At 42.0% G+C, this 71,757-nt stretch overlaps 3 protein-coding genes across 4 annotated transcripts; 2 read left to right on the top strand and 1 right to left on the bottom strand.

Annotated features, from left to right (window-relative positions):
* Window positions 1-4,863: 4,863 nt before the first annotated feature.
* On the bottom strand, window positions 4,864-5,471 carry LOC140364983 (cystatin-B-like). Its single transcript, XM_072451357.1, has 3 exons — window positions 5,325-5,471; window positions 5,137-5,238; window positions 4,864-5,054 (listed from the first exon to the last, which is right to left on the bottom strand). Exons 1-3 carry the CDS (start codon window positions 5,388-5,390, stop codon window positions 4,926-4,928), a joined length of 297 nt encoding a protein of 98 aa, XP_072307458.1. The 5' UTR covers window positions 5,391-5,471; the 3' UTR covers window positions 4,864-4,925.
* A 29,133-nt stretch (window positions 5,472-34,604) lies between these two features.
* Window positions 34,605-37,432, top strand: LOC140364982 (thiosulfate:glutathione sulfurtransferase). Its single transcript, XM_072451356.1, has 4 exons — window positions 34,605-34,792; window positions 36,433-36,549; window positions 36,886-37,048; window positions 37,135-37,432. The coding sequence occupies exons 1-4, from the start codon at window positions 34,621-34,623 to the stop codon at window positions 37,187-37,189; spliced, it is 507 nt and encodes a 168-aa protein (XP_072307457.1). The 5' UTR covers window positions 34,605-34,620; the 3' UTR covers window positions 37,190-37,432.
* Window positions 37,433-39,146: 1,714 nt separating this feature from the next.
* drd3 (dopamine receptor D3) lies at window positions 39,147-71,513 on the top strand. Of its 2 annotated transcripts, none has more exons than XM_072450847.1 (8): window positions 39,147-39,365; window positions 40,899-41,231; window positions 48,691-48,803; window positions 53,630-53,766; window positions 59,106-59,287; window positions 62,853-62,918; window positions 64,582-64,951; window positions 70,676-71,513. In XM_072450847.1, the coding sequence occupies exons 2-8, from the start codon at window positions 40,941-40,943 to the stop codon at window positions 70,870-70,872; spliced, it is 1,356 nt and encodes a 451-aa protein (XP_072306948.1). In that variant the 5' UTR covers window positions 39,147-39,365; window positions 40,899-40,940; the 3' UTR covers window positions 70,873-71,513. The 2 variants fall into 2 exon arrangements, with proteins under 2 accessions (XP_072306948.1, XP_072306947.1); XM_072450846.1 differs by having other exon boundaries at window positions 53,630-53,775.
* Window positions 71,514-71,757: the final 244 nt, after the last annotated feature.

Genomic DNA, 71,757 nt, shown 5'->3' with positions numbered 1-71,757 from the left:
TGAACCTCATATTTGAAGTGTGCAACATTAGCATAATGTCTTTGAATTCAAACAAGTCCTGCTTTTTGAGGAAGTGCTCGGCATGCAGGAATTGCTAGTATGTTTGGGATGCTATCAATATTAATGAATACTACTACGATAAGATAAGATAAGATAAGATATTCCTTTATTGTCCCACATGGGGAAATTTCATTGGTGCAACGCAGGTAGATACAGTAGATAAAAGCTCCATAAAAAGCTTTCAACTGGTTCAAAATGCAGCAGCAAGATTACTAACAGGAACAAAAAGAAGAGAGCACATTACGCCAGTGCTGAAGTCTCTTCACTGGCTCCCCGTCGAGTCCAGAATCAAATTCAAAATTCTACTCTTGACCTACAAAGCCATAAATGACATGGCCCCATCCTACCTCAAAGATGCTATAGAACCATATCATCCAAACAGAGCTCTTCGCTCTCAGAATGCTGGCCTTCTGGTGGTGCCAAGAGTCTCTAAAAGTACTGTAGGAGGTAGAGCGTTTAGCTACCAAGCTCCTGTGTTATGGAATCAGCTCCCGACCCATGTTAAATATGCTGACACAGTCTCTTCATTTAAGTCCAGGCTTAAAACGTTCCTCTTCGAAATCGCTTATGGTCAGAGTAGTTAGGAACAGAAAGATAAACCCACAGCTTCAGCTACGCTGCCCTAGGAGTAACTGTGCTGGGGGAAGTATGACAGCTTGAGCACTATCCTCTTCTTCTTCTGACTACTTATGCTATCAAACAATATTTATTTTTTGATTCCACTTGCAAACTGTTCACCGCCTTCTTTTCTTTCTCTCACTCCTGAGGACCTGTGGACCCAGATGCCCCTCCCCTGGTGAAGTGGTCCCTGCCCTGTGTGGACGGTCCCTCATCTGCCTGAAGAGTGGCTCCAGTTCGCCTCAGTCGGTCCCTCTTCTGCCTGAAGAGTGGGTCCAGCTCGCCTCCGACGGTCCCTCATCTGCCTGAAGAGTGGGTCCAGCTCGACTCAGACGGTCCCTCTTCTGCCTGAAGAGTGGGTCCAGCTCGACTCAGACGGTCCCTCTTCTGCCTGAAGAGTGGGTCCAGCTCGACTCAGACGGTCCCTCATCTGCCTGAAGAGTGGGTCCAGCTCGACTCAGACGGTCCCTCTTCTGCCTGAAGAGTGGGTCCAGCTCCAGTCTCCTCGTGTCCGTCTGTCCGTCTGTGAGAGTCGGATCTCTCCTTCACTGGAACTCCTCCAGGTTTCTACGCTTTTTTCCCCAAAGAGGTTTTTTTTGTAGTTTTTCCTGGCCGAGAAGGAGAGTCTAAGGACAGAGGACCCTGGGACATCGTCCCTCGCCACCACAGACATTGTCTGACTTCATCGCCACCACAGACATTGTCTGACTCCATCGCCACCACAGACATTGTTGATTCATTTCTCCCTGTGGCCCTCAGAGGCAACTGTTGTTGTGATTTTGGGCCTTACAAAAATAAATTGATTTGATTTGATTTGATACAGAGATAGATACAGAAGAACAGATCACTTATAGGAAGTCTGAAAAACACTTTCAGTAGAAGATCTCCTATAAATAAATAAAAACTCTCATAGACAAATAAATAAATAAATACCATTGCATGTGATCACGACAGTAATTGCACATGAATATGTGTCACGACAGCACATAGATTGCACATGAATTTCACATGAATTGCACATGAATTCCAACAGCAATTGCACATATGACAGAGTTGCACATCAGTATTAGGTTAGGTCAGTATTGCGAGTGTTCAGTACTAACAGTTTTTGTTATAAAGTCTGACAGCAGCAGGAAGGAAAGACCTACGGAACCTTTCCTTCGCACATCAAGGGTGGATCAGTCTCTCACTGAAGCTGCTCTCCAGAGCAGAGAGAGTGTCCTGCAGGGGGTGACACTCATGGTCCAGCATAGATGTGAATCTAGCCAGGACCCTCCTGTCCCCCACCTCCTGCACCGAGTCCAGAGCACAGCCCAGGACGGAGCTGGACTTCTTGATGACTCTGTCCAGCCTCTTCCTCTCCCTCTCTGTGATGCTGCTGCTCCAGCAGGCCACACCGCACAGGAGGGCTGATGCCACCACAGAGTCATAGAAGGTCTTCAGGAGTGGCCCTGTCACTCCAAAAGACCTGAGTCTCCTCAGGAGGTAGAGCCGACTCTGGCTCTTCCTGTACAGTGCGTCTGTGTTATGAGTCCAGTCCAGTTTGTGGTTCAGATGAACACCCAGGTACTTGTATGAGTCCACTCTCTCAATGTCCCGTCCCTGGATGTTCACTGGTGAGGGGGCAGTGGGGTGGCGTCTGCGGAAATCCACCACCATCTCCTTGGTCTTCCCCGCGTTGATGAGGAGGTGGTTCCGCTGACACCAGTCCACAAAGTCCTGCGCCAGTCCTCTGTATTCCGCGTCATCGTCGTCCGTGATGAGTCCGATGATGGCAGAGTCGTCAGAGAACTTCTGCAGGACACAGCTGTCCGTGTCATGTCTGAAGTCTGCAGTGTAAAGGGTGAAGAGAAAGGGCGCGAGGACAGTGCCCTGGGGCGCCCCCACACTGCAGGTCCGAGTGTCAGACACACAGTTCCGGGCTCTCACAAACTGGGGTCGGTCTGTGAGGTAGTCCAGGATCCACTCTGCCAGGTCATACTCCACACCAGCCGTCTCCAGCTTGTCCCTCAGGAGCAGCGGCTGGATGGTGTTGAAGGCACTGGAGAGATCGAAGAACAGGATCCTCACAGAGCTGCCAGGCTTTTCCAGGTGAGAGAGAGAGCGGTGCAGCAGGGAGATGACGGCGTCCTCCACTCCGATGCCAGACCGATATGCAAACTGCAGCGGGTCCATGGCTGAGCTCACGGTGGAGCGGAGGTGGTCCAGGACTAGCCGCTCCAGTGTCTTCATCAGGTGGGACGTGAGAGCCACTGGCCTGAAGCTGTTGAGGTCTTTGGGGCGCGGTGTCTTAGGCACAGGTACCAGACAGGAGGTCTTCCAGACCTGTGGTACCACCCTCAGCTTCAGGCTCATGTTGAAGACATGCTCCATAACTCCACACAGTTCATCTGCGCAGGACTTAAGGAGCCTGGGGCTGATGCCATCAGGTCCTGCTGCCTTCCTCACTTTAATCCTCTTCAGCTCACTCCTCACCTGTGCTGCTGTGACAGTCAGTGGTTGGCAGGGGGACCGTGTGCTGGGGGGATGGGTGAGTCCAGGCGAAGTGGGGAGCTGATGGTCCGGGGCAGATAAGCGAAGAGGAACAGATGCAGGGCATTGTCCAGCTGTGGAAGAGGGAGCATGCAGCTGTGCAGGGGGAGGGGCGGGTGACCGATCAAACCTCAAGAAGTGAGCATTTAAATCATTCACCCACTGTAGATCCCCCTCTGTCTGGGCAGGGGGGATTTTGAAGCCCGAGATGGTTTTCAGGCTCCTCCACACTCCCTGAATGTTCTTTTGCTGCAGCTGCTCCTCCATCCTCCTCTTGTAGCCGGCCTCAGCCTGCCTGATCTTCCTCCTCAGCTCCTTCTGCACAGTCCTCAGCTCCTCCTTGTTCCCTGACCTGAAGGCTCTCTTCTTCTCCTTCAGCAGAGCCTTCAGTTCACGGTTAATCCATGGCTTGTTGTTTGGAAAACACCGCACCGTCCGGGAGGGAACAATGTTCTCAAAACAGAAGTTGATGTAGTCCGTGATGCACTCTGTGATGGTGTTGATGTCCTCCCCATGTGGGTCATAAAGCTCAGTCCAGACAGTGGTGCTGAAGCAGTCCCTCAGAGCCTCCTCGCTCTCAGCAGACCACATCCTCACTTCACGGGACACCACAGGCTGCCTGCGCACGATGGGTTCATACACAGGCCTCAGATGTACAAGGTTGTGGTCCGAGCTGCCCAGGGGAGGGAGGGGGGAAGAGGAATAAGCCTCCTTGGTGTTGGCAAAAAACAAGTCCAATGTTCTATTCTCTCTGGTGGGGCAGGTAACATACTGGGTGTATGTTGGTAGGACAGAAGAGGGAGAAGCGTGGTTAAAGTCACCAGAGATGAGGAAGAGAGCCTGTGGATGCTGTGTTTGCAGCCTACAAGTGCAGGAGAGCAGTGCTTCACAAGCATTTTCAGCATTGGCAGACGGGGTCACATAGACTGCGATTAAAATCACATGTGAGAACTCCCGGGGCAGATAGTATGGCCTCATGCCAATAGCCAATAGTTCAATATCCTTGTTACATAGCTGCTCCCTCACTGTGCAGTGTTCGGGTTTGGACCAGCTCGTGTTCACATACACCGCCAGACCTCCACCTCTTTTCTTCCCGGATTCTCTAGTTCTGTCCGCCCGCAGCAGATGAAAATTGTCCAAACCTACAATAGAGTCTGGCATTTCTGCTGTTAACCAGGTCTCTGTGAAAATCAAGACGCTGCTGTCCCTATAAATCCTCTGGGACCGCATGAGGCTCGCTATTTCCGTCATTTTATTTTGAAGGGACCTCACGTTACCCATGACTACGGCGGGAACCGACTTCCTGTTTTCTCCTCTCTTCTCTCGGAGTTTACGTCCAGCCCGTCTGCTTCGTTGCGTTTTCCTTAGGATATCCGCCGGGATAACGTGACGATCTCCGGGTAAGACGACAGTTCTCCGCAGTTTCATGAGTTCCTCCTTTGTGTAAACGCGGTACGGCGCCGGGCGGGGGGCGGGGCCGGAGCCGGGGGACTCAGAGCCAAGACACATCGCAACGACACGACGAAAACACTCAATCCAGCCGAATAAAGTCAAAACAAGTTAATTTAAAGCGATTCCAGTGCGTGTCCCGATCGTTCGTGAAGTTCCTCTTTCATATAAACGTGTATATAAACGTGTACCGACGACACGCCGTACTTTAGCGCGGCCGGAGGGCAGTTTACAGACACAGGTGGGATATTCATGTGGAGAATCCTTTAGAAATACCCAATTTCATCATGGTGGCTCTTGGCCTTCTGAAGACCATGGACCTTCAGCTCACCTCCGGTGTGTGGGAGCCCTTTGAAAATACGGACATGGACATGGTCATCCCCTCCAACATGAATCTGTACAGATAGATGTTTAGATTCAAGGAGCAAGAGCTGGATGTCAAAAAAAGAAAAAGAAAATCCACTGAAACAGACTTACCTTGACAAAGTAGTTGGTTCCAGCAACAACCTGGGTTGTGTATGTTTTGGCCGCGAACGTTTCATATTTCTTTCCAGTTTTCTCCTCCACTTGACCCTTTACCTGAAAAAAATAAAATAATGATAACTACATCAAACACAATACGTCAGTAACGTGCTCTAAATCAGGTGTTTAGTTTAGTTACTCACAGAGTCACAAATTCCCTGAACCTCTGGGTCCGCTGGCTTCACATATCCAGTCCCTCCGCATATCATTTTGGCAGATTTAGTTGGAATGTTGACAACAGACAAATGTATTCCGAATGAGCACTTCCGTAATGAGAGCAGTAGTTTTGAGCCTGTGTGTCATGTGACTGCGTTGCGTGGAGCCATGTGGAGCGTACCATTACGGCAGGAGGCACTTTTACAATAAGGGTTTATAAAGCTCCAGAAATGTTAACAATGGCCAGGGCACTATTTGCAAACACTTTGAAAACAAAAGATGAATTATTCCTGCAGCAGAAATTATATTACAAATAAGTTTAGCTTTCTGAGTCTGACTCTTCTGGTGACGTAGGTTGATCTGGGGCGTGGTTTGACGCAGAGATTTTTTTCTTGATTGAACATCTCACACAACACATGGCTTGCATGTCAGTAATATTACAACTGTTTGGTTGAGGGAAACATGCAATGAATGAATACATTTTATTAATTTAAAAAAGAGTAAGCGTTTTAATATTCAGCTCGAGCCCAGAGTAATTTTAGCTTCTTATTTTTAAGTTGGAGGCACACTTTTGGATTTGTTGATACATAATTTTGTAAGACATCAAATTAAGTTTATACAGAGTTCCTCTTTTTTATATTTAATTAATATACCAAAGAATATGTCATCCTTATTTAATGAGATTGATGAGGATGGAAATATGGAATTTAACTAATTTTGTATTTCCAACAAGAAAAATGGGACTGCAGGACAATAGAAAAAAGATTAGCAGTGCTTTAAATTAAGTGTTTTCTTCAATTTTAAATTGTAACTGAAGTAATTCTTTGGAAGGGTAGATATTGTTCATTCATTTGAAATGCATTTCTCTTACTTTAGGAGCGACAGGAAATAAGTTTTTTTACCGTCTTTTTTATTGAATGTATTAAGAATATTATTTTTAATTTTCAAACCTGGGAAAGTTTGTTCACATAAGCACTTTTTCATAAAAAATATACTACATTTTTGTTTATAATCCGAGTATTGAAATAGTAGGTAAATATGGGTATATGGTTTGGTTTTTCCAAAGTATTTCTTGATAGAAAAACAAATTCTTTAAGGCGGGCTTTGTGTAAACACATAAAGTCTAAAAAAGGAGTCGAAAGGCAAAGCTCTCGATTTACCGGTCGGTCTACGTTCCTGACCTCACCTATGGTCATGAGCTTTGGGTAATGACCGAAAGGACAAGATTGCGGATACAAGCGGTCGAAATGAGTTTCCTCCGCCGGGTGGCTGGGATAGGGTAAGGAGCTCGGCCACACGGGGGGAGCTCGGAGTAGAGCCGCTGCTCCTCCTGCTGCCTCCTGGGTAGAGATGCACCGATCAATCGGCTGCCGATTAAAAAAGCCGGTTTTACGTCCAATCGGCCCCAATCGGTGACCAGAAATGTTCACTGTCGTAATTTCCGGTTTTGGGCCGATCAAACTGACTCGCATGCGCGCATGCGCGGTGCGTAGCAGCTCAACGCGCCCAGAAAAAAAATAGCTAAAAACAAGCAAGACTCATTCAGACCGCGGCCAAAATGTCCAGTTTACATTCAAAGTCTATGTAAACGCGCGTCGAACACATCCTGCGTTTTCCGTTGCCCGATTCCTGCTTTTTCGGGGTGGAGCGCGGCGCGTAGGGTGCGTTTTCCGCTCTAGACGCTTTGACAGGCGTATAAGCTTCAAGGCGTTAAGATTGTTCGCCGCAGAAAAGTTCAGATTTGTTCAACTTTTCTGCAGTGAGGCGGCGCAGCCAATCAGAGATGACGCTCCTTTTTGTTCCTGTTCTGTATATATATATATTATTTTTATATATAGTTATTTATTTTTCTATTTTCCCACAAAATAAATTACATTTCATATTATAAAACGTGTGTCCTGTATACATGCACCGTTTTCATATATATAATACTGGGTAGTTTGTGGGAAAATCAGTGGCTAGATAGAAAATCGGTATCGGAAAAAACAGTTTTGGCAGGTCAGACCTCCTTAAAAACTGGAAAATCGGTATCGACCAAGAATTTTGCAATCGGTGCATCTCTACTCCTGGGCGCCTCCCTGGGGAGGAGTTCCGGGCATGTCCCACCGGGAAGAGGCCCAGGGGAAGACCCAGGGACTATGTCTCTCGGCTGGCCTGGGAAACGCCTCGGGATCCCCCCGGAGGAGTTGGAGGAAGTGTCTGGGGAGAGGGAAGTCTGGGAGTCCCTACTTAGACTGCTGCCCCCGCGACCCGGCCGCAGATAAGCGGAAGAAGATGGATTGATGGAACCCAAAATGTTCAGGTGCAGAAATAATAAAAGGATGTTCAACTGTATCAAAAGGCCTTGTAAAAGTCCAAAAAGAAAATAAACCCATCATCTTCTATTAAGTCTCTATATTTGATTAAATCCCAAACCTGTTATATATTTTTATGAATTGACCTGCCTTTTAAAAACCCTGTTTGCGTCTCCGCAATGATATTTGAGAGTCCTGTTTGAAGACGAGAGGCAAAAATGTATGTTAAATACAATGTAAATGTACAATATGTAAATAAATAACACTGTGGTCAGTCAAAGGGGCTGCAGAAATATTACAGTCAATATCAAAATATACTAGATTGTTTGAGATTAACCAGTGGTTAATTTCAGATTTCGAGGTATAGTTCGGGTTTAGCCATGAAAATTGAGCAATGTCGGGATTAATGTGTCTCCAAGCATCGGCCTGACCACAATTTCACCAGCAGGTGGCATTTCCTTGTGAATAGTGAGCATACTTTGACATGGTGTTATGAAAAAATGAGGTACATTTTTCCAACAGAATACTTTCCACACATGTGATTTTGTGGTTCTCCATTGAGAATTATAAATACCCTTCCATTCTTCATCAAAATTACCTTCTCTGTCTTATATATTTTTTTATGTATTTAATAGAATTATTGTACAGATTATTAATGCATTTCTTTAATTATCATTCCCCTTGAATATTCTGATTTATAAGCCTTAATAAATATTAGGTTATATTGAACATTGCTTTGCTTAATTTCTTGGCTTTAATAACATACCTATAAAAGTCATGTTTCTCTTAAGATAGGGGTCTTCAATTATATTTTCCAGGGGTTTAAGGTCCAGGGGCCGGACTACAAAATTGCACCACAATTTTATGTTTTATCTCTATAAGGGTTAGGGTTATCCACAAACAACTCGCAGTTGCACAATTCAACAACAGAAATCAATTTACTTTACTTTCAGAAACCAGATCTACCAGAAAAGCATGGATGGGTTATAAAGCAGGACTAAAGCAGATCTTGGACTGTCAGGCCTAGTTTAAAATAGGCCTAAATTAGAACTAGGCCAACGTCAGGCTTAAACCAAACAGAACTTGTCCAAACCAAGTCTAGCAGTAAAGAAAACCACTAAAAAAGGAAAAAACCAGGACTATAATAATATCAGTAGAGGAATCATGCATGTTTTTGGAAGTCTCTGAACTTCAGCAGCGGCCCCCCTAACAACGGAGTCTTTCTGTCTTCTATGTATTCCAAGATGAAAAAAGATGTGTGTTTTATTATAATCCCATGCATAGTCACATAGAAATGAGCCTAAAGGGTGAATTTAGACCTCCCTAAAGCAAAGGTGCACATGTCCCGGGATAAGATAAGATAATCCTTTAATATCCACACAAGGGGAAATTCCGTTGTTACAACGCAGTAGAAACAGGAGGAAAGGACAGATTATACGAAGTTTCAAAAACACACTCTTAATAGAACTCTTATGAACAAAAACAAAAAACTCTTATTAACAAAACTCCTCTCCTATCTCAATAGGGAATGGAGGGGAGGAAATAAAATAAAATAGATAAATAAAAATAAAAAGATAAAGATAAAAATAAGATAATAAATATAGCCGCAAGCGGCAATGATCGGCCCTCGCTACGCCGCCGCCACGCCGCAAGAGGAGGTTTTAATATCTGTCCTTTTATTACGCCTACTGCTGAATCTGTGACGCTGTCACATCTTCTCCCTTGTTTTACCATCAAAAAGCAATTTTATTTTGAATTCTTGGCAAAATGTGCGGCTTTGGTCCACCCCTGAAGATGAGTCTCACCAAATTTCAGGTTAATATGTCTAACGCCCTAAGAGGAGTTTGTGAAAGTCTAAAGTGTAAACATGTTCTGGCGATTTCCCCATTGGAATAACATGGAAGGTTTCGGTCATCGTTACGGCAAAGCCATAACAATTATGACATGGGTCTCATTGACTTTTTTGATGGGGATGCCAAAATTGAGTTGTGTGTCAAATTTCATATAATTTCGCAAAACTAAATATTTAACCTCCATATAAAATCTGTAGGGGGCGCTGTGGCTCCAAATTAATTTATTTCACTTCAAGTAGGTTTAGGGCAAAGAGTTTAACAACTGATTCTAATTTGACGCAATTCGGACTTTATCTGCGCAAACGGCAGAAATGTTAAATTTGGGAGATTTCTGAAATTCTTGCTACAGTTTGCGGCTTTGCCGCACAGAGACCGTGAGAGGTATCAATGTAATTTGGATAACTTTTGATGTCCCACTCCTCAGTAGCATTTTCACCAAATTTCAGCTTTTTAGGGCCAACGCCCTGGGAGGATTTCGTAAAAGTACGACGTTTGGAAAAACTCCGAAGTCATGTTTAGCCATTTTTGAAGCAATATGGCCGACATTTGGTTGGGCGGACGGCGTTGCCGTAATAATATTTTTTACTTCTCTTGTCACCATCTACCTCTGCGCCAAATTTCATGATTCTACGATCAGATTTTTTTTGGGTCATTTCCCATCTCTCAATGCATTTTTGGTACATTTGGGGGCGCTGACGCGCCAATTTTTTATTTTAGAAAAGGGAAATAGCCAGAATGTAGAGAGGCACGATTTTTAGAGGTGTGCAAATTTTTGTGACTTTTCGTCAATGTTCACTGGGTGAAAAATAGGGGGGTTGGTCCCGAGAAGAAAGAAAGAAAGAAAGAAGAAAGAATATTAAAGCCGCAAGCGGCATCCAACGGCCCTCGCGGGCCGCTGGCCTTCCGACTCTGCGCTTTCGACTTGATAAAGATGGCGCCCTTATTGTGTTGAATTAAAAAAGAACTTGACAGACGGCGACACATTGGACATGGCCAATCCAGTGCAAATGAACACAAGTGTCAGTCAAATTTGCTGCGCCGCCGCACAGAGACCGTAGCACTTAGAATATAAATATGGATAACTTTTGATGCCCCGCTTGTGTAGATGATATTTCCCAAAGTAAAGCTTGATCGAGCTATTGCCCACGGAGGAGTTTGTTAAAGTGTGAAGCGTAAATGTGAACATTTCAAAGATTTGGCGTTTCCCCATTTGTGACAGTATATTTGCAGCTCCACGGCACAGAGACCGTAGCACTTAATATCAAAATATGGATAACTTTTGATGCCCCACTTGTGTAGATAATTTCCCCCAAATATGAACTTGATCGGGCAATCGCCCTAGGAGGAGTTCGTTAAAGTGTGAAGCGTAAAAATGTGGTGATTTGAGCGATTCTGCGATTTTCCCATAAGGATAACATGGGATGTTTCTGTCATCGCTACGGTTACGCCGTACAAAATATGACTTTGGCTCTCATACTTTAATGATCAGGATGGCAAATTAGAATTTTGTTCAAAATATCATGTCATTTGGAAAAACTCTATTGTTTATAGGCCACTCTGAAGGCCAAATAGTCAGAATTCTGGGAAACGTTTGCGGCTCCGTCGCACAGAGACCGTAAAAGCTATCCTTAAAATTTGGATTAATTTAGATGCCCCACTTGTCTAGAAGACGTACACCGATTTTGAGGTTGGTGGGCAAAACGCACTAGGAGGACTTCGTTAAAGTGTGAAACAGAAAAATGTGGATATTTGAGAGATTTTGCGGTTTTCCCATAGGGATAACATGGGAGGTTTCTGTCATCGCTACGACTACGCCGTAAAAATTAAGGCATTTGTCTGATTGGCTTTTTTGATCGGGACGGTAAAATAGAATTTTGGGTAAAGTTTAGAACATTTTGGTAAAACTAATTTTTGACCTTCAATGTTAATTTAAAGGTCACTCTGTAGGGGGCGCTATCGCGCCCATTTCAATTTTGTCATCATAAACTGGTCCAAACTAGAAAGTTTAACAACTGATTCAAATATGGTCCTAATCGGACTCGTTTTGATCAAATGGGAGCAATTTTTAGATTAGCAATAAGTGGTCCAACTTTGCGGCTGCGCCGCACACAGAGCGTAAAAGGTATACCAAAAATTTGGATAACTTTAGATGCCCCACTTGTCCAGAGGACGTACGCCGATTTTGAAGTTGGTGGGCAAAACGCCCTAGGAGGAGTTCGTCAAAGTTTGACGTGAACAAAATGGCTAACTCAGCTTCTTTTCATTTTCAAAGGAAGATGGCGGGCATAGGGTAAGTCTGGGGGCGTGGCCACAATGATATATATTTTTTTGTCCTCACGAGAGGAATGCGTGTCCCGAATTTCGTAGCTCTACGACAAAGTTGACCTCGGGGCGTCTCCCATAGGCGCAATGTATTTTGACTTTTGTCGGTGGCGCTGTCGCGCCATTTTTTGACGAAAAAAAAAATGGCCCAGAAAAAATCAAATTTTTCGCCGATTCTGAATTTTGGGCAAAGTTTGGTGAGTTTTTGAGCATGTTCAGGGGGTCAAATTAGAGCTCAAAGCGCAGAAGAAGAACAATAAAAATTAAAGCCGCAAGCGGCATCCAACGACCCTCGCGGGCCGCCGCCCATCCGACTCAGCGCTTTCGACTTGATAAAGATGGCGCCCTTATTGTGTGTTGAATTAAAAAAGAACTTGACAGACGGCGACACATTGGACATGGCCAATCCAGTGCAAATGAACACAAGTGTCAGTCAAATTTGCTGCGCCGCCGCACAGAGACCGTAGCACTTGGAATAAAAATATGGATAACTTTTGATGCCCCGCTTGTGTAGATGATTTTCCCCAAATATGAGCTTGATCGAGCTATTGCCCACAGAGGAGTTCATTAAAGTGTGAAGCGTAAATGTGAACATTTCAGAGATTTCGCTGTTTTCCCATTTCTGACATATTTTTGCGGGTCCGCCACACAGAGACCGTAGCACTTAGAATCAAAATATGGATAAGTTTTGATGCCCCGCTTGTGTAGATGATATTCTCCAAATATGAACTTGATCGGACAATCGCCCTAGGAGGAGTTCGTTAAAGTGTGAAGCGTAAAAATGTGGTGATTTGAGCAATTCTATGATTTTCCCATAAGGATAACATGGGATGTTTCTGTCATCGCTACGGTTACGCCGTACAAAATATGACTTTGGCTCTCATACTTTTGTGATCAGGATGGCAAATTAGAATTTTGTTCAAAATATCATGTCATTTGGAAAAACTCTATTGTTTATAGGCCACTCTGAAGGCCAAATAGTCAGAATTCTGGGAAACGTTTGCGGCTCCGTCGCACAGAGACCGTAAAAGCTATCCTTAAAATTTGGATAACTTTAGATGCCCCACTTGTCTAGAGGACGTACACCGATTTTGAGGTCGGTGGGCAAAACGCACTAGGAGGACTTCGTTAAAGTGTAAAACATAAAAATGTGGATATTCGAGAGATTTAGCGGTTTTCCCATAGGGATAACATGGGAGGTTTCTGTCATCGCTACGACTACGCCGTAAAAATTAAGGCATTTGTCTGATTGGTTTTTTTGATCGCGACGCCAAAATAGAATTTTGGGTAAAGTTTAGAAAATTTTGGTAAAACTAATTTTTGACCTTCAATGTTAATTTAAAGGTCACTCTGTAGGGGGCGCTATCGCGCCCATTTCAATTTTGTCATCATAAACTGGTCCAAACTAGAAAGTTGAACAACTGATTCAAATTTGGTCCTAATCGGACTTGTTTTGATCAAATGGGAACAATTTTTAGATCTGCAATATCCCAAAATAAGTTGTCCAACTTTGCGGCTGCGCCGCACACAGACCGTAAAAGGTATCTCAAAAAATTGGATAACTTTAGATGCCCCACTTGTCCAGAGGACGTCCGCCGATTTTGAAGTCGGTGGGCAAAACGCCCTAGGAGGAGTTCGTCAAAGTTTGACGTGAACAAAATGGCTAACACAGCGTGTTTTCATTTTCAAAGGAAGATGGCGGGCATAGGGTAATTCTGGGGGCGTGGCCACAATAATATTTGTTTTTTGTCCTCACAAGAGGAATGCGTGTTCCGAATTTCGTAGCTCTACGACAAAGTTGACCTCGGGGCGTCTCCCATAGGCGCAATGTATTTTGACTTTTGTCGGTGGCGCTGTCGCGCCATTTTTTAACGAAAAAAAAAATGGCCCAGAAAAAACAAAATTTTTCGCCGATTTTGAATTTTGGGTAAAGTTTGGTGAGTTTTTGAGCATGTTCAGGGGGTCAAATTAGAGCTCAAAAAGCAGAAGAACAAGAAAAATAATAAAAATTAAAGCCGCAAGCGGCATCCAACGGCCCTCGCGGGCCGCCGGCCTTCCGACTCTGCGCTTTTGACTTGATAAAGATGGCGCCCTTATTGTGTGTTGAATAAAAAAAGAACTTGACAGACGGCGACACATTGGACATGGCCAATCCAGTGCAAATGAACACAAGTGTCAGTCAAATTTGCTGCGCCGCCGCACAGAGACCGTAGCACTTGGAATAAAAATATGGATAACTTTTGATGCCCCGCTTGTGTAGATGATTTTTCCCAAAGTAAAGCTTGATCGAGCTATTGCCCACGGAGGAGTTTGTTAAAGTGTGAAGCGTAAATGTGAACATTTCAAGGATTTGGCGTTTTTCCCATTTGTGACAGTATATTTGCAGCTCCACGGCACAGAGACCGTACCACTTAAAATCAAAATATGGATAACTTTTGATGCCCCGTTTGTGTAGATGATTTTCCCCAAATATGAGCTTGATCGGGCAATCGGCCTAGGAGGAGTTCGTTAAAGTGTGAAGCGTAAAAATGTGGTGATTTTAGAGATTTCGCTGTTTTCCCATTTCTGACATATATTTGCGGGTCCGCCACACAGAGACCGTAGCACTTAGAATCAAAATATGGGTAAGTTTTGATGCCCCGCTTGTGTAGATGATATTCTCCAAATATGAACTTGATCGGACAATCGCCCTAGGAGGAGTTTGTTAAAGTGTGAAGCGTAAAAATGTGGTGATTTGAGCGATTCTGCGATTTTCCCATAAGGATAACATGGGATGTTTCTGTCATCGCTACGGTTACGCCGTACAAAATATGACTTTGGCTCTCATACTTTAATGATCAGGATGGCAAATTAGAATTTTGTTCAAAATATCATGTCATTTGGAAAAACTCTATTGTTTATAGGCCACTCTGAAGGCCAAATAGTCAGAATTCTGGGAAACGTTTGCGGCTCCGTCGCACAGAGACCGTAAAAGCTATCCTTAAAATTTGGATTAATTTAGATGCCCCACTTGTCTAGAAGACGTACACCGATTTTGAGGTTGGTGGGCAAAACGCACTAGGAGGACTTCGTTAAAGTGTGAAACAGAAAAATGTGGATATTTGAGAGATTTTGCGGTTTTCCCATAGGGATAACATGGGAGGTTTCTGTCATCGCTACGACTACGCCGTAAAAATTAAGGCATTTGTCTGATTGGCTTTTTTGATCGGGACGGTAAAATAGAATTTTGGGTAAAGTTTAGAACATTTTGGTAAAACTAATTTTTGACCTTCAATGTTAATTTAAAGGTCACTCTGTAGGGGGCGCTATCGCGCCCATTTCAATTTTGTCATCATAAACTGGTCCAAACTAGAAAGTTTAACAACTGATTCAAATATGGTCCTAATCGGACTCGTTTTGATCAAATGGGAGCAATTTTTAGATTAGCAATAAGTGGTCCAACTTTGCGGCTGCGCCGCACACAGAGCGTAAAAGGTATACCAAAAATTTGGATAACTTTAGATGCCCCACTTGTCCAGAGGACGTACGCCGATTTTGAAGTTGGTGGGCAAAACGCCCTAGGAGGAGTTCGTCAAAGTTTGACGTGAACAAAATGGCTAACTCAGCTTCTTTTCATTTTCAAAGGAAGATGGCGGGCATAGGGTAAGTCTGGGGGCGTGGCCACAATGATATATATTTTTTTGTCCTCACGAGAGGAATGCGTGTCCCGAATTTCGTAGCTCTACGACAAAGTTGACCTCGGGGCGTCTCCCATAGGCGCAATGTATTTTGACTTTTGTCGGTGGCGCTGTCGCGCCATTTTTTGACGAAAAAAAAAATGGCCCAGAAAAAATCAAATTTTTCGCCGATTCTGAATTTTGGGCAAAGTTTGGTGAGTTTTTGAGCATGTTCAGGGGGTCAAATTAGAGCTCAAAGCGCAGAAGAAGAACAATAAAAATTAAAGCCGCAAGCGGCATCCAACGACCCTCGCGGGCCGCCGCCCATCCGACTCAGCGCTTTCGACTTGATAAAGATGGCGCCCTTATTGTGTGTTGAATTAAAAAAGAACTTGACAGACGGCGACACATTGGACATGGCCAATCCAGTGCAAATGAACACAAGTGTCAGTCAAATTTGCTGCGCCGCCGCACAGAGACCGTAGCACTTGGAATAAAAATATGGATAACTTTTGATGCCCCGCTTGTGTAGATGATTTTCCCCAAATATGAGCTTGATCGAGCTATTGCCCACAGAGGAGTTCATTAAAGTGTGAAGCGTAAATGTGAACATTTCAGAGATTTCGCTGTTTTCCCATTTCTGACATATTTTTGCGGGTCCGCCACACAGAGACCGTAGCACTTAGAATCAAAATATGGATAAGTTTTGATGCCCCGCTTGTGTAGATGATATTCTCCAAATATGAACTTGATCGGACAATCGCCCTAGGAGGAGTTCGTTAAAGTGTGAAGCGTAAAAATGTGGTGATTTGAGCAATTCTATGATTTTCCCATAAGGATAACATGGGATGTTTCTGTCATCGCTACGGTTACGCCGTACAAAATATGACTTTGGCTCTCATACTTTTGTGATCAGGATGGCAAATTAGAATTTTGTTCAAAATATCATGTCATTTGGAAAAACTCTATTGTTTATAGGCCACTCTGAAGGCCAAATAGTCAGAATTCTGGGAAACGTTTGCGGCTCCGTCGCACAGAGACCGTAAAAGCTATCCTTAAAATTTGGATAACTTTAGATGCCCCACTTGTCTAGAGGACGTACACCGATTTTGAGGTCGGTGGGCAAAACGCACTAGGAGGACTTCGTTAAAGTGTAAAACATAAAAATGTGGATATTCGAGAGATTTAGCGGTTTTCCCATAGGGATAACATGGGAGGTTTCTGTCATCGCTACGACTACGCCGTAAAAATTAAGGCATTTGTCTGATTGGTTTTTTTGATCGCGACGCCAAAATAGAATTTTGGGTAAAGTTTAGAAAATTTTGGTAAAACTAATTTTTGACCTTCAATGTTAATTTAAAGGTCACTCTGTAGGGGGCGCTATCGCGCCCATTTCAATTTTGTCATCATAAACTGGTCCAAACTAGAAAGTTGAACAACTGATTCAAATTTGGTCCTAATCGGACTTGTTTTGATCAAATGGGAACAATTTTTAGATCTGCAATATCCCAAAATAAGTTGTCCAACTTTGCGGCTGCGCCGCACACAGACCGTAAAAGGTATCTCAAAAAATTGGATAACTTTAGATGCCCCACTTGTCCAGAGGACGTCCGCCGATTTTGAAGTCGGTGGGCAAAACGCCCTAGGAGGAGTTCGTCAAAGTTTGACGTGAACAAAATGGCTAACACAGCGTGTTTTCATTTTCAAAGGAAGATGGCGGGCATAGGGTAATTCTGGGGGCGTGGCCACAATAATATTTGTTTTTTGTCCTCACAAGAGGAATGCGTGTTCCGAATTTCGTAGCTCTACGACAAAGTTGACCTCGGGGCGTCTCCCATAGGCGCAATGTATTTTGACTTTTGTCGGTGGCGCTGTCGCGCCATTTTTTAACGAAAAAAAAAATGGCCCAGAAAAAACAAAATTTTTCGCCGATTTTGAATTTTGGGTAAAGTTTGGTGAGTTTTTGAGCATGTTCAGGGGGTCAAATTAGAGCTCAAAAAGCAGAAGAACAAGAAAAATAATAAAAATTAAAGCCGCAAGCGGCATCCAACGGCCCTCGCGGGCCGCCGGCCTTCCGACTCTGCGCTTTTGACTTGATAAAGATGGCGCCCTTATTGTGTGTTGAATAAAAAAAGAACTTGACAGACGGCGACACATTGGACATGGCCAATCCAGTGCAAATGAACACAAGTGTCAGTCAAATTTGCTGCGCCGCCGCACAGAGACCGTAGCACTTGGAATAAAAATATGGATAACTTTTGATGCCCCGCTTGTGTAGATGATTTTTCCCAAAGTAAAGCTTGATCGAGCTATTGCCCACGGAGGAGTTTGTTAAAGTGTGAAGCGTAAATGTGAACATTTCAAGGATTTGGCGTTTTTCCCATTTGTGACAGTATATTTGCAGCTCCACGGCACAGAGACCGTACCACTTAAAATCAAAATATGGATAACTTTTGATGCCCCGTTTGTGTAGATGATTTTCCCCAAATATGAGCTTGATCGGGCAATCGGCCTAGGAGGAGTTCGTTAAAGTGTGAAGCGTAAAAATGTGGTGATTTTAGAGATTTCGCTGTTTTCCCATTTCTGACATATATTTGCGGGTCCGCCACACAGAGACCGTAGCACTTAGAATCAAAATATGGGTAAGTTTTGATGCCCCGCTTGTGTAGATGATATTCTCCAAATATGAACTTGATCGGACAATCGCCCTAGGAGGAGTTTGTTAAAGTGTGAAGCGTAAAAATGTGGTGATTTGAGCGATTCTACGATTTTCCCATAAGGATAACATGGGATGTTTCTGTCAACGCTACGGTTACGCCGTACAAAATATGACTTTGGCTCTCATACTTTTATGATCAGGATGGCAAATTAGAATTTTGTTCAAAATATCATGTCATTTGGAAAAACTCTATTGTTTATAGGCCACTCTGAAGGCCAAATAGTCAGAATTCTGGGAAACGTTTACGGCTCCGTCGCACAGAGACCGTAAAAGCTATCCTTAAAATTTGGATAACTTTAGATACACCACTTGTCTAGAGGACGTACACCGATTTTGAGGTTGGTGGGCAAAACGCACTAGGAGGACTTCGTTAAAGTGTAAAACATAAAAATGTGGTAATTTGAGAGATTTTGTGGTTTTCCCATAGGGATAACATGGGAGGTTTCTGTCATCGCTACGACTACGGCGTAAAAATTTAGGCATTTTTGTGATTGGCTTTTGTGATCGGGACGGCAAAATAGAATTTTGGGTAAAGTTTAGACAATTTTGGTAAAACTAATTTTTGACCTTCAATGTTAATTTAAAGGTCACTCTGTAGGGGGCGCTATCACTGCCATTTCAATTTTGTCAGCCTAAACTGGTCCAAACTAGAAAGTTTAACAAATGATTCAAATTTGGTCCTAATCGGACTGGTTTTGATCAAATGGGAGCAATTTTTAGACCTGCAATATTCCAAAATAAGTTGTCCAACTTTGCGGCTGCGCCGCACACAGACCGTTAAAGGTATCTCAAAAAATTGAATAACTTTAGATGCCCCACTTGTCCAGAGGACGTACGCCGATTTTGAAGTCGGTGGGCAAAACGCCCTAGGAGGAGTTCGTCAAAGTTTGACGTGAACAAAATGGCTAACACAGCGTGTTTTCATTTTCAAAGGAAGATGGTGGCCATAGGGTAAGTCTGGGGGCGTGGCCACAATAATATTTTTTTTTTGTCCTCACAAGAGGAATGCGTGTCCCGAATTTCGTAGCTCTACGACAAAGTTGACCTCGGGGCGTCTTCCATAGGCGCAATGTATTTTGACTTTTGTCGGTGGCGCTGTCGCGCCATTTTTTAACGCAAAAAAAAATGGCCCAGAAAAAACAAAATTTTTCGCCGATTCTGAATTTTGGGCAAAGTTTGGTGAGTTTTTGAGCATGTTCAGGGGGTCAAATTAGAGATCAAAGCGCTGAAGAAGAACAAGAAAAATTAAAGCCGCAAGCGGCATCCAACGGCCCTCGCGGGCCGCCGGCCTTCCGACTCTGCTCTCTGCATTTTACAGAGATGGCGCTAACGCAATTGTCTAAGAACTAAGACAGCGACACATTGTACATGTACAATGCTGTGCTTAACCAGTGCAAATGAACACAAATGTCGGTCAAATGTGCAGCTCCAGCGCACAGAGACTGTGACACTTTAATAAAAATATGGATAACTTTTGATGCTCCGCTTGTGTAGATTATTTTCCCAAAATATGAGCTTGATCGGGCTATTGCCCACAGAGGAGTTCATTAAAGTGTGAAGCGTAAATGTGAACATTTCAAGGATTTGGCGTTTTTCCCATTTGTGACATATATTTGCGGCTCTACCGCACAGAGACCCTAGTACTTAAAATCAAAATATGGATAACTTTTGATGCCCCGCTTGTGTAGATGATTCTCCCCAAATATCAACTTGATCGGGCTTTCGCCCTAGGAGGAGTTTCTTAAAGTGTGAAGTGTAAAAATGTGGTCATTTTAGAGATTTTGCGGTTTCCCCATAGGGATAACATGGGATGTTTCTGTCATCGCTACGGCTACGCTGTACAAAATATGACTTTGGCTCTCATACTTTTATTTTGGGGATGGCAATTGAGAATTTTGTGCAAAATGTCATGTCATTTGGAAAAACTCTATTGTTTATAGGCTACTCTGAAGGCCAAATAGTCAGAATTCTGGGAAACGTTTGCGGCTCCGTCGCACAGAGACCGTAAAAGTTATCCTTAAAATTTGGATAACTTTAGATGCCCCACTTGTCTAGAGTACGTACACCGATTTTGAGGTTGGTGGGCAAAACGCACTAGGAGGAGTTCGTTAAAGTGTGAAACATAAAAATGTGGTAATTTGAGAGATTTTGTGGTTTTTCCATAGGGATAACATGGGATGTTTCTGTCATCGCTACGACTACGCCGTAAAAATTAAGGCATTTGTCTGATTGGCTTTTGTGATCGGGACGGCAAAATAGAATTTTGGGTAAAGTTTAGACAATTTTGGTAAAACAAATTTCTGACCTTCAATGTTAATTTAAAGGTCACTCTGTAGGGGGCGCTATCGCGGCCATTTCAATTTTGTCAGCCTAAACTGGTCCAAACTAGAAAGTTTAACAACTGATTCAAATTTGGTCCTAATCAGACTTGTTTTGATCAAATGGGAGCAATTTTTAGATCTGCAATATTACAAAATAAGTTGTCCAACTTTGCGGCTGCGCCTCACACAGACCGTAAAAGGTATCTCAAAAAATTGGATAACTTTAGATGCCCCACTTGTCCAGAGGACGTCCGCCGATTTTGAAGTCGGTGGGCAAAACGCCCTAGGAGGAGTTCGTCAAAGTTTGACGTGAACAAAATGGCTAACACAGCGTGTTTTCATTTTCAATGGAAGATGGCGGCCATAGGGTAAATCTGGGGGCGTGGCCACAATAATATTTTTTTTTTGTCCTCACGAGAGGAATGTGTGTTCCGAATTTCGTAGCTCTACGACAAAGTTGACCTCGGGGCGTCTCCCATAGGCGCAATGTATTTGGACTTTTGTCGGTGGCGCTGTCGCGCCATTTTTTAACGAAAAAAAAAATGGCCCAGAAAAAACAAAATTTTTCGCCGATTCTGAATTTTGGGCAAAGTTTGGTGAGTTTTTGAGCATGTTCAGGGGGTCAAATTAGAGTTCAAAGCGATGAAGAACAAGAAAAATAATAATAAATATAGCCGCAAGCGGCAATGATCGGCCCTCGCCACGCGGCCGCCACACCGCCGCCACGCCGGCAAGAGGAGGGACAATTGGGGCGCTAACGCGCCCCAATTGTCCTTTTATTACGCCTACTGCTGAATCTGTGACGCTGTCACATCTTCTCCCCTTTGTTTTACCATCAAAAAGCAATTTTATTTTGAATTCTTGGCAAAATGTGCGGCTTTGCCGCACAGACACCGTGACTCTTTGAATGAAAATGTGGATAACTTTTGATGGTCCACCCCTGAAGATGAGTCTCACCAAATTTCAGGTTAATATGTCTAACGCCCTGGGAGGAGTTTGTGAAAGTCTAAAGTGTAAACATGTTCTGGCGATTTCCCCATTGGAATAACATGAAAGGTTTCGGTCATCGTTACGGCAACGCCATAACAATTATGACATGGGTCTCATTGACTTTTTTGATGGGGATGCTAAAATTGAGTTGTGTGTAAAATTTCATATAATTTCGCAAAACTAAACATTTAACCTCCATATAAAATCTGTAGGGGGCGCTGTGGCGCCAAATGAATTTATTTCACTTCAAGTAGGTTTAGGGCAAAGAGTTTAACAACTGATTCTAATTTGACGCAATTCGGACTTTATCTGCGCAAACGGCAGAAATTTTAAATATGGGAGATTTCTGAAATTCTAGCTACAGTTTGCGGCTTCGCCGCACAGAGACCGTGAGAGGTATCAATGTAATTTGGATAACTTTTGATGTCCCACTCCTCAGTAGCATTTTCACCAAATTTCAGCTTTTTAGGGCCAACGCCCTGGGAGGAGTTCGTAAAAGTACGACGTTTGGAAAAACTCCGAAGTCATGTTTAGCCATTTTTGAAGCAATATGGCCGACATTTGGTTGGGCGGACGGCGTTGCCGTAATAATATTTTTTACTTCTCTTGTCACCATCTACCTCGGCGCCAAATTTCATGATTCTACGATCAGATTTTTTTTGGGTCATTTCCCATCTCTCAATGCATTTTTGGTACATTTGGGGGCGCTGACGCGCCAATTTTTTTTTATTTTAGAAAAGGGAAATAGCCAGAATGTAGAGAGGCACGATTTTTAGAGGTGTGAACATTTTTGTGACTTTTCGTCAATGTTCACTGGGTGAAAAATAGGGGGGTTGGTCCCGAGAAGAAGAAGAAGAAAGAAAGAATAATATTCCGATGCGAAAACAATGTTTCCCATTTTTCAAATATCATAAACTATACATTTTCGGAAAGCGCTCGCGCTTTCCTACCTCATGGTGTGGGTCCCTGGTCACTGACGGGTACTTTCGTTAATTTTGAGTGGGCTCCGCCCACTTTGTGTTTTTGGCCCTCTATACAGTAATAATGTTCAATTTTTGCATTACATGCTTATATGCACGGAACATGCAAGAGATGGGGAACGTATTCGTGAGCTACTTAGCGCAAATGAGTGCTTTATATGGGGATGATGACCGCTTCGCGGTCGTCATCTCAATGTAAAGTGCTCGTTTAGTGCGCACTTTTGCACGGGCTTCGCCCGTTTACAACGGTAATGTTCCATTTTCCTACTACTAATTAGTATGCACGGGGCGTGCATGAGTGAAGGAGTGCGTTAGTGAGTGTTTGGAAGTGGGCGAGCGCTTCGCGCTCGATTTCGTGCGCACTACGTGCGCACTTTCGCAGCCGTGCTTCGCACGGCCTTACGAGATTAATAGGCCTCTCGCCAGCTTGTGGCGCTCGGGCCTAATAATAATATTTTTAGCAAAAACAATATAGCCGTTTCCACTATAACAACAAATTATACATCGTTTGAAAGCTCTAAGCCTTCCCGATGCCGCCATGGGGTGGAATCATCATTACGAGCGCTTACGCGCTCGTCACTCCCTATTCCGTCGGGATGCCCCGCCCACTCCCCATAGACTTCCATTGATTTGAGCAGATACAAGCATGGCCCATGCCTGCGGCATGGATTCTCGCGTACGGGACGATGCCAGGAGGGTTTTTGGAGGAATGCAGCGCTTCGCGCTGCTGTTGTCAACAATTAGTGAATGGGCTACGCCCATTCACAAATTGTTGACTATTTCTGTCATAGCAGGAGTAAGTATGCATGATCCATGCCTTCGGCATGGGCTAGTTCACTGTACTTGCCAGGGGCGACGGGGCACCAAACATGCGGGCTGCGCCCGCATGTTTGGTCAGACAGTTGCAACGCTGCCTTCGGCAGCGTTGCGGGAGCAATAGGCCCTCCGCCCTGCTGGGGCTCGGGCCTAAAAATAATAATATTTTTAGCAAAAACAATATAGCCGTTTCCACTATAACAACAAATTATACATCGTTTGAAAGCTCTAAGCCTTCCCGATGCCGCCATGGGGTGGAATCATCATTACGAGCGCTTACGCGCTCGTCACTCCCTATTCCGTCGGGATGCCCCGCCCACTCCCCATAGACTTCCATTGATTTGAGCAGATACAAGCATGGCCCATGCCTGCGGCATGGATTCTCGCGTACGGGACGATGCCAGGAGGGTTTTTGGAGGAATGCAGCGCTTTTAGTGCAGCGCAATTAGTGAATGGGCTACGCCCATTCACTAATTGTTGACTATTTCTGTCATAGCAGGAGTAAGTATGCATGATCCATGCCTTCGGCATGGGCTAGTTCACTGTACTTGCCAGGGGCGACGGGGTACCAAACATGCCAGACAGTTGCAACGCTGCCTTCGGCTCGGGCCTAAATATTCCGATGCGAAAACAATGTTTCCCATTTTCCAAATATCATAAACTATACATTTTCGCGCTTTCCTACCTCATGGTGTGGGTCCCTGGTCACTGACGGGTACTTTCGTTAATTTTGAGTGGGCTCCGCCCACTTTGTGTTTTTGGCCCTCTATACAGTAATAATGTTCATTTTTTGCATTACATGCTTATATGCACGGAACATGCAAGAGATGGGGAACGTATTCGTGTGGTACTTAGTGCAAATGAGTGCTTTATATGGGGATGACGACCGCTTCGCGGCCGTCATCTCAATGTAAAGTGCTCGTTTAGTGCGCACTTTTGCACGGGCTTCGCCCGTTTACAACGGTAATGTTCCATTTTCCTACTACTAATTAGTATGCACGGGGCGTGCATGAGTGAAGGAGTGCGTTAGTGAGTGTTTGGAAGTGGGCGAGCGCTTCGCGCTCGATTTCGTGCGCACTACGTGCGCACTTTCGCAGCCGTGCTTCGCACGGCCTTACGAGATTAATAGGCCTCTCGCCAGCTTGTGGCGCTCGGGCCTAATAATAACAAAATAATGATAATAGAATAAAATGAAAATAAAGTAAAAATAGCTAGCACAAGACTAGGTAATACTATTAGCAGGTAAGTACACCGGATAAAAACAAAATAGAACACTCTTATTTACAGGTATTGCACATGGTTGATTCAGTATTCAGTATTGCACATGAATATGATGGTATTGCACATGGTTACATCAGTATTGCACGTGTTCAGGGCTAGCAGTGTTTGTTGTAGAGTCTGACAGCAGCAGGAAGGAAAGACCTGCGAAACCTTTCCTTCACACAGCGAGGGTGGATCAGTCTCTCACTGAAGCTGCTCTCCAGAGCGGACAGAGTGTCCTGCAGGGGGTGAGACTCATGGTCCAGCATAGATGTGAGTTTAGCCAGGACCCTTCTGTCCCCCACCTCCTGTACTGAGTCCAGAGCACAGCCCAGGACGGAGCTGGACTTCTTGATGACTTTGTCCAGTCTCTTTCTCTCCCTCTCTGTGATGCTGCTGCTCCAGCAGGCCACACCGTACAGGAGGGCCAATGCCACCACAGAGTCGTAGAAGGTCTTCAGGAGTGGCCCTGTCACTCCAAAAAACCTGAGTCTCCTCAGGAGGTAGAGCCGACTCTGGCTCTTCCTGTACAGTGCGTCTGTGTTATGAGTCCAGTCCAGTTTGTGGCAGGATGAGGCAGAGGTCCACCTTTCATAATCCGACCTGCACATCACAAACAGCTGTCTGATCTATCATGCACTCGCGCAGGTTAATCCAAAAAAGAAGCCTGGAAAATGCACATTCCTCTGGTGTCACAGCACTTGATACTTGTTAACGAGCAGACTTCCAAACACTCGGAGCAAACGGTCCTGACACATGTTACATTTATACCAAATTATTATTGAAGCTGGTATTTACTGGGACTGTATCATCACACATTTGTGCTTTGACAGTGCTTCAGATGAATCGGGGCTCTCTGACACGCCATGACCAGCGGCTGAGCTAGCGCAATGCAGCACAGAGTGCTGTGGATGCGCTGCGGATGCACCACGAAAAAATATTAAAATAACAGTAAATTTGATTTTCTTAAACAATCTGGTTAAAAAAAAAAAAAAAACATTTATACATTTTGATATCCAAACCTTAAATACCAAAATTTGGTATTTTCAAAGGATAAACCACAAATAAGGAAAGCTAAATCATATCTGAAGAAGCAGTGCAAGATCATGGATGGATCAGTATAATGCTTTTGTCACTAAATTACTCAAAACAAGACAGAAACCTTACTGATATTTAAATAAAAATGTTATCCAAGCAGTAAAAGTATAGTGTCCAAAAGTTACTCCAAGAAGAAAACGTTCTTAACAAGTTACTCAAGTAAATGTAACCTGACTCACATTTTCTATAGTTAAAATAAATTCAACTTTAACCAGCACTGCGATGGTGCTTTGTATTTATAAATGAAAACAAAAATAATAAGAAAGGCACCATTACCAAATTTATATAAATTGGCAGAATGTTCTACTAGAACATTGGGCCTAGTTGCAATAGGATACTTAAAGAATCCAATATCAATCAGTCAATTTACGTTTGTTTTGGGAACCGGGGCAACCAGTTACATATATGGTCAGTCACTTGAGCAAATTAATTTCATGGTTGAAAATAACACCTATTTTTGAATATTCACCATATTGAAAGAAGGGGATTGGTTCATAAACTATCGAGGTCGTACCTGAGATGTGGCAAAGATTGGATCAAAGTCCAGCACTTATCACTGTTTCACTTTTCATTGCACGCTATTGGAGACTTAGCACATAATAACGACCGACTGAAAATTGGACAACTCCATGCCCAGTTTGAAGACACACACCAAGTGAGGACATCATGGGCCACGGTATAAGTTATGTGGTCCTCTGTCTGATTGTGTGTTTTTGTTTTTAGTGCTAGGACAAGGAATGGTGTTAACCCTAATTGTCTACTGTCTGTGCTGTGGAAACCATTTTGTTTCTAAAATGTGCTATGTATATGTTGCACTTATAGAAGAAGAGGAGGAAACTTTTGTCGGAGTTCAGTGCTTCTCCATTTTTTCCTCACAGAAGTCACGGCAAAAACAACGTGTTACATCCATGGTTACATCTTTACATTCTCCCGTGTCTCTCTCTGTCCGCTCTCTTATTCACGAGCGCACTCCTTTACTCAAAACAGGCGAACGCCTCCTGGTGGTACCACCACAACATCGCATGCATTTAAACTGAATGAGTAATTAAGACATTTTAAGTACCTTAAGTACAGTTTTCCATACAATACAGTTTTAATCATATCTTAGAAAAATAAAACATGTGGGGGGTATCCATATTAATAAACCAAAAATGTCTCTTTTCCCACACTCTCCCCTCAAAAATGAAATGTCGACCCGACATTATAAAACTTAAAAGCACATTATATAAACAGTCCACATTTGGCAGCGATGCATTACATGTAAGCAGGATAGTACTAATCAGGAGTCAGGAGCACATTTAAGTCTACAAAGATGCAAAACTGGGTACAGTCCACAATACAGCGTGTATCTCCTTTTCCACACTGCATGTTGGCAGAAGATGTCTCTGTGCACGATAACATTCATCCGCATCTTTCACCATAGTGAGTATCTGCATCTTTCCTGAGAGTAAGGTACTTAACATAGTCATATCCCACTACAATAACCAAATGTGGTACAATTGCCAGATTAAGACACTGAAATCTCCTTTTTTTTAAGACCTTAATGGTAACATATAAACTAATGTAGTAAACATTGCTCATTTACTTCAAACATATAACCTTTGAGCAATAACTATCTCTAGACATAACCATTTTAGTTCCTAAACGTGCGAAAGGCGAGGCTGGCCTAATGTATCATAGGTAAATATCACTCTCTTTTTTCTTTATCTGAAAGGATACTGTTTTGCTGGGATGTGGGCAGGACCCTCGTGGTCACTGGAGCCGGACTCTGACGACACATCACCCTGGCCCATGTCCGTCCCAGCCGGGTCATCTGGCGCCACTGCAGTGTCGTACTCTGCTGCCGGTTGCACTCTTGTGTCGTCATCCGTCTCATTATTGTCCCTTTGAGTCATGTCATTGTCCGGATAAAACTCAGGTGCTTCAGCCCTCAGTTCACTGTCGATTTGAGCGTTATTTTCAGCTTGCAGTCCGATTATGGCGTACCAGTTGTCTTCATCCTCTTCGGCTGAGCTGTCTTTCGTGTCAACATGGCTTAACTTCCTTGTATCCCTTTTTGTTTTTCCTGAGTTTTTATCGGGAGGCACCACAGTATCCACAGGGAGAAAATCACATGGCAACAGCAGATTTCTGTGCATTATTCGGATGCGTCCTTTGCCATTTTCCGGTCTGATTTCATACACGGGACTGTCTTGATATTTCCTCTGAGTTACTACATACACTCGATCTTCCCAGAATGATCTCAATTTCCCTGGCCCACCTCTCTCTGTTAGGTTTCTGACCAGTACTCTGGATCCAGGGAGTAACTCAGCGCCCTGAATCTTTTTGTCATAAAGTGCTTTGCCTCTCAACCCCTCTTTGTTTGCCGATTTTGAGGCCAGTTTGTAAGCTTCAGTCATTCTTGCCTTCCAATTTTCAGCATAGTCTTGGTGAGAGGAACTCTGTTCTTTTGTCTCAAGGCCAAACATTAAGTCAATCGGCAGCTTTGGACTACGGCCAAAGAGCAGGAAATATGGCGCGTAACCCGTAGCTTCACTTTGCGTGCAGTTGTAGGAATGGACCACCTTAGCCAGCGAGGACTTCCAGTCTGCCTTTGCTGCTTGGGGCAACTTCCTGAGCATAGCCAACAAAGTACGATTGAACCGTTCCACCTGGCCATTTCCCTGGGGATGGTACGGCGTTGTCCGTGACCCCTCCACACCACTGTATTCCTGTAACTTTGCAAACAGTTTATTTTGGAACTCTTTTCCCTGATCGTGGTGAAGACGGGCGGGGAAACCAAACTTGAGTACAAAGTCCCCAAATATTTTTCCAGCAGCAGTGTGGGCAGCTTTGTTGCGGCAGGGGTAGGCCTGAGCAAAACGTGTGAAATGATCCATTATGACTAAGATATATTCATATCCGCCTTTGCATCTTTCCAGATGTAAAAAATCAATAGACACGAGTTCAAATGGGTAGGTGGTGACAATGTTTTTTAGTGGTGCCCTTGTCGGCCTGTTGGGACGCTTAGTTTTCAAACAACTGCACACTTTGGTGATGTAGTGCTCAACATCTCTCTGCATATGAGCCCAATAAAAGCCATTACCCTCTCTACCCCCAAGTGGCCCATGTCTTCATGGAGCTCTTTGTACACTAGCTTGTGAAACTTTTGGGGCAAGAGAAGCTGGTTGCGAGATGTAGTTTTCCTATAGAGTAGTCCATCATCTCCCACTTGTAGTTTGTGTTTTTCTCTGACTAGGGCTGCAACTTTATTGTTGAGCTGTTTTCCATTTCTTGGCCACTGTTTTGACTCCACATAACGTAAAACATCTCCTATCACAGTATCTTCCTCTTGAGCCTTTTTTAAAACAGTCTTTGTTATTTGAGCAATTGAGCTGACTTCCTGATCGGCCTCACTAATGAGAGTGGAAATGGTCACTGGGCAAAGCCATGGCTCATTTTCTTGAGATTTTACACTGACTGCTTGTGCCACACATTGCATTACATCAGGGTGAACATCTTGCGTGCATTTGCTCATGTACTGCTCCATATTTAAAGGCATACGTGATAGGCCATCTGCGTCTCCATTTACCTTCCCCGGGCGGTACTTAATCACAAACTGGAAGTCCGCTAGCTCGGCTACCCACCTCTGAGTTGTTGCATTTAACTTTGCGCTAGTTAGCACATATGTAAGGGGGTTATTGTCAGTATAGACTGTAAATGGTGGGGAATAATACAAAAAATCCCGAAACCTCTCACATATGGCCCACTTCAAGGCAAGGAATTCCAGCTTCCCTGAATGGAGGTGGTAGTTTTTCTCGGGGTTTGTGAGTGTTCTGGAGCCATAAGCGATCACCACAAGTTTGCTGTTTTGTCGTTGGTATAGTACTGCTCCGAGTCCTTCCTGTGAAGCATCACAGTGCAAAATAAAGGGTTCCTCAAAGTCCGGGTACCCTAGCACTGGGGGCTGGGAGAGAGTCAATAAGTTGACACAAAACCGTCTGATGCTCAGCAGACCAATTGATTTTGTGAGAGGAGGGCAATTGGCCTGTAGCATTTTGTTTAGTTTTTGATCGTATTTTGCTTTTTTTCTTTGCGGTGTCTGTTTTCTTGTTTGCGAGGTCATAAAGAGGCTTTGCTATACGGGAGAAGTTTGGTATGTAGCTTCGGTAGTATGAGATGAAGCCCAACAGCTTCCTTAATTCTCCTACAGTGGCTGGTTGGTTCTGTTTTAGTGCCTGCACTGGGGCAATGTCAGCAGGGTCCATCGTATAGCCCTCTTCTGTGACCATCTTGCCGAGAAAACGTACCTTTTGCTTGAATAACTCACATTTACGAGGTGTCAGCTTCACCCCGTGGGTTTTGTAGCGGTGCAAGACCTTTCTCAAGTCACTCAGGTGGTCTGCAAATGTCTGAGAATGAACAAGATTATCATCGAGGTAAGGCAGACAAATATCATCCCTCAACCCCCACAAACATTCCTCCATAGATCTCTGAAATACTGCTGGTGCTGAGGACAAACCAAATGGAATTCTTACCCATTCGAAGAGACCCCAGGGGGTGATAAAAGCAGTGAGGGGTCGGCTTGACTCTTCCATGAAGCCCTGATGATACGCCTTCCCTTGATCAAGGACTGAAAACCAGGCACTTCCTTTCAAACTGTTCAACATGTCTTGTATTATGCGGGGGATTGGGTGACGGTCGGCTATTGACTTGTTATTGAGCCCCCTAAAGTCACAACACAAGCGAAGACCTCCATCTTTTTTCCGCACACAGACAATGGGACTAGAGTAGGATGACCTAGACTTTGTTATCCAACCCCTGTTTAACAAATCCTCCAAATATTCTTTTACTTCTTTATGAAGTGGCCTAGGGACTGAGATGTATGTCTTTTTCACCGGAGTTGGATCGTTCAGTCTTATTTTTAACTGTAGAGTGGGAATTGTCCCGACATCATACTCATCACGGGCAAAAGATTGCCTTTCCTCCCTCAGAAGTTGCCTAACTTGCTCCTGTTCTGCTGGAGGGAGGTGGTCCAGCGGAACTGGTGGCTCCCAAACGTCCTGAGCATCATTAACGGCAATGTCTCTTTCTTGGCTTTCACAGTTTACAGTGTTTGGGTTTTGATTGTTCATTAAGGGGTCTGTTACTACCTGGCTAACAGTAGCAGGTCTTCTGTTTGCAGGATAAATAGTTTTGACTCTTTGTGTCTGTCCCAAAACTGTTTTAGCTGTCAGTTGAATGTCACGAGTAGTGCTGTTTGTCACAGGTACAGTGCACATGGACCGACTCCCTTTCTTTAACTGCACAACCCCACTTTGCACATGTAACTCATCTGGTAGTTGAGTATATGGACTTGGCTCAAACAGTACATCCTGCATGTCTGTGAGTATGCCTGCTCTGACAAAACACTTAACTACTTTGGTTTGGCCAGCTGGAATGGTCACCATCTCACTGCCTAGTTTTACAGTGCCTTCCCCCAACCCGTCATCTCTACATTGCATCACCTTCAGGAAAATCTCTGTCTTTTTACAATCAAACGAGAAGGCTGCGCTAACCGCTTCACTAATGGCACAAGGAGGTTCTATGCCCATCTTAAGGACATGCTCAATCACATTAAACCCAATGATAGGCTGCTCAGCCACCCCAGCTCCATTTGCCACTAGCACTGGAACAAAGAACCCTACCTGTTTACCACTGTTTGTAGGGAGTTTAAAGGAAACCTCGACCCACCCGGAGAATGGAATCGACGTCTGATTTACTGCCCTCCCATCAAGTACCTCTGGACCCACTAACTCAGCTAGGTCCCTGACTGTGGTGTTTGGCATGTTGTCTTGTCTCCAGGTCTCATTCATTAGGCAGACCTGTGACCCAGTGTCCCACAAAGCTTTGGTCTCTACATCATTGAGGGAACATGTAATCACATATTTTTTTCCAATCAGATTGAGCAACTGTGTTCTGCGATTAGGGGATAGTAGACTGACACTGACTGTTTCTTTCTCCTGAGGCATCTCTGCTTTAGCTTCCAGTTTTGCCTCCAACTTCTGAATGCTGTCAGTAACTAGCTTGTACAAATCCTGTGTATTAACTGTGGGTGTGGTTGTGACAGTACTAGCTGCCATGTCTACTTGTCCAGTCGTTGTACCTGGTCGTCTCCCAGTCCTGCGGTCCCGTGACAGGTGACCACTCTTCCCACATTTGAAACAATGGTCGCACTGGTCCCCAGTGTTGACTGATTGACAGTTCTTACATCCACGTTTTCGGCTGACTCTTGGGTTGAAAGGGGCTCTTGGAGACTCACGTATGGCTTTCTTGATCTCCTCCATTTCACCTTTGAGCTGTGTTACCAAATCCAGGAGCTCGGACTCACTGCGGGTCGCTGTAGGCTGTGGTTTGAGCATTTTAACGGTGGAGCGGACGAGCATGCTTGACTGTCCACCCTTGCCACTGTTGCCTCTGGGACTGCTTGAGCTTCCACTCTAAGTTCTCTGACTTTGGCCTCTTTCATGTGCTTTTTGAATTTTTGGCATCTCTCCCATTCAAGACTGGCTGCTGCATTTGTTTTAGTGATAAGTAACTCATCTGTAACGGCCAGATCCTCCAAGTAGCGCTTGAGTTGATATTTCACATCTGCACTAATCAGTCCTGTTTCTACAGCTCTAAGAAACTTTCTCTGAATGAGGTCGGGGCTGTAGTTCTCTTCAGTGCCTGGCTCTTTGGATGTTAATAAGAGTCTTTCTTTTAACTCAATTGCACGAAACAGGAAGTTCTGTGGTGACTCGTTACTGTCCTGAGTGAGGTTTATTAGGCGATTATAGAGGTCGGTGGAACTATCCTCTTTATAATGCCCTCGGAGGATTGTGCGCAACTGTGACAGGGTGAGATCAGATTTTATCTCCAGCATATCACGTAAACTGAGGCCAGGACTCACTGCTCTGACGACCGCTTCAATAATCTCAGCCTCACTGTGATTCTTCTTTAGGCCCATATCAATTTGGTGAATGAGGTTGGAATATGACAGTTTGTCTTTTTGGCCCCGCTCTCCAATCTGACCATTAATTCTAAACTCTCTCCTAATGGTGACTTCAGGCAGTGGAAGGATCGGGGAAACAACAGGCGGCGTCAGAGTAGCACTTCTTAGTGGTTGATCTGTCCCTTTGATTGTTAACTTAGCCATTTCTTCTTCAAGTCTTTTGGTGGAATCCAGAAAACTTTCTTGCAGAGCCGCATATTGTTTTTGCAAATTCGCCAGTGCTTCTGCATCTTGCCTGGAGCCAGTATCTGCGGCTGTCATCTGTGGCGCTGGCTCAGCTGATTTAGCATCATTAGCATTTGCGATCAGGTCTAGCAAAAATGTGCGCGCTACGTCCTCTTTTTCACTTTCAATGATCTTTTCCGCTTCCTCACTTATCAATCTTATCAGCGTGTGCTTTTTGGACGGCTTTTCTGTGTCTATTTTAGCAATAGAACACAAATCATATAGCTGCTCAGGCTGTAGCTGCACCAAGGCCTCGCTTAGCTTGTCCTGTAGCCGCTCGAACGCCATCTTGCTTGTTTTCTTTTTTTTTTTCACGAACTCACCGTCGTTCGGAGCACAGCTGAACCATCCTCTGCTACCAAATTTTGTTGCACTTATAGAAGAAGAGGAGGAAACTTTTGTCGGAGTTCAGTGCTTCTCCATTTATTCCTCACAGAAGTCACGGCAAAAACAACGTGTTACATCCATGGTTACATCTTTACATTCTCCCGTGTCTCTCTCTGTCCGCTCTCTTATTCACGAGCGCACTCCTTTACTCAAAACAGGCGAACGCCTCCTGGTGGTACCACCACAACATCGCATGCATTTAAACTGAATGAGTAATTAAGACATTTTAAGTACCTTAAGTACAGTTTTCCATACAATACAGTTTTAATCATATCTTGGAAAAATAAAACATGTGGGGGGTATCCATATTAATAAACCAAAAATGTCTCTTTTCCCACATATAGGGTTGCCTATCTTACAAAAATGAAGGGGAATATTTTATACTAGATTTTAATATACACTGTTGTAATTATACTGTTTGCATGAATGATAAATCCAGAGTTTCAGTTTGAACGTTGAGTCTGATTGTGAAGATTAGATGTGGAGTATAAACCTGAGGATGGCAGCACTGCAGTAGCCTTCATATAAAGAGGAATTTAAAGTATGCTTCCAGAAGGCCATTGCAAGGGGAATCACAGAGTTGGATCATCTGTTTGTCCAAGAAGAAAATGGAGGATCAGATTGATAGTCTGAGGAATGAAAATAAAATCTCATATTCTGAAGCTGTGAAGAGGGTCAAGACAACGTGTGAGGAGACGTCGTGTGAGGAGACAACGTGTGAGGAGACTGTGAACGGGGAAAGAAGGATTGAGGACTTTATCAAAATGGAGAAAAAGTGTTTCTTGGCGTTTATTACAGTGATCCTTAATTGCTCAGGTGGTCTAAAAAAGAAGTCGGACAGAATTGACATGGTCCTTGATGCAGCTAAAAGATTCCTAAAAGTCGATGATATTACGGGGGAAGATCTAAACAACTCGCTTAAGGAGCGTTTTTGCGACCAGAACTGATTAGAGGACATAGAGAACTACATGCATGATTTTGTTTTGTTTAGCTTTTATTTTTCACACGTTGTTAGCATGAGCACTTCGAAATAGCATATTCGCAACAGCAGGTGGCGGTAATGCACTTTTTGAAGAGTTTGCCAACCGCCATAAAAAGAAGAAGAATCAGGCCTAATCAATAGAATTTAGTTATTGTTATATTTTTATTTTATTTTTTTAATTTGTATTTATTTTATTTTATTTTGGTTGTTTTATTTTTTTTTTGGGTTTGGAATTAGAGACCTCTGGTTCATATTCCAATTCAGTAGGTGGCGTAAGTGCATCTAAACGCTGAGTGCCATTCGCCATAAAATCTTCCAGAAGAAAACATTTGCGTCATTTCCGTCATGTGCTGCTGGTCCCGGTGACAATGACCCCGCGGACTGTATACACGGTTCTCATGATGCTGCTAACACACGCGTTTTCACGAAGTTTCTGCCAGGTTTTGACGGAGATAAACCGCAGATCATACCCAACATTGAGTTCATGTTTGCGGACTTCTGCCACAGTCCCTCCAGGATGTGCAGACACGGATAATGATGGTAAACAGTACACATTTCCCTTAACTAGCTGAACGTCATTATACGCTTTAGGGCAGTGCATATGGAACCTGCCTGCTTCTAACCCAAGACAAAAAGAAAAGTAAAATAAATAATAACAGAACATCGCTTACGGGATTTTGGGCTCGCGCGTGCCCCCCAGTATAATAGATCCATGGTGCCCCCTGGTCGGCAGCAGGCGAGGGCGTGGTCTGTTTGGGATGTGTGTAATAATAACAACATGCATATTAGTGGGTGCATATTTAAATAATGTGATACTTCTTCAAAATGATCTCTAGAACAGGGGGTCAAAGTGGGGCACGGGGGCTAAGTTTTGTAAGAAGCATTTATTTTTTGTCTTTGCACAAGAAAGAATAAGATGTGATGGGAGCCAGTCTATGTCCTTTTAAAAAAATACAATAATTGAAAGCAATTTAATCATACATTTCTTTGCAGTCAAACTACTACTAACAGGTAGGGTATTCATTTTAGTCCACGAGTGTCTAGAAGACTATTTTTGTGCCATTTTCAATTTCTACACAGCTTTATTCATACCCTGGAGCAGGTTAAAATCCACATGACACATTAAACACGTTTCAGTTAAACAAAGGGAATATGATTATGTTTGATTTGACCTTTTAACATTTGAACATTTTGCCTCTTTTCCTCCAATTTGGTAATTTGGGTGACATTCTTCCTGGTTTGACATGACCAGCAGCTATGACATAGGTGGAGGTAATTCCACAACTGTTACCTAGCAACAAGATTGTAAACAAGGGCAAATATTTATTTAAATCATACAATGACTATGATTTGACAAATTACATCTGACGACACTTATTATTGTTTAAACTGTCCTAAAAAGGTGTAAGTTCTGTGCAAATTTTCTTCTTCTGTGTTTTATGCCGGTTGGTATCCAAGTGTTACATTGCAGCCACCTACTGTAGTTGTACGTCTTGAAAGTATGTGTTTTACGCTATACCATAAAAATATAATATATACAAATAAATAATAATAAATAGGAGAGAAAGAGACGGGAGAGAGAGAAAGAGACGGAGTCCGTCTTTGGTGGAAGGTATTCTGTTGTAGAAATCCATGTAGGTGGTGGTGACTGCGCCTTTTCACACTTGGATACCAACCGCCAGAAAACGCCAAAGAAGAAGTTGGCTGCCAAACGCCATTAAGATTAAAACAATAATAGCACTACTTACTGTAATTTTCTACTTTTATTTTTCAGATTTAATTAAAAATACATGAGAACCTGTCATATGGGCTTTAACATCACCAAACTTCCACTATAATAAATAGGGCTTGAACCGAAAGTAAGCGTGATTACATCACTCCTTCCTTGCTTGGTGGTCTCTCATGTGGGTCTGAATGGTCCGCATGCTGCCGTCCCAGTGTTCACCTTCCTCCTTTGTCCAGTTTTAGTTGAGTGTGACATTTTTGTTTTTGAGTTAACAGTGCTTTGTTAACACAGTGTCAGTCCAGTTAAAGCAGGCAATAGATAAAGCCACTATAATTATAAGAATGGATGGTGAGTTTGGAGGAATGTGGTTTCGAGGCAAGGTGAACTTTGTGTGTTGTTAAACTTTGTGTGTTGTTATATATATATATATATACACTGTATCTTCTTTCCCCAGTGGTCACTGTTTCCCAGCTGAAGTCCATGTTGACCAGCAAGAACGTCCAGCTGTTTGATGTGAGAGGCTCTGATGAGTACCTGGCTGGACACATCCCAAGTGCTGTGAACATGCCGTGTAAGTTTTACTTCCCGGTACATAACGTTAGAGCTCAGGATTGTGTGTCGCATCTCAGATAATTTTCTCTTAGTCTTACGTTAATCTATTGGAAATGTTTAAATGCTAAATAGAAACGTATTCATTCAAAAGTATTCTGACACTATAATGTAAAAATGTTTTTACCAGTAGTGACCAAGCAGTTTATCAGACTTAAATGAACAGACTTAACAGATTCATTTGTTGCTTGTTTTCAATAACAATTTCAGAATTTATTCAAATGTAGTGAAAAAGTATTATGAGTTGCCATGTTTATTGAATTGGTTTATAACAAGACTTTTCTCTGAATGTTGTCAGTGAGTGACCTGGAGGTATCGCTGAAACTCTCCTCCGAAACATTTGAGCAGAAATTTCAAGTGAAGGCTCCTGCTAAAGAAGATGACAACATCGTGTTTAACTGCAGAAGTGGAGTTAGGAGTGGCCAGGCCCTGGACATCGCCCGTCAGCTCGGATACTCCAAGTAATTTCTTTCACTGCATGACAAAAGAAACTTTTAGTTATTTGTTACAGGGAATAATCTCCTATATTTCTATATTGTTCTTTTAGGGCAAGGCATCTTCAAGGCGGCTTTTCTGAGTGGGAAGCAGAAGAAACAAAGTGAAAATTAACCTCCAGCTAGATGATAAAGAAACAATTAATTTTAAGCTCTTGTTGCAAATATTTTAACCAGCACTGAACTTAAATCTGAATTTTGTATTTGCTTCTATTATTATTATAGTTGATATTTATTATAATAATTGACCTATTGTTCATTAACATCATTCTCTTCTATTAGGACAGACAAGAATACAAGGTCATATTGTAGGAATTGTCCGCTATTATATAAAAGAGACAACTACAGTTTAAAATAAATACTTTTAAATATATATAAGATATCTCCCTGCTAAATTAAAGTTTTATGATAAACCTTCTCTCTAGTCACGTATTTGTGATGTTGTTATTATTACTATTATTTTTTTTATTAAAAAGATTTTCGAGCCTGTAGGCTTTATTAGACAGGGGAGAAAATGGGGGATGAGAGAGAGGGGAGGACGTGCAGTAAATTGTCGGAGTTGGGAGTCGAGTTCACGACACTGGCTGGATGCAATTGCAGCCTGGCATTCCTGGCCAACGGGCAGCAACTGCTGTTGCTGTTTCGTCTATTGACCAATAGGTGGCAGCAAAGTTTTAAATAATTCCACTTGCCCTTTCCTGTCCACTTATGATTTCAGTGATGCCCTTTGAGCGGGGACCTTCAGTGTCGTATTGGTCTAGACAGATATAACACCTCAGAGAAGATGCCAAGGGTGTAATTTACTGCCACCCTTTTCAGTAGAACACAAGCTTGGGAGCTTCTCATTAATTTGTCTCACTAATTCATAGTCAGAAGAATATGTAAATGTGAGTTTGTGATCTGCTTGAAGGCTTATAGCATTTTCAACACACCACATTTCTGTACAGTATCTTATATGATCCATTGACCATGAGGACTTAGCCAGCCGCTCAAACTCAAAAACTTTTGTGTGGACCCATGTATGTCAACCAAGTGCCATAAATCACCAGCTAAGCCTGGCTAGGCTTCTTCAGAAAATATTACACTCTTGCTGGAGCTGCCATTCATTTGGATTGATGTCCTCAACATTGCACAGTGAAAAATAATGGAACAAAGTGGAAATGGAAATTTTTGGTTTGACGTGGTTTGAATGGCTCAAGATGATGTGGTGTTCAGTCAGGAAATCCAGTGTGTTATGGATGTCACACCGTCATTGAGCAGTAAAGAGAAGCTAGTTGAATTTACGGATTCATATAGGTTATGATTCCCTGCACAGCCTTGATATGCGTTTCATGCAGGTGTAGAAAGAAGGATGAGTCCAAACTTACAATGAGCTCCAAGAACGTGTGGGCTCCATCTCCTCGTGCAGTTCAATGAGAAATGCATTATGACATATTAGTACACATCCAGGCCAAGCAGAAAAGCCCACATTACTGCTCGCCCTGTTCCTCATAAAATAATAATTGGATAATTGTATTCCTTGCAATATGACACAAAAACCGAATTTCTACTTATTTTCAAGAGAACAAAAAGAAAAACAACATATTGGCTTAATTTCTTTGTCTGGACAGGATTATATTTGGCTTGCAGACGGAATCTGCCCTTGGGTTTATTATTATTACACTAATGTACAAAATGTTACGTTTGATAGGGATAAAAATCACATGACTGAAGAAAGGAAATTGTACAAGACATTAGTGTGACATTTTGCATTTAAGTGTCCACCTGTGCATAAACTGACCTAATTTAACAGATTATCTCATGAGGCCGTTTTAAAGGCCAGCATAGGCTATTTATATACTTTTGTCACTTCCAGGAAAATATGACCCAGACTGGTTCAGGGTCACAACGACAAAACAAAGCTCTTGGGGCAAATTCCACTCAGTTCTGGGCAACACACACACATTTGCATGCAGGTAATTATGAAATACATACTGTTACCTAAGGCACTTGTCTGAGGGGAGACACATGACGCACTCGCCGCACGCGCGCGTTTCCCGCGAGGCACGCACAATGAGAAAGTGAGAAGGCGCGCGGGTCGATCTCTGATGGAGCAGTGAGCAGAGCATCCCATATTCACTTCAGTCTGACGCAATGGCACCGCGCGCTTTGGCTGTCAATGCTGCCGCTCGCGCTCCCCACGCGCTCCTAACCGGACTACAAAGCCGGACAACTTTTTTCACTCCGCGGATGTTGTTTTGTCTCTATGGCTTCTAATGAATTCTCCTCAACGTCACAGTAACAGGTAAGAGAACAAGTTTACTTTCGCATTCACTATTTCAGCCTTATTTGAATATGTTCCTTCATATTCCTGCGCGGTGAAGAAAATAAAAAAGAAAAGAGCATGTGAAACTAATTTATGGCTTTCCCGGCACATCAAGCACCTCGTTATCTTTTGAAACGTGATTGTGACGTGATAATGACACCCCTGTCGTGTGGGTTAAATGTGTTTTGTGATTAGCGGTTGATAGCTGCCATAAATTGTGTGTCACTGTGAGCCAATTAGAGATAACGAAATAAACTGAAAAGTCAATCAGTTGCGGCCAGTTAATGTGCGTTCCTGACGTAATGACCAGCTAATTGCTCTTGATTAGACTAATCGTTATAAGCATATTTAGTAACTCAAATATTAAAATGGCTTTATCTGTGGGGGGCTGATGCAGTTCAGTGGAATCCAGGAACTACAGGAGCCTTGCTGCGCGTGCATGTGCCGAGCTGTGCACATAATGGCTCACTATAGAGAGGAAAAGTGATGCACGTTGACATTGAGGGGGCAGGATCAGGTGGTGGAATCATATGGGAGAAAAGGGCTGGGAAGAGGCCAATCATTTTCACTTAATCCTTAACAAACTGTTAGTGGGGAGGATTTCAGTGAAGGCAGTTCATCAGTGGAGATGCCCACATGCCTCTGATTTGCATTTCATTCAACCCATCACTCGTAATCAATTAATAAACTGTTGGTGCAACCCCATTAGGAGATTTCAAGGTGATTGGTATCGGTGGCCCGTTTTCTTTTACTTCCCCGCGTTTCGCTTGGGAGACTATCATTTGATACTGCAGCCATTGAGGAACAGACAGGAACTATACACTCAGAAATCTTTAAAAAGGCTCCGAGGGCAGTGCAAGATATAAAGCTGATCTGGGTTTCATTGTGCGTCTCACTATTTCTGTCCCATATATCCATGAGGAGCGAAGACGACACAATGTAAGGCCAAGATGAATACATTTGTTTACCATCTCGAGACACAGGTGGGAACATAACCACAGCATCACTATTGGGATATGGGTTGGATTGGGAGGTCTGGGAATTAATGAGAGGAAGGATGAAGTGCATGGAGCGGAGGCTGGACCGCAGCCAATCTCACCTCTCACTATGGCAGCGTGGACTTATTATCTCTCCCCAATGAGTTAACCCAGGAACGTCACACCACAAGCCTCTATTACATTTATCTCACGGCCGTTTCAGTCTATCTCAAAATGATCTTAAAAGCATTTACCGGAAGCAGATGTACAAAGTTAAAGGTCTTCCAGGAACAACAGCAGCCACAACAAATGCACAGGCACATTGTTTTGTTTTATGGAAACTACACTGGCATGTAGATGCACGGTTCATGTGGCTACTGTTGCTAGGAGCTCACCCGTTTCCCAGTAGATTTGTGGCCTAAAATAAAGCAGTTGGCCATGCTTCCTTTGGTGGACAACATGCTTTAATTTGACTAGAAGATTATAGCCAAGGTTATGAATGGGAAAACAACTTTTATTTTTCTTTCTTTGATAGGTCTTCTAAGTGTCTTTCTTCCCATGTCACCGGGACGTCTCCATGGCGATGTTTAGAAGCGCAGGGCGGATTTGGAACGAGTCGGAGCACCTGGGATGGGATGAGGGGAATGAGAGCATGGCCACAGCGGGACAGGAGGACAACCAGAGGAACTACTACGCCATGCTCTACTCGCTGCTCATCCTGGCCATCGTGTTTGGGAACGTGCTGGTGTGCCTGGCTGTGCTGAGGGAGAGGTCGCTTCAGACCACCACAAACTACCTGGTGGTCAGTCTGGCTGTGGCCGATCTGCTGGTGGCCTCGTTGGTCATGCCCTGGGCCGTGTACCTGGAGGTGAGAGAACGTGAAATTAGTAATGAAATTACCGAGTAAACATCAGGATTTGTTGTATGGGTTGATTGCCAGATTAATGTTATTGCTGTTTCTATTAGTTGATTTGTACTGACAGAAGGTTTAACATTTAAAGAAAAACTCAATTGTTTCATGTGGCTTGGGCCAGACTTCAACCTCATTAAACACAACATTTACTAAACATCTGACTTTGTACCACAGTTTTAAGCTGTCCAGTTTGTTCTCCAAACCCACACATTTAAAAGCCTAAAATTCAGACCTTTTATAGGCATTCCGCCTGGACCTAACTACTTAATAAATATAACAATTCCCTGAATACATTTTTAGTGATATTGGTTTCAGCTTTGAAATTGGAATTGTCAAGACTCAAAAAGCCCAGTCTACTATCTGTCAGTCAATATTTTCAGCAGAAATCAGATGTCCTTTTGTGTTGCTGGTTTTCCACTAGAGTAAATCAACCAGCAGAGGCCAAAACGATAAAGTCAGCTCCACACAGAGCCCAGCCATTTGTTCACGCTCCAAAGGCAGAATCAACTTTAGCCAGCGTGATAAGGGGTTTAAAACTATGGAATATTTAGAATGTTATTTTATGCTAACATAACCTATTGAAATGTTCAACCTTATTGCTAATAAATAGTTAATTGTTAAAAAACATTTGGAAATGGTATTTTGGCTCCAATATAAATCAATGAAATTTAGCTCTAATTGATGGATGGCCTCTGCCATCTGACTTCCACATATTGTACTGAAGTGTAACATCTTCCTCGTTAGTGTCCCAGAATTGTCCCGACCGAACAATCCTGTTTGTTGTGATCTGGGTGGAAAATATGTTAATGTGAAGCTTATATAGGGTACTACAGTGCTTTTTATGTTTCTGACTAAAAATAGTAGCTGTGTGTAATTTGATGCAGCCACAGAGGACACCAAGCCAGTCCAAAGCTTGTCTTCAATAACTGAAACCCTGAGTTATAACAGAATTATAACAGAATTATGAATGTTGCCTCCAAACCTTGTACATTTTTCTTCCACGTCATAATGTGGTAATTGCTGAATTGGTCCCGCTTGTTAAAAATAAAAAATAATTCTGCCATGACAAATTATTACAGATGTGATTTATGAGAGGGTGGAAGAAGCAGTGGGGTCAACACATTTAGAATGGGAAAAGTTTTGGGGCCATAAACTGTAACTAATGATCTTATTTGGCCCAGCAGCCATATGTTGACATAATGAATGCGTGTTTGAACTGGGCACTAAAGAGAGAAAGGACAACAACATTCTTCTAATAGGGCAACAGTCTCTGGGAGAAGGATCAGGGTCATTTGCAGCTTATTATAGTGTCAACCATGATGATGATGAAAGCCAGTCCAGATACGGGTTTCAGCAAATTATACGTGCGATAATTGGTTGAATATTGATATTATAGGGATTCGTTTGCATGGATAATTGGATGATGCATTGGAGGCAAGCAACTGCATTCCATTTCTTCAAAACTATTCATAACCAAGCTCTATAAATGAGATGCTGGGAGCTATGTCTATGTGTCTAATTGTTGCAGTCTCTCGTGACACCGTCTATATTAATGGGATAAGTGAACAGTGCCGCTCAGGTGTCAACACTGGAGTAAGTAACACAGTGAGAATATATAGCAGAACTCCACCAATGAATTTAAAGAACAACTCAAGGGCCGGTGTTTGGCTACATGTGGTTTGAGTCGAGCGGTTCACGCCTCGCTCTGCTCCACATGCCCTGTCAGTGCAGTTTGAATGTCAAACAAACTCTTTTGTCTAAGATAGATGTTTGTAATTAGCTGGTAAATTTGTGTATTTTGTATTTCTGCAAGCCGCCGGTTAAAATGTGATGAGCTTTTCTGGACTTACAGTGGCTTGCGTTGAGTATTTGTAGGGTTAGGGTTTTGTCCACAAACTGTCCACGGCCACAAACTTAAATAAATTGTATTGGCATCTTTTGTGAAAGAGAAACACCCTTGTGAAATGCAAAGAAAATGATACACAATTTCCAGGAAGAAAAAAAAAAAGTTCAGCGTGCAAAAAGTATTCAAGCCCCTGAGTCAATACTTTGTGGAACCGCTTCACTCTGCAATTACAGATGTGAGTAGTTTTAGGTTAGCCTGTACCAGTTCACCTACAGACTGACATTTCTGTCCATTCTTCTTTGCAAAACAGCTTCAGCTCAGTCTGATTGGATGGAGAGCGTTTATGAACTGCAATTTTCAGAACTTGACACAGGTTCTTGATTGGATTTAGGTCTGAACTTTGACTGGGCCGTTCTAACACATGCAGTTTTTTGTTTTAAACCATCCCATTGTAGCTCTAGCTTTGTGTTTAGGCTTGTCCTGCTGAAGTTGAACCTCTGCCCCCGTCTCAAGTCTTTTGCAGATGCCTGCAGGTTTTCCTTCAAGATTGCCCTGTATTTGGCTCCATCCATCTTTTGATCAGCTGAGCAGCAGCTTCCCTGCCCCTGCTGAATAAAAGCAGCCTCACAGTATGATGCTGCACCACCAGGTTTGACAGTGGCATAGTGTTTTCAGAGTCATGTAATGTTAGTTTTCTGCCACACATTTTCAGCATTTTGCTTTTAGGCCAACAATTTAATCTGTGGTCTGCTCAGACACATGTTTGCTGTCTCTCACATGGCTTCTGGCAAACTACAAACAGGACTTCTTATGGCTGTTTCTTTATGAAAGAATGGCTTCTTCTTGCCACTCCTTCATAAAGGCCTGATTTGTGCCGTGCATGACTAATAGTTGTCTTGTGGACAGATTCCCTGTGCACCTGAGCTGTGGATCTTGTAGTAGTCGTGCCATACTCTTTCCATTTATGGATTATGGAATTAACAGTGCTCCGTGAGATCTTCAAGTTTGGGAAATCCTTTTCTAACCTAATTCTAATTACCCCTGACCTTTGGTGTGCTCCTTGGCCTTCATAATGTGGTTTACGCTTTGACATTCTCTTCTCAAACTTCTTTGGGCTTCACAAAATCCTGAGATTACACACACATGGACTTTCTTGAATCATTAGGCCAACATTAAATCTTTCAGCAATCATCCGGAAAACTCTTGACAACAATATGGGAAAATGGGCTGAACACTTTTACATGCTCCACTTTTCAGTTTGAATCCGTAAATCATGTATTATTTTCCTTCCACTTCACAATTGTGTGCCACTTTGTGTTTCTCTTTCAAAAAAAAAAAAAAAATTGTAATTTGTGGAAAATGTCTACGGGTACGACCAAGTTACAGGTCAGATCTGTGAAGAGGCTCCTCTAATCACAGTAAGAATGCATGTTTTTCAAGGCAACAAAAGCACCTGTAATGAATACAAGACGTTATGCTTTGAATTGGTGTTGAATAATGGCATTAGACTTTAGAAGAATGATGTTGCATGAGTTGTTAATCAAAGAGGCCAGGTGCCAAATACAATTATAAAAATCTGGCTAAATGCAAATATAAATTGACGATGAAAAATAGGATGTTTAACAAGGTGGAGATAGCCGCTCGCTCACATTAGACCAACACAAGATCCCACGCTACCTTTGAGTGGATTTCACTGTAATTGCAGCGTCAAAGTTTAACGGTAAATGGTTATTCACCTTTAATGTTAAGCCATGCCTAAAATGTCACACAAATCAAAGATGATTATCCCTCCTGAGCCCAAGCTCCTCACCAAGCTCTTGTCTTGATTCAAGCTTTTACGTACTACATTTTTCATTCATTCTCATTCAACATGGAAGACTTATCTGCCCTTAAGGAATAGGTCAGGAAAGATTGTGCCATGGATTTGAAGTGCAATGTTCATTATTTGCCAGACAAGGAAAGGTCAGTTGTGTCAGAATCTGAAAAAACCAAACAAATTAAGAGATTTTTTAATTTGCACCACGCGGACTATCGCCGTGAGTCCTGTCATTGTGCGCAGTGCAATCCGGAGGATGAGGGATTATCTGGGAGTGACAGGGAGTTCTCTGCTGTGCTGTTTCCTACTTGTCTTGGCAGGAAGTAACAGATTGAGGATAATGCTCTCGCTCCCACGCAGCAGGTACTAATCATGTGCCCTTGAGCAAGCCACGTTATCCCACAATGGGCAATTGATCTGTGACTTGCTCTCAATAGAAAGCTATTCTTCCGGAGGAAAAGATTAAATTAAGAAAAAAATTATATTTTTAAATATGTTTTATGCTTTTTTATTTATTTATTGTTTGGCGGTGAATTCCTGTCAGTGATAGTTTTATTGCTGGCTGTGGTTTGTGAATTGTAAAATCATATAATTTAATTTGTTGTCCAATCAACAAGAAATGAATGGGTTTTTGTAAATTCTTTACCCCTTACATCTTATAGCAGTTGTTTTGAGTTTTCCATACTGTCTTCACCCCAACGTTGTCAAATATAGATCCAGGTTGTATTTACTTGTGTTTTTGACAAAATGAAGCAGACCCAATTCCGTCAGTAAAGGTAAACTGGCAGAAGCCCGATTGTTAAGTCAGCTCACTCTGAGCTGAGTTCTACACATGATCAATTTGGGATTTCGGTCACTTAAAGGAAAAAGACAGTGTGTTGAATCAAGTGCTTGATTGGGTGAAGGCTAAGAGAAAAGCACACGTAAAGGGACATAAAAAACACCTTTTCTTTATTTGTCAATATAAGAGAGAGGGTAATTTCTTTATGTTCAAATGATGCGCATTACCCCATAAATCCACATATTTTTGTTTAGGTGTGATTTTGCAAACTGAAATGAATGAGCTGTCTCCTGGATTAGAACCATCACACAGAAGCCAGTTTATTGATTGGAGTTGGAGCTGGTGTTCACTTATGATGGTATTCAATTTGTTGTAGTGTGAATGGTCTGTGACATCTTTCCTCTGGTCTTATCTTGTTTGTGCTGTATGGCTGTATAGAGTATAGAGCTTCCCACTCAGTCACAATTGAATTTTCACTCTCAGTACGTCCTGTGTCTTTGTGATGTGAAGTGGTGCTATTTCAATACACTCTGTGCTTCTTAAAATAGATGTTTTAATTGGAAACTGTGGCAATCAAGGGCCAGGCATTCAACCAAATAACACTTCATCACCAAGTGTAATTAATTACAGTGTCATGTAGAGCCTAGATTGAGCAATATTTACAAAATGTGTACTTTTCTCGATGTAATTTATTGAAATAGCAGTGTGTTTTTAATATATTTTTTATTTTTAAACTGGCTGAAGAGCACTTATTTGTCACAAAGAAGCTGTTGCTATATTATTTGATTGCAGTTCCTGATGAAAACACACACAGACTGCAAATAATCTCAGGAGTGGCGACTCTTGATTGATGTTTTCTTCTTCAGTAACTTTTGATTTGATGTTCCCTCCTTTTACTGCAAACTTCCCTCATTACATGATACAAAAGCGTTATATTATTGATTGCAAAATAACATCTTTCAGTAATTTACAGAATATTAAATACAGGAGTGAGCAATAGATTTTAAAACATCCTCTTGACCCCTTAGTATGCTAGAATAGTATGCTATCTGCAAAAAAGGCACTGCTGTGTTCACATTCTAGATTTTGATGATTTTTCAGATGGTGGACAGTGGTGAGAAGAGGAGAAACCTCCAAAATGGAAATCCACAAACGTTGAACCTTATGATTATTTGTTCGGGATTGACTCCACAAATTTATCACGTTAAGCTTACGATTTACTGACAACAATCACACCTTTAGAGTTGTATAAGGACAACACTTATAATAATCTCTAAATTGGCAGTTAAACAGCTCACCTGTTTTATAATAGGTATTGTCCCTTCTAATAGTTGGTATGATTTTGCAGTCTTTTGTTTATATGTATCAAGAAGCTGATGTTTACTTTTCTGTGAATTTAATTGATGGAACTTATCTCAGCTTTGGACCTGATGTAGAGTATTTCTTGACAATGGCCAGTATGTCACTGCTGGGTGTTTACCGAGAAACAGACAGACCATAATTGAAAGCAAATTAGATTTGAGGGAATCTAGCTGTTTTGGAAAGATCTAAACAAAGAATTTGTAGGCAAATATGAAAAGGGAATCCAATTGCTAATAAATTAATTCGAAGTCGTTATGCTTTGGTCCTGGTTTGTCTCTTTTAGAGGATTATTACAGTGGAATCCATTGAAATTAGACTTATTGCAACAGCACTGTATCTTAAAGGCGTAATGGATAATTTTTCGCAGATTTGAGAACTCAAGCGGAAGTGCGCATGCGCACTCCCCCCGTGTGGATGCAGAGAAAAGCCTTGCTGCTACACGTGCGTTTGTTTATTAGCGCGACGGATCGCTTCTCTCGTCTCCGTAGATTTCCGTCTCTTCTGAGCCAGCTCAAACTGTCTTTCTCTGTCTTAATTTTGTCCTGTACACTGAGGGAACTATATTATGATAGATCCATGCGCTTAGACACGGGGAAAAGTGCTGCTCTCATGGGGACGAACTGACGCGGCTGCAGGTGAGCAGTAGGTGCATTCTATGATTGAAACGTGGCAGGACTAATCGGCTGTCCACGCCACGAGGAAATGAGATTTGGCCCAAAAAATGTTTGTGAGCTAATTTTGTACGTGCTTATTTGAATATATTAGATAATTCATCACAGAGGAGTTTAACAACTACTCCTTTGCCATAATAACTCACTCTGATTAATTTTAGTTAAGGTGAAAAAATGTGTGGAAATATGGTGAATTTCACATTTAACCTCATGTCATATTAATGACCAATGTATATGCATATAAAAATGTGTTTGCGTGTCTCCATACATGACATCTTAAATCTAAGAGGGGCCATTATTTAACTTCTCCTGCATGTATTCTCCTTTACTCATAGGTAGACACATTGTATATTCCCATTTTGGAGGTATAGGATTCATTAGTCGGGTGATGCGGCTTGGATCCCATTCATCTCTGTCAGATTGTTATTACCAGGCATATGGGCCAAAGTAAAAGGCGCAAGGGCCCTTGTTGACTGTTTGTTGATTGGGGGTTAATTTGTTTTCGAGATATGGAGACAACCTTGACAATAATTCGGTATTGTATGCAACACTCCTTCCTTCTATTTTTATCTTTTCTTTTACAAAGCCTCCTTCAACACATTATTTAGAGCATCCAAGGGGCAGATCTCTCAATACTGGCACATACGTATGCAAATTTATGTTCAAATCATCCTAATTAATAAGGTTATTAACATACATATTTTCAAACTGCAAATAGAATAAAAGCAGTTTAGATGTAACCGTTATGTTGCCCTGTAAAGCTCTAACTACCCTGCAGTTATTGTTAATTTGCATTTTCTTTGTCTGTATGTCACATGTAAAGTGTGGGTGGTTATATAGTGGGCACATACGCTCTGAAATAGCCATTTTACACTTTGCTGTGAAAATGCATAAGCGTGTGTTCCTGATTTCCCTGTGTGTGTCTTTTATTTCTGTAGGTGGTTGGGGGCGCCTGGCTCTTCAGTCGACTTTACTGTAACATTTTTGTCACGCTGGATGTGATGATGTGCACCGCCAGCATCCTTAACCTGTGCGCTATCAGTATAGACAGGTGAGTAGAGGCCACGGCCCCGCTGCAGCACCGCTATCATTGCTACAAACACAATACACTGCTTACAAGAATGTGCAATGTAAGAAGCAGCATTATGCAGTCCACATCAAATCAAATTGGTGTTCCTTCTTGTTGTTGTAGAAGCTTGTGACTCACAACAAACAACAAACTCAAGAATACAAAATTCTAATTTAATGGCCCAGCAAGATGATGCAGGGCATGTTCTAAGCATTACATTTTGGCAAGAAAACTAATTATATCCCTCATTAAAATGTATTTCAATTTTAGTTTGAGCCAAAAAACTTCACAATCCACTAACATTTTCCAATCATGTATAAATGCCAAAAGGTTAAGAAATAATAAGATCAGTCAAAAAGTAGCACATGGGAATTATTGAATGAGGATACTCTGCCTGCATCACATGCAGATCACACACGTCATCCAATTTTCCAATGAAACCACAAAGCTCAATAACATATAATAATAATATATTGATGTGTTCAAGACATTGTTGTACAAAAGGAAGGTTCAACTTCAACTACACTGTTTTTTCTAGACATAAAATGTTCCTCCTCTGAGTGGAAGAACAAATCCCAGGAACAAAGAAGGAGGACACTTAAACACAGAATTACTTTAGTTTTATAATGTCAATGATATGTATAGGACATTTTATTTCTATTTTATATTTGCCAGTGGTAAAAATAATTGGGTGATATTACATCCCAGAGGTTGAAGGATGGCGGTGGGACAAACCGTGCGAATGATCTTAAGATCCCTGTGCGAGCGCCATGGTTCTTTTCGCTCGCGCCGCCTGCGGCACCTGGCAGTATCTTTTGGGCATGGTGGTGACCAGCCGGAGCGGCCCGCCATACCAAAACCCCTCAGCGAGAACACTGCATCCAATGTAGATATGAAATCATTATAAACAAATGCTGTTTTCAGTAATAGTATATTGTAATTATGTAGAAACGGTTCCAAAGGTAGTCATCTGGACATTTTTTTTAAACTTCTTTGACATGACTAAACTTACTTGTCTGATAAACCTGTTTTGGGACATTCCAATCCTATTGTCTGATTCTAAATCACCACTGTTGGGTTTCTGGATTGCATTTGTGGCTTGTTCTACTTGAACAATATATGAGGATAACTCTTTCAAAACATTGCTTCTGCCTGCACCTTATGGTCTTCAAATCAGTGGTTTGTGGACGGCTGATTGCAAACCCAGCCTGAGTGTCTTCTGTGTTGATACACTCTTTTGTGCAGTGGTTGTTTGATTTTGTTAATGTAATGCTTGTGGCAGCTATGGGCCACTCTTGCTTGAAATAGGAATTTCATGACTATTGTAATGAATTAAGCGCTTGTCAAGCAAGAACTGATGAGAACTTTGCCTGAGAACATCTCATGAAGTCTGTTCATGCCGTGATTTATCGCGGGTGACTAGACCCTATCCCAGTGACTTTGGGCCTTAGGCAGGGTACACCCTGAACAGAGATTTAGACACACAGACAACAATTCACAAGACAAGACATTCATTCATAACGTATTCCTATGTATGTCGTTGGACGGTGGGAGGAAGCCGGAGTATCTGGAAAGAACCCCCAGTAACACAGGAAGGACATGCAGACTCCATCCAGAGAGAACATGTGATGTTGGTCTGGGATTTGAACCCATGATCTCCTTGTTGCAGAGCTTCTCAAAGGGGGGCACACCAGAAAAGGTTTGAGAAGCTTTGCCTTATTGGGAGCTCTGCCGCAGCGCACTCCTGAGACCCATTGTGATCAACCTAAAAGAAAACATAATCTCTTAAACACTGTAAACAACTATGACTTTGTGCACAAAGTTTGAACATCTTGACAGAGATATCGCACTGTTTTTGTGCACCTGTCTGTCACTCCTTTGCAGGGCAAATGTCGTGAGAACGTTATCGCCCAACATTCACCGTGTGTACATGCGTGCAGTTAACATTTACTGTATGCACATAAAGCATGTACATTATTTATTTACATATTTTAGTGTCACGTGTGTTACATTAATATTCAATACCCCTGAGATTTGAACTCAGGCTTCAGGAAGTACACGTATGAAGAATAAATAAGGCAGTGGAGCTGCTTTAGCACCACTACATCAGTTTGAGAAAGGCTTTTTAGGAAAGATGGTTTCTAAAAAGAAATGGGCAGATTATCGAATGATTGATAATATTGTGAATGTTGTTTGAATATTGTGTACCGTATATGAATTATATACTGTATATATTTTTTAATCCAGTAAAAAGAGCTGATTAAAAATGTAAATTAAAAAATAGTTATAAACTTCCAAATAAGGTTATGAAGTGATATTTCTGAACTTTTGTGAGACATTTTAAAGTCATTTTTTCTGACAATTAGACCTCAACTAGAATCAGGACTGTCCTGAAAAAGAGAATCTGAATCTCAGTGGGACTTTCCTGGTTAAATAAATTACTAATACATTTAAAACCATGTTCCAGCACATTTCTGCTGGATTGACCACCCCTACCTCCAAGTAAAAAAAAACAAAAAAAAGATTGGCTGAAGGCTTTGTACTCCATGAGACAATGTAACAAACCCTGTCTCTTTCAAACTCCTCCAAAACGATTCAATAAAAAAATTAAACTTGGAACAATATTTCTCCTTTCTTTGTGCCTTCACTCTGAATTGCTGCTGCTGCTTATGACACTCAGAACAGATCCCATTGGCAAGGACTAACTGATGAAAGCGAAAGGGAGTTTAATCATCTATTCTATTCTGTAATTATGGGCTTTTCAATTTTATTTAATGTTGTTTTATAACAACTGATTGTTTTTTCAGATGGCTAGAAATATGTATTCACTGTGTTCTGTTGATCATGAAGACTAGACTTAAAGAAATGCTTGAAAATTACAAGCGTCTTGCTCAGGGAAGTAACAACAGTATGTGCCCCGGCAAGGTTTGAACTGGTCATCTTCTGGTTGGTGGATGAACAGTCAGCCCTGAGAATACCCTTATCAATAATAGCAGAATGTAATTAGATTACTTTTATCTGAGTTAATCATTGAAAAATGATGTACACTGGTATTCAAAGCACACTCTAAAGTCGTGCTATAAAAAAAATTTAGTTCATTTCTAATTGACAATTAACGGTTTGGGGGTGTTTAATTGAAAGATCCACTGCTGAGGCAATCTTCTGTCAGTAAAACTATGTGGTTTCGACTTTGGAGCAAGTAATTGGAAATTGTCTTTGTTTGTTTTTTAAACTTTATGAGAGCATTTGCAACATAAATATATTAATTTAAATTTGATCAAATCGTGTAAAGGGGGAAGTTATAATTGGAATCTGGCATCCTGTCTGTGGTGAGTTATCTACTCTTGGTGGATATATACGGTTGTCCTGAAGGGCCTCTATAATAAATAATGTTCTTCTGGGGATGCTCTCCTTGCTGCTGGTACTTAGTGGTGATTGATTACCAGATGAGCTGACAATGCTGCCATCACATGCTTTCGGAGAGACTAAATTAAGCAAGGAGCACTGAGGGCATTACGTGTCTGATTAACTTTAAGAGTTGAATGTTTATTTAGCTCCAAGCTGTGTTTGTTGTCATAGATGCTGTGATTAATGGCCTGTTGAAACAACCACTCAGGAGGTGGCAGTATAGAACGCCGTGTCTTAAAAAAAAAAAAAGTACATTCCTGCCTCAGACTTCAAGGTGAGGTGTCTTTGTTTCAGTATAAATATTTCCGATTTTGATCAATGTGCATTTTTCTGCCCCATGTTTTATTCAAGCAGACATCTTCATGGCAGCGGGGTAAAGACAAAGCAAACCTAATGAAACAACAGTTTAATCAGTCAGAGTAATCAATGTGATGAGGATAAACAATTGTGGCATTTATCTGGCACTGGCAACTTAAACATCACATCTATTTTAGGTTCGGGGTGCCGTGCAATTACAGCCCAAACCAGTGGCCACAGTTGAACCTAGTACACTCCCGGCTCATTATACACAGTTGGCATATAGTGTGCTGATGTACTCTTAAATCAAAGCTAGTTTTTTGCTGAATACCCAAATTGTCTCAACACAGAAATGCTTGGTCTGCTGCTCCATTGTAAGCCCCATTATACTTATCTTCTCTGAGCCCTCTGTTTTGGCTCACAACTATCTTTTTTCTCCTCCTCCTTAGCTCTGTTGGCCATTTACAGTACTGTGCGATGGTAATTGGCTGTGAGTATTAGAAAACTGTCAAAACGCTGCTAAAACAATCGGATACAAAATAAAAGGCACAGAAACTTGCTGTGTATTCATATAAACAGGGGTTTTTAACTTATTCAGGAAGTTTCTACGAGCGCCGCCATTATCTGTATGATTTTGCATAAAGCTGCCAATCTCAACAGCAAATAAGTTGTAAACTGACTACAAAGCTGTTTTCAAAGCACCCGGAGAAAAGGGCCTTTGTTTACCATTTTTCTCAGATCAACCTACTTTATATAATATTTTAGCTGTGAGGCTTTTCTGCAGTTCTCCATAAGATTAATGACATTCCCTCTCAACCGCAAATACAATCACAAAAGAAGTGCGGGTCAGCATCAGTCAGAAGTAAAAGTGGGCGGGGCAGAATGAGGTAAATATAAGGTTATATTCTGTGAGTTTGTGGTTTATTCCTACACTTGAACTTCAACCTAGACATTCATATAATAATTGACACACTTTAGCATGTATTTCAAAAATATCTCTGAAGAAATCCCATAAAAACTTTGCAATAATACTCTCAATATCACCCACCCCTACTATCTAATTACCATCTTAATGCTAATTACGTTTGTATATTTTTCCACAGGTACACAGCGGTGGTCATGCCCGTCTTGTACAACACCACGCATCGCTCGAGGAAGAGAGTGTTTGTCATGATCACCACAGTCTGGGTCCTGGCCTTCGCTGTGTCCTGCCCTCTGTTGTTTGGCTTCAACACCTCAGGTCAGAGCGGTGAGATGATAACACAACTATATCACATGCAAATGTACACTCATATGCAAATGTACACAGATGCCATTCATCAATATTAACATTATGATCTTACAAACTTAAAGGCCATAGGGTTCACAGGGATTGGCTGTTGTTCTAGATATAACTTCAAAATATGAATAGTAAAGGCTTTTTCTCAAACCAAATACTCCTGTCCCGTACAGTTTAATTGTATTTGCAGTATAAAAATCTGATTGGAAAAAAGGTGCGAGAAGCCCAAAATGCATGGCATTCTTTCAGAGCAAACACAAAAACAGTTTCAAGAAACACAAACCGCAAACAATATTATACTATACATTAGGCCTGAAACAATTAATCGACTAATCGTGACTAGATGACCATGAAAAAATAGTAATCGTTATTTGGGCTATACTGACTCAAAAACATCACCATAAACCTTTTTATAACAAAGACAGTTGCATTAATAAATAAAAATGTCAATGAACAACTTCTGATATTCATTAATAATACACTTTATTTGTCAATATTCTCTATCTAGAAGGCTTCAGTCATCATACTTCGACCTTTAGTTGGTTGCAATAATACTAAGCATAATAAAAAGTGAGGGTCAAATGTATGTATCAAATAGCATTGTCCCATAGCAGGTTTGATATTTAAGCATCACCGCATAGTTTCTGACAGTGTTCTGATATGGCTGTATTGAAATCTGTTTGCCTACAGTCAACACAGATAAGTTTATTTGTATTGAATGGAAAATGTCAGAGTAAGTCACCTCCTAAACGTGTCTTCTGCATTTGAGAAAAACATGGTGCTGTCAACTGTTAGTGACAGACGTGGTCCGAAAGCACATTAGCTGTTCCAGAATAGCTGAGCAGTTTTTAGATTGTGATAGATGTAATTTGTGAGGTCCAGTACAGTGTTTAGATGTTCAAGTACGGACCCAGAGTCCCAACTAAACACAGTGAGTGAGGAAGACAGCTGCCATTTTAAGTTCTCATTAAGCGAGAATGAGAGCCTCTCTGATCTGATGGACTACTTTAAATCAGCTGCACTGTGCATTAAGGCTGAGGTGATGTCTTATGGTCCAGTGGCTTCTGGAAATTGGCTTTATGGGCTCCATCAGAAATCTTAGCTTCTCAGCTTTAGTATTTGCTTAGGCTTAGCAATAAGAAAGGGCGCATAGTAATGGAAAAAACATGCAATGTTTTACAATTAATATATCATTAAAATTGCTAAAAAAAAATAACCCTAAAACCACCTAAACACTTAGAGCTAACTCCCTTCGCACCTGTAACTGACTGTTCAGGAGATCATCACCAGTCTGTGTCCTATCACAATTATGCAGACGACACTCAGATCTATGTTTCACTGTCGCAGGTGAATATGGACCAGTGGATTCACTCCGTCACTGCATCCAACAGATCAGTTTGTGGATGCAAAACAACTTTCTCCAGCTGAACTCAGACATGACATGACTGAAATCATTGTCTTGCCACAGAAACAAAGAGAAAGTGTTACCAGTCACCTCCAGAGTGTCACTCTAAAACCTACAATTCAAGTTAGAAATCTGGGGGTAATAAAGGACTTAGACTTGAATTTCAGCCTCGTCAAATCAATAACATCAGCAGCTTTTTACCGTCTAAAAAAACATTCCCAAATTCAAAAGTATAGTGTCTAAACCAGACTCGGAGACTCATCCACGCATTTGTCTCCAGTAGATTAGACTACTGTAACGGCCTGCTCACTGGCCTCTCCAAACGAGCTGTAAAACAGCTGCAGTACATCCAGAACGCTGCTGCTCGGGTCCTGACTAGAACCAGGAAGTATCACATTAGTCCTGTTCTCAGGTCTCTGCACTGGCTCCTGTGGCTCAGAGAAGAGACTTTAAAGCAGCTCTGCTTGTGTACAAGTCTCTCCATGGCCTAGCACCAAAGTACATCTCAGACATGTTAGTACCATATGAACCATCTCGGACTCTGAGGACCTCAGGGACCGGCCTCCTGCTGGTGCCAGAGTCAGGACTAAACATGGACCGGCCTCCTACTGGTGCCAGAGTCAGGACTAAACATGGACCGGCCTCCTGCTGGTGCCAGAGTCAGGACTAAACATGGACCGGCCTCCTGCTGGTGCCCAGAGTCAGGACTAAACATGGACCGGCCTCCTGCTGGTGCCAGAGTCAGGACTAAACATGGACTGGCCTCCTGCTGGTGCCAGAGTCAGGACTAAACATGGACCGGCCTCCTGCTGGTGCCAGAGTCAGGACTAAACATGGAGCAGCCTCCTGCTGGTGCCAGAGTCAGGACTAAACATGGACCGGCCTCCTGCTGGTGCCAGAGTCAGGACTAAACATGGACCGGCCTCCTGCTGGTGCCAGAGTCAGGACTAAACATGGGGAATCTGCGTTTCAGTTTTATGCAGCTAAAATCTGGAAAAGTCTTCCTGAAGATGTGAGACAGGCCTCTACTCTGACAATGTTCAAATCTAAGCTAAAAGAGTTTTGTTTAGCTGTGCATATGACTGAAAGGATTTTCTTTGCACTCTTCTATTTTATTTCTTAAACTGTTTTGAAATTTCTGTCATGTCTTTGTGATTTTAAGGCATTTTTTCCTGTTGTCTGAAGCACTTTGAATTGCCTTGTGTACGAATTGTGCTCTACAAATAAACTTGCCTTGCCTAATATCAACATAATGGGTGGCCATTTAAGTCAAAGTCATTTCTTCCACTAAAATCCAATATAATTAGACTGGTCAAAACAGACAGGTGGGAGTAAACTGCTTTGTGATTAAACCATTATCATTCACTTGAAGTTATTGTATTAATATTTGTCTTTAATATTTCAGGGAATGTCCCTTTCTGCCATTTTTGCCTTAGATTCAGTTTTTGCCATTTGAGGCATTGTTAGTGTAGGAATCTCCTAAAAAAGTGTGTTATTTTGTTGATTCTGGGTCACTACTTTGATGTTTTTCTTTTGACAAACAGTGGGTTAACTTGATGACAGTGGGTGGTAGGTATCGTTTTCTGTAATAAGCTGAGCTATTTATAACCTTGAGAGGTGAAAAATAGCTGAGCAGACCAAAATCATTTGTTTAGAGTGACGCTAGGATATTACAATTGTAGCAATAAACTGACCTGGCCCTTACTTTTGGTAGCATCCTGTGGTCAGACTGCACAGACACTGCTCTAGAATAACAAGCAGTTTTTAGATCTTTCAGATTGGTGAGGTCCAGCTTCAGCATTGTAGATGCTGAAGTGGAAAACAATATTATAGTTGGCTATTTAAATGTTGAAGCCGTATTTTTTCACAAAAATCCAACTTAAGTTAACTGGTCAAGAACAGACAGTAAGTATTCTCCTGTGTGATTGTTTTGTTGCTTAATTGGATGACAGTGGGCCCCAGGGCCCTATCTTATGTGATCTGCCAGAGCGATCGCACCAAAAGCAGTGCTTCCAGGCGCACACACAGGCCTCAGTGTACGGGCGACAAAATGCTTTCATAGGATCACTATTTAACTGAAACAATATATTCAAGCCAAATGTTATTATTCATTATTAATCATTAATTATTATTATTCAAGTCAATTTGAACAACAGAACACTCCACCTACACAGGAACAACATAATATGGTAGACTATAACCTACCGGTAATTTGCTTTCTTGGTGACAATCATGTGTCAGCACATGCATAAACGTACCACGAGCTGAAGCCTCACAGTGGTTGTTCACCGCTGCACCATGTGTAAATTCACAGTATTCATTATGGATGTAACATCTATACGTTCCAAAAAGATTTTCTACTGAACGATTTGAAGAATAAAGAAAGAAGAACTTGAGATGTCTTTAGTCCAATCATGATTATTTATTTAGTTTATAAGTGTGCACTGTCCCTCAGGAATACAATACAGGAAACACACATTGTATTCCAAGGCAGGAAGCGTGAATGCCACGTCCACACTAAAGAAACCAGTTAACACCAGTTTAAATATATTTGTTGCAGTTTTACTCTGATACAAATTGTGGTTCTATGAAAGCATTTTGTCGGTCGCACACTGAGATCTGTGTGTGCAGCTTGTCACAAGACTGTTATTAGCCCTCTCAGATCACATGCCCTAATGGCCGCCATTTTAAGACAATGGCGCCACTCATTAGCGATTAGCGCATGTCGCCGATTTAGCCTTTAGCGGCTAGCTACATCTGGTAGTTATCAGTCCACTGACCATGCGCAGTAGTGCTCTTCTTTCACACAAGTGTGTGCATGGAGCACAGGCTCGCATACCACATGACCGCGCTGACCAATCAGAGCGAGAGCTGCTGGAGCGGTGCAACCCGGAACTAAAGATTAATAATCAGTTTTAAAGAAAACTGAAGAATTTTCATCAAAATTGCCACAAAATCCGACCTTTGTTAAAGCTGTAGGCGGCTTGTCAGCAGAACACAGTTGTTTTTTACATTGCGCTCTATAGGAAAAATGCTTACTGGACTGTGGGGGATTTTTTTGCTGCCGTTCCAATGAACTGTCACTGGTCACAAGTCCATCTCACTTAAGCTAGAAATACCCTATCCAGATTTTTTAATAGATTCATGGATTGGAGCCACAGACGGCTTACAGACCAGTGGATATTTCCTGTTTGAAATTACTGCACTTCCACAATCACAGAATTACACAGGGCTAAGCGTGTTGTACTTGGTCTAGTAGTAGACTAACAATCAATGCAAGACAAAGGAACTTGATTGCAAATTCCAGCATTTGCTCTGCCATTATATGTGACAGCGGGGGGCACTATGTGGCCCTTTTGAAGTCCAACCCCGTCACTGTAATTTAGCAGAATGGTTTGGTAAAATGTGGTCATGTGACAGGGCAAAGATACACAAAGCAACACTGTTTATTGGCAGAAGGTTGATGCCAGAAATAGCCCAGTGTCTGTCCATCTTCATTTCTATCTTAGTGTGTAGTGGTGTATATGATATTGATCCAGACCAACATCTAGGGATTTTAGCAAATCATTTGTTCATGCCTCTGACACGGTTATAAGACTCACTGCCTTCTTTTAAAATTTCCAGTATAATTAGCCCGGGGCTGATAGCCATTTAACTCCGAATCAGGACTGAGAAATTGGTCCGTACATTATTATAATAACGTCGAAGCGAGCTTATCTTGAATTTACAGTGTGCTTATTATAAAATCAATCATGGCTCCATCTGTGCTGTGTGGTGCACTTTAGGACTGGAAAGGTGATTTGCAAGGGCATAGTCCAAGGTCATAGGTCGTCTTTTGTTTACATTAATTACACTTATGGACTGTGTCATAGCTGTTGTTTTGCATAAATTTCAGATGACCCTATGGTGTGCTCCATCTCCAACCCTGACTTTGTCATCTACTCATCCGTGGTGTCCTTCTACCTGCCGTTCATCGTCACCCTGCTGGTCTACATCCGCATCTATGTGTTCCTCAGGATGCGCCGGAAGAGAATTGCCTTCGGGAAGGTCCAGTCCGGCTCTGTTCCACCATCTGTTGTAAGCAAGATCTATTTATAAAGTCATTGGTCAGTATGAGAGTATCAGAGGACTGAAGCATTAAAAACATCATGTCTCAATATTAAAACATCACATAGGTTTAGATACAAATATGATGCAATAGTAAACTAATCTGCCAGTTCACGTAGACTGTTGAAGACAAAATAACATTAAATGTTTGAAAGCTTGCTGGGGGCTAATCTATTAAGTGGCAACTAATGAGCATAGAACACATAATTCAATCATGAACAGTTAGCACACTGGTCAGTCTATGGGATAAATGAATGAGAATTTAGCGTCCTGAACCTCAGTGGGCTTCAAGGTGGGCACATTGTTGAGCTTAACCAGGTCTTAAGAAGGAATACACCATTGCCACAATAGTTTTAAGATATTACTCAATGAAAAGAGTAAAGAATAAAATGTATTCTAAATGAAGTAAACACTAGAACTGAAGAGGTGTCCGTGTACCACCAGAAGAAGCTTGCGTACCACAGTTTGAGAAACACTGTGGATCTGCCAACATAAACCGACTCGCATCAGTTTATATTCCTTTAAAAAGTATATTTAAGAAAGGCTCAAAGCCCAGTGTACTAATTGTTTTGGGTAAATACTATACAGACTTAGATGTGAGTTAGTAAAGGAACTGTTGGCTAAGAGGTAGGTGATGAATACCACGAAAAGGAAGAATCAATAGCAGAGATTAAACTGTTTACCAGGAAATGATGTGCCCCAAACGGTAGTGATTTGATGCTTATCTGACTTTTACACTAGACTTTTAGCGGAGTAGCTCATTGCAATTGTCACACCTGATGAACCCAAGCTTCTGTTGCTCTTCACAGAAAGAATATTAATGACAAATAATGGTCAGTTGGTCAGTTTCAGCACCAGTGCATTTTTCTGTCATTTTGGATATTACTTATAATTTGAATATTATGCAGGTCACATTTGGTCAGATGAGGACAAAGTAAAAACCCGAAATAAATTGCTCTTGCTTTTGCTGGGTTGTTATTCATTCAGTGTGTTGAAGAGTGCATCCATATCAATTATATTTTCATTAAGTCATCCTTATTTAAATGCATATGAATGGGGCTGTAGTGAATACTCCCTTTCAGGCAGCAGCTGACTGTTTATTCAGTGTTAGTTTAGCCATTACAACAAGCAGCAGTAAGTTTATATGTGATTCACAGCTGAACACCACATCTGGCCTCTTCCATAATAACCTTGCACATGTTATTTGTGTCACACTGTCAAATAAACATGTAAGACAAATTAGTGTTCTCAATAACACTTTTCGTTAATTGAAGTGAGAAGATCATTAAGCGCTATGTGATTTATGGTGCTCATATGATCCACTAATAAATATAATAGAGTAGTAAAAAATGAATAATGGCTGACCTTGAATAACTTCTTCAAATTTTCTGTATATATTATATGAGGGGTGATGGTAATAAAGTGAAAATTGTCACTCACCTGCAAATGTAAGCGTTCTGCTTGGCTTCTCCAGCGTCGTGCACTCGAGGTGCATGTATTCATAGTAATAAAGCAAAACACAGGATCAAATGGTGGTAGAGCGTAGGCATTTTGTAAGCGTCTAACTTAAAAAGATCCCCGGGGGCATCAATCTGTGGAGAATTGACAACTCCAAAAGGTTGTCGCAGCTGTGATTTTGAGTGCACCTATTTGGTAAATACATAACAAACAAATAGGGCAGAGTTTGGGTCTGTAGACTATAAACATTGACGTTTCATTTGATCTCACAAACTCCAAAGTTGCATTTGAAGCGTTATATTTAGGCTCAGCGTAAGGGTGCTAGCGGACTCATTACAATGCATTCTTAGTCGTGATACTTCTTACATGTGTCAATCTTAATGTTGCCCCAGATCCATCCATCACAGAAATTAATGTATTTTTCCTGAGGCTAACATCGGTATCATCTTCCTATTTTAAAATGACACTATAATAGTCGATAAGTAACAAAAACAGCTTCCCTTTGAGCTTTTTCCATAATAGACCTCAGATTTTTCTCCCCCCGTGTTATTTTGTTTTTACACTTGGTCGCACATAAATTCACAGTCAAAGGCGAGGATTTTTGCAGGTTACATATAATTGGTTTTGGTTTAGACAGTTTGGGGAGGCAACCGTGAGTGAAGGAGGCACACATAGGAGGGAGCCAAGCCTTGAAGGAATAGAGTTCAGTCATAATGTAAGCCAGTATAAGAAACATTTGCACAAAGAAATGTGACTTAATTTAAGATGAAATGCGAGTCAGCCATTGTAATGTTACTGTCCTAAATTGTATTATTATTATTTACTTTACAGACGGGATTTTTCTTTGTCTTGTGTCACAGCACCAACAGAATAATCTTTTGAATCTCAAAAACATTAATCTAAACTGTAACTATTTCTCCAATGGTTCATTGATCTCTTAAGGTTGTAAAAGAGGCGCACTCCTACTTCACTCTACTGATGTGTCCTTCGGCAAGACACCAGACCTTGTTTCCATTATGAGACACTAGAATTGAATTAACTAATTTTTTATATATATATTTTTGAGTGAATAGTGCTATGCTTGGTATGAATTGAATGCAGGTTTTATGAAAAGTGCTTAATTGAAAGTGCACAATTAGGCATTTAAAATGTTGTATTTCTGCAGATAAAGGCGCTCAGCTTTTTCAATGAAGAACTGACACTTTAATTAAATTATATTACTGAACGGGGAAAAAAGGGGAATGTGCAACATTTGCAGCCTATTGAGTCATTACTTTCAATTTGTTTTTTTAAATGAAAATATTGAAACTGGTGAAAGCGCTGCCAAAATTCAATGGTCATGAAGTTTAAAATAGACTTCCCAAAATCCACTTTTAGGTAATTTTGATGACAGCAATAGACAAATTGAAAATACTACCATTACTAGCTGTATTGCTTCTAAAAGAGACAGCGTTACGTTGCCCTGAATATATATGTCTTCCTCTTCTTGGACTTGTTCCTCCCCTGGAAATCCAAACCTCTGGGAGCAAAGAACTAGGCACTGGCATCACAATGTTTAGTACTAATCTGCAGTTAAAACATAATCCCATGTGAATTGATATTACCCAAATCTACATAAAAAGACACTATTTGCAACAGTATAGGTTTAAATCATATGAGTCAGAAGAGATGGAGGATTAAAACATTAAAAGCAGAAGGCTTTACATTGTTTTTATTCATACTGTACATTTATACCAATAGAATTATGTAAATTTGAACACCACACCAAACACAAAAGCAGAACCAGAAGAATCACTGGTCCTGATCATATAATGTGACATATGCTTCTCTATACCTCTCAGCATGATAAAAATCCACCTCCCCCAACTTCAGCATTTTATTGTAGACCTTGATTTTACTACAGGCTTTTACTGTGACCCATTCCACATGTGTCAGCCGGCTACATATTTATGCATCTCCTTTAAACACACGGGGACAAATATAGCCCTGCATACCTGTAAACAGACCGGACTGTGGAAGAGCTGTTCATTCTTCTGTAAAATTCATTTCCATGTTGAACCTGTGTGCCGTCCCTTAGGAGACCTGTCTAAAGGAGGAGACTCCCAAGGCCAAGCAGGACCTGTCACCTATCAGGATTAAAGTGGTACGTGCTATATATTCATCTGCTGCATCCCACATCACAGTTGTGCTCCTGGGTTTTCACTTTCTCTGCTCTAGTTTTGCTGCATAGTTGTCTAATGCTTGACTAACCTGTGCATTGACTTCTGGCAAGGCTGTGCTGTTTGTAACGTCTTGCGTGTACTTTCTTTTGCCTCTGGTTTTTGTTCCTGAAGGGTGGTCTTGGCTCAAGGGTCCGAGAAAAGGTGCACAAAATGGGGATTGCAATGCCTGGCTAGCCTTGTGTCACCTGGTAATCCATCAAGCAAACAGCAAGTCTATAGGTGACGGAATAAATAAGGCAAAAAAAAACCTCACAATCATCATTTCAGATGGTCACTCTTTGGGGTATTTACAGTTTTTGAAAGAAGTATACTGATACATTTTGTATCTAAGGGGGGCTTAAAGTGCATTCAGATGACAACTATCATGTCTTTGGTCCCACTTTCTGAAGCTAAAAGAGTAATTATAGTGATGTATACTGACAGACTATAGAGAATAGTGTGATGTCATGTGAGCGCAGCAGCCTCTACAGATCGAGATAGAACTGTACTTTTCCATCAAAGACAATAAAGAATAATATGAGTGCTGAGGGGATTATGAAGATGTATGCGTGGGCATAAGTGGCTGCAAATAATGTTAGAATAAAACAATTAAACATAGTGAAATATGTAGAATCATAGTGTAGCGAGTAATTACTTCACAGGAAAAAAGTAATTAGATCTAGAATAAGCCGTTAAGGTGATGCATAGCATTTTGAGGCGAACGTCTGTCTCCTCCTTTGTACTGAAAACTAACTGCGCAGTGAGGCTTGATTCTTTACATTGGTTTTCCCAGCTGCACCTATGAGAGGTAATGGAAATACTTTGTAACATTTTGACTTGTTCACCGTGTACTTTCGTAGCATTCCCCATACAGACACAGGGAATATTTATAGAAGAGGAATGAAAGCTGAGCAATCACTGGTATCCAAACATACAATTAACTAAAGACATAACATGGCTCTGAATGACTTAACAGAACTGTGAAGAATAACCAAGAAGAGCTGTCAGTTGTGCCTGCTTTAGTGCTACAATTTTGACCTGTGACTAAAGGAAAACGAGCATAAAAAGGGCGATAACGTTTAATTGCAGGCTTTTAATAATACTGCCAATGGCAATTCAAGCAGCGGTTAGTGGCCCGTTTAAGAGTCCTGATTTAGCCATTTGTTATTTTGACAATGTGATTCAATGCGCTCCCTTTTTCTTGTTATTGAAAGTTGGTTTTCAACCTGCATCCTTGTCTGAATCCTCCTTAAGGGTGTGCTATGTAGGATTTACGGCCATTTTTATGATTCTGATTTTTATAGTTTATTTATTTGATGATCTCTGGAATAAAAAAGCAATGCCTATTAAAGCATTTACAAGGAAAACATGCAATTACAGCCACAGAATGGCAGTAAAGAAGAATGAGTGTAATGGTCCAGCAACCAGCAGCAGTTACAAGAATAGACAGTGACATTAGTGCAATTCCACAGGTGAAACTTAGAGGGTGAGATTGGTGATGCTTACATTGGACTGCCAATCATATTTTGAGTGTTTGATTGTTTACTTTGCTAACAGCAGCTGCCTTGTGACAATAATAAATTCATATTTGGTTTGTTTTGACAGCAAAGTGCAGCACCTCCATCAAAACCCAGTCTGCTCTCAGGATGTCTGTGGCGCAAACGTCCCAAAACCGGGCCAGTAGAGAACTCTATGCTGCCCCCAGTGGACACTCAGAACTACTGCAGCATCAGTCACGCGTCATGTGGCCGGACTGAGCTGGATCTCGAGCGGGAGCATGAGGACGAAGAGGCAGAGGTGGACGAAAGCATTCCCAACAACAGGCCTTCGATGCGCATGAGCTGTGAGGTAAAGGACCTGTCCAATGGGCGCACACACACCGCCCTGAAAGCCACGTCCCACTTCAACAGCGCGCGCTTCAGGAGCATGCACGCCAGGGAGAAGAAAGCCACACAGATGCTGGCTATAGTACTAGGTGAGTGCCACACAACAGAAAAAGCATGAAGTCTACCTTTCCAACATTTAGAAAATGAAAACTTATATATACAGCAAGAAGCGCAAATAGATAAGCCAGACACATATAAACTTAAAATTCCTACTTCCAAAAAAGGAGGTCAAATTCAGAATCAGAGCAAACTGCTCCTACCATAAAGTTCTAGTCTGCAGAAGAAATCGAACAGTTTTTAATGCTCGCCTGTCCTTTTTTTCAGTACAATTGCTGTCTATTGTCAATAATTGCAGGCTTGAAGAAAATAATTGACCTGGTGTGTGTGTGTGTGTGTGTGTGTGTGCGCGCGCGCACATGTGTGTGTGTGTGTGTGTGTGCGCGCACATGTGTGTGTGTGTGTGTGCGTGCGCGCACATGTGTGTATGTGTGTGTAACCTTTAAACACAAGGTATAGTGATAAAAGAAAAAAGGCGAGTTAGTTTTACTGAGAGAAAGACAGCATTTATTGACCTCTTCTAACTCATTGTCAACAAAAACCTTGTGGAATAGAAATAATTTAAAATCTAATTAAAATGTAATAACTTGGCAACCCTGTGCTCTCTGAAACTATTCACCTGTAATACTCACTACCCAGGACTTCATAACATTGGCCATTTGTGCATTTGGGGCTTATTTGACGAACCCTGAGTAAATCGAGCAGAAATGTCATCGGTGTCGCGCTTTCTGCAGGTTGCTTGTGAGTTTTCTGACACGGCTTCCACACGCTCCAATTAGCACCGGGTCCATAGCGAGCCAGGTCCACTTAGTTGCGACCCCGCTCACATCTGCCTCTCCAAAGCCTCATCAAAGGTGTCTGATCGCATTACAGTGTCAGGGAACATACTGGTGTGCAGAAAATGGGTTTCTCACCTGCTTTTCAGCCCTGTCCACTGCATCAATGTCACATGGTATGATCTGTGAGGGACTTATCTTCCCTGTGTTTGATGTGAAAGTGCATTGGACATGAAAGACTACACATTTCAGTAAAATACAATTATATTTACTTCCTGGTTGGACATGTAACAGATGGTCTGATTTAATATGAAATCAACACCATGATGATGAACGACGTGAGCGTTGGCAAAACTAGTGGCGCAGACAATGACAAATCAACCAAAAAAAAGAAATACAGGTTCAAAACTCTATGGTCTGTTCAATACAGAAACATATAGAGGAGTGAAAACGGGGACAGATATGCATCCTGCAAGTCATATGGTTCGCACTTTGGTGTTTTCGTTCGTTTTTATCTTTTGAAATCTCCCTCTTAGGGGGGCAATCTCCTGCTTTTTTATGCGTTATCTTCCCCCTGGCATGGTAGATCAGCTGGGAAGTATGATATAATGTTCTATAAAAAATTAAATTTTATGCCGAATGGACCCCAGCAAGACTACCGACCACTTGTCGAAGCTAATGGGGCTCTAATTAAAGGTTGAATGGACGATTTTTTTGACCCAAATCTGAATCTTATTTCCTTGTGGCGTGGACTGTCGATTAGTCTTGCCACGTATCAATCATAAAACGCACCTACTGCTCACCTGCAGCCGCGTGTGGCTCGTCCCCACGTTTCCTCGTGTCTAAGCGCATTGATCTATCACAATATAGTTCCCTCAGTGTACGGGACAAAATTAAAGGCGCAATGGAAGATTTTTAGGCGATTTGAGAACGCAGGCGGAAGTGCGCATGCGCACTCCCCCGTGCGGACTGATACAACACACACGTGCGTTTGTTTATTAGCGCAACGGATCGCATCGCATCTCTCGTCTCCCGTAGATTTCTGTCCACTTCTGCGTCAGCTCGAACTGTCTTTCTCCGTCTTCATTTTGCCCCGTACTCTGAGGGAACTATATTATGATAGATCCATGCGCTTAGGCACGCGGAAACGTGGGGACGAACCGCACGCGGCTGCAGGTGAGCGGTAGGTGCGTTTTATGATTGATACGTGGCAGGACGAATGATTTATCCACGAGGAAATATGATTAAAAAAAATTGCTGAAAAAAATCGTCCATTCCACCTTCAAGACGGAGAAAGACAGTTCGAGCTGTCTCAGAAGTAGACTGAAATCTACGGGAGACGAGAGATGCGATGCGATCCGTTGCGCTAATAAACAAACGCACGTGTGTGTTGTATCAGTCCGCACGGGTGCGCACTTCCGCCTGCGTTCTCAAATCGCCGAAAAATCGTCCATTGCGCCTTTAAATAAATAAATAAATAAAAATAGCTGCTGTAATTTGGGCTCCAATGCTACTTTTGGTTGTGATCGAAAAGGATCTAAAAGGACCCACATCAAATTATAATGTGTTGGCCCTGCCTCCCACTGACGGTATTCCACTGAACCGGAGCATTCCCTAGCAGCTGTCCGCCCAAAGCCAATGTAGGCTTGCTTCAATTTCTGCGTATGATGTAATGATTATGAGGTGCAACAAGTGTGCATGTTTTCCTACGTGTATTGCTGTGATCATCATCCCGTTTCATAGCCCGAGTGAAAATATTCTCTGCTCGATTCACTGGCACTGGTTAACCTACTGTTAAAAGTTTTCACAGGTCCCTGTTATAGAAGATGTTTGAGATGTTATATAGAACGTTACAGATTTCAAATGTTCAACTATTAATTGTTATTAGTTATTACTATTAATAATCTCTCTCACTAACATATTTAATGAAACATTTTTGGAGTACTGCCCGTAGGTCGAGTGGTTAAGGCACAGCACAGGTACTATGCCAAGTGCAGCCGGCCGCAATGTCGTGAGTTTGAATCCCAACTCCGACAGTGTACTGTATGTCCCACCTTTCCTGTCTAATAAAGCCTTCGGGCCAAAAAATATTTTAAAAAGAAAGCAAAATAAGGGAATTAGGGGCAAACGTTAGTATTTGTATTTCAACGGTTTAAAAATATTGAAATCAGCCATAATAACTTTTCAATACGTGGCTCTCGCAGGCACTCAAGGAGCAAAGACACGCAATATTTGGACTCACTGAATATTCTCATTTACATAATCGTTTTGCGGCAGAAATAATACCGGCCACAAATAGCACTTGCATTTTTTCTGTATACTCACAGTTCAGCGCCTGGATTGATCATTGTGATTCTGTGGATGAGGCTCCATCTTCAGCCAGTAGTATATGCAGTGTCCTGTGCATGTCACCTCCAGGCTCTTGTGCTCCAGGACTAAATCATTATTACCGGTAGTAAGTGATAAGCGGATGTCTTGGTTATATGTGATTCTATGTTGTATGTGCTATGTCCTCTACGGGCTTCGCTATTGGCTAGTCCACTTCCAGACTCTGCCTTACCCCCTTTTCACCTCAGCACCTTGAGAATTTTTCACTGAAGATGAGAAGAGAATTTATTTGAATCCACAGGTCTACCTCTTCAGGCAACTCATTGTGGCTTCTGTGAGCTGGTATAGTGGTATATAGCGTGTCCTTCCACAAGCTGTCCTGTGTTGTCAATGTTTCCATGGACCACCTGCACCCTTTCTGCAAGGTAGTACGGGGGCCCTACGCAACTTCCGCGACTTTGTGGCTTACCGTGGATCTTGAGCCATGGGCCATTACAATGTTGCTTCCCAAGGGCCACCCAGCATGGCTTCTGTGGGATGGTACAGTGACCCTGAGCGGCTTTCCATGGGGCAGTACAGTGCTGCTTCCACTGCCACCCAGCATAACTTCTGTGGGCTAGTACAGTGCTGTGCCCTAGCAGCCTTAAACAGGGCATTATAACTCTGCTTTTCAGGGGTCTCCAGTGCAGCTCTCCACTGGCCAGTATGATGGCCCTGTGCGGCTTTCTGTGGGCCAGTGCGGTGACCTGCACCTTGGCCCTGTACGGCTTTTTGTTGGCCCTGAGCAACTTTCCACGGACTATTGCAGGGCTGTTTCCATAAGCCTGTACAGTGGCCTGCACCCTCCTGCAAGCCAATACTCTGTGCGGCTTTCCAGGGGCCATAACAGTGCACTTTCCATTGGCCACCCAGCGTAGCTTCTGTGGGCCAGTACGGTGGCCCTGCACTACCACAAATACACAGGCTTCTATAGGGTCAGATGATGGGAGCAGATGGATATTTTTTTTCTCAGCGAGAAGACTAGCCAATAGCAAGACCCGCTGAGCGCTGTGCACATACTCAAAGAACTACAGTTACATTAGGTAACTTCGATTTCACTTTTGAAATGCTTGTTTCTTCGTTCTTGCTGTAGTGCTCATACTCTGCAGTTTTTGACTCAAGTACAGAGCTTGTACGTATTTGCTTGCACATATTTTCCTCTCATTCCTTTTAGTTTTGATACAGTTTGAATATCGCACCCCGTTATCCCAATGACAACTAACTCGCGCTGCTGCACAAGAAACAGCCAAACAGAGCACAGAGGAGGTGGGACATGTGGCAGATAAACCAATGAGAATAGTGCACAAAGCTGAGATGTGACAAATCAGAGCACTTCAGCCTGGGAGCCAGGGAGAAATGAGGCAAAAGAGGTAAGATTTGTAATGTTCACAAGTCCCAAATCACGAGTTTGAGTCAAGTCAGAGTCCCTAAGGGCACGAGTCCATGTCAAGTCGCAAGTTTCTAAAATAAGGGACTTAAGTGCGGCTCCAGTCCAAGTCTAAGTCCCCATCTATTCATGTAAACAAAGCTCATCTAATTTACCTGTACTTAATTATTTCTTAAACGTTTCTTTCTTCTTTGTTCCTTAAGTTAATTGTTCCTGTATTTTGGATGGAATTTTTGTTACTATCCCACAAAACAAAATGGGCTACTAATTAGAAAAACACAAACCTTTAACAAACTGCATTTGTTTCCAAACAGTAAGCTTGATGGCTTTTTATTTTAGGTCTTTCATGCAGTACTTTGCTTCAACATTAACGCAATACACTTGACTTATCATAGAAGTACACTTGCACTGTGCTTGTCAATTAACTCCCACCAAATATAATTCAATGTAATATAAATACTAACAGACTTATGCTCAGTGTATGAGCAGAAGGCATTGTCCAGACACTCAAACAAACAAATATATATAAATGAATATATAAATACATACTGTAAGCCTAAAACAATGTTCAGAAATTATTTGACCTGGAATTACAGAACTTTTCATGTCTTGCAATGTACAAATGTGTAAAATATGATTCTAAAATCCAGCTGTAATCTATACAACTAACTTAAATATGGGCTCTAAAGCTCAACCAACTTATGTATTTTTTGTAGAATGCTTACAAAACAATGGTTAAATAAATAAATGTCCATGATACTGAAATGTTAAAAGTATGATTAGGTTAGTGAGTGCTTATGTAAGGGGCCTGTAGTGCAGTACTTACAGATCAAGCTGTAACTCTGAGGTCAAAGTGTCACGCACTCAATTAGATTCCAAGTCAGTCGTATGTGATCAGCCTCCACATCTGAGCGCACACAATCACTCGGACTGCTGCGTGGCCCCCGTGTGGGCCCAAATTGGATTTAAATGTCTGACCATAAGCTTCATACCACATTTATAGATTTCCTCGTGTATCTTCATGTTTAAAGAGGTTTTTATGATGACAATTGAAATAATAATTGCTCGGACAAAAGTATAATAGAGACTTTTTGTTTTGTAACATCACTTATTTAAAGCAAGATAACCAGTCTGCCCTGTCATTCAGTGTGGTTTTCAGATAATATTTTAGTAAAGTAAAGTACTTTTTAGTTTCATGGTTGTTTTCTGCCTCTCTCTGTCTACAGGGGTGTTTCTCATCTGCTGGTTGCCTTTCTTTGTGACACACATCTTGAATACTCATTGCCCGACTTGCTGGGTCCCGCCCACGCTCTACAGCGCCTTCACCTGGCTGGGCTACGTCAACAGCGCCCTCAACCCAGTCATCTACACCACCTTCAACATCGAGTTCAGACGAGCCTTCATCAAGATCCTGAGCTGCTGAGAAAGACACTTCCGGAATTATTGATCACGGGACCAAAACTAGCAAAGTGTGCAATAAAATACACAAAACAGGGCTTCTTTATGAACAGTATTATTCCTTACATGGTGTTAAACAGCACAAAAACATGGACATGGATGTGTCATGTAGAACACACTCATTGGCAAACATTCAGGGTAATTTTTCAGATCAATGCCCAGGAAGCTCTCAGCCTTCCAAATTGGCCCTTAAGTCAAATGGATTGATCCCGGAGTGGGACACTTGAGCCCGAGGCCCCCCTTCATGAGTCTTCAAAGTCTTCATCGTTACCGTTGCCGCTGGTGCATGCGCAAATCACTGGAAAAGGGTGGTATTGGTCCTTCTTTCATTTGGACCATTTAAAAGATTGTCATATAATGTGTTGATGTGGAGACATTTGTGCTGAATGTGCAGTCATTAGAATTAAAACATTCACATTTAGATGATGAGTGGAAAACATACCTGTTATTTTAAAACAGACTGGCAGTTTATTGGCAAAGCTAAATGTGATTTAGAGCCCGAGTGTTGGCGCCATGGTCTTACACATAAAGGCGATTGTGAAGTGAGCAGTGGGCTGTTCTGTGGTGGACAAAACATTACTGCAGTGTGTTAAATAAAAAGAGATTAAATGCCTCCCTGCTTCGCTTTATCTGTACTATTGCACACATAGTTTTACACATCTTCAAATGCGTGACTGTATGGAATAAAAATGTATTAGCAATGAAAAGTAAGTGTCAGAGCAGGAAACAGATGTGGTGTGAAAAAAGATAAGGGATGGTTGTGAGAGAACACAATTCAGTGTTTAGCTTTTCAACAAAGCCTATTTTAATACTGACCACAATGCTGATTTATGCATTCACATCTATATTT

Source organism: Eucyclogobius newberryi, unplaced genomic scaffold (genome assembly GCF_026437365.1).
Source record: "Eucyclogobius newberryi isolate DKJ021-1_F unplaced genomic scaffold, fEucNew1.0.hap1 SCAF_18, whole genome shotgun sequence".
Classification (NCBI taxonomy): Eukaryota; Metazoa; Chordata; class Actinopteri; order Gobiiformes; family Gobiidae; genus Eucyclogobius; species Eucyclogobius newberryi.
The sequence above is the reverse complement of the archived record's forward strand: the minus strand, read 5'-3'. Positions and strand labels throughout refer to the sequence as shown.

Excerpts from the sequence above, each read along its gene's own strand:
- drd3 (XM_072450846.1), top strand. The coding sequence starts at position 40,941 with ATGGCGATGTTTAGAAGCGCAGGGCGGATTTGGAACGAGTCGGAGCAC. Across the intron at positions 48,804-53,629 it reads TGCGCTATCAGTATAGACAG|GTACACAGCGGTGGTCATGC; the intron begins GTGAGTAGAGGC and ends ATTTTTCCACAG. Across the intron at positions 53,776-59,105 it reads CAACACCTCAGGTCAGAGCG|ATGACCCTATGGTGTGCTCC; the intron begins GTGAGATGATAA and ends CATAAATTTCAG.
- LOC140364983 (XM_072451357.1), bottom strand. The coding sequence starts at position 5,390 with ATGATATGCGGAGGGACTGGATATGTGAAGCCAGCGGACCCAGAGGTT. Across the intron at positions 5,239-5,324 it reads TTCAGGGAATTTGTGACTCT|GTAAAGGGTCAAGTGGAGGA; the intron begins GTGAGTAACTAA and ends TATTTTTTTCAG. Across the intron at positions 5,055-5,136 it reads GAACCAACTACTTTGTCAAG|ATTCATGTTGGAGGGGATGA; the intron begins GTAAGTCTGTTT and ends CTATCTGTACAG.
- LOC140364982 (XM_072451356.1), top strand. The coding sequence starts at position 34,621 with ATGACCCCGCGGACTGTATACACGGTTCTCATGATGCTGCTAACACAC. Across the intron at positions 36,550-36,885 it reads AAGTGCTGTGAACATGCCGT|TGAGTGACCTGGAGGTATCG; the intron begins GTAAGTTTTACT and ends GAATGTTGTCAG. Across the intron at positions 37,049-37,134 it reads CGTCAGCTCGGATACTCCAA|GGCAAGGCATCTTCAAGGCG; the intron begins GTAATTTCTTTC and ends TTGTTCTTTTAG.